The sequence below is a fragment of the Triticum aestivum genome, chromosome 1A, assembly GCF_018294505.1.
Source record: "Triticum aestivum cultivar Chinese Spring chromosome 1A, IWGSC CS RefSeq v2.1, whole genome shotgun sequence".
Classification (NCBI taxonomy): domain Eukaryota; kingdom Viridiplantae; phylum Streptophyta; class Magnoliopsida; order Poales; family Poaceae; genus Triticum; species Triticum aestivum.
The window spans coordinates 349159253-349231341 of NC_057794.1; the positions used below are offsets into that span (position 1 = coordinate 349159253).

The window sequence follows — 72089 nt, forward strand, 5'->3', positions numbered from 1 at the left end:
TGTCTACTTGCTGCGTGTATGCTTATATTATCATGCCATGCTTTGTAGTGAGTGCATCGAGCTCGTAAACATGCCTACTTGTTAACTGTTTTGCATGCTCCAGTTTTTCACTGTCTGAATCTGTTTATGTTTTTCCTATGTTCACATGCTTGCAATTGTATTTTCTGATCCCTTTTGGCTCATGGTCACTAAGGGACTTTTGTTATATGATTTGAGTAGCTTCATGCCATGCCTTGCTTTGCCATGATATGTTCCTGTAACTTGTAGTTATCGTGCTCTAAACATTGCTTCATGATAATAAATTCCTGACTTGTTCTTAATTTCACTAAGTCTGAAACCTGTTATCTTTTGCACTTTTGCCATGCTTGTTTGAACCTGTTAATGAGTGAATTAGTTGTAGCTCAGTGTTCATCTTTTGTCAATCATCATGAGTGGATCCCTTCCATGTATTTGGTTGTCATGTTGGAGTGCTGTAGCTTATTGTTCTTGATGCATTTAGGCGGTCTCGTGCTAATTATCGCAGACCGGTACCATATTTGTTTTGCTTGCCTTTTCCAAACCGTGCATCCGATTCCGGTGATCTTTATATTGATTTCAACCGAAATCAACTCCTCTTTCTGGTGGCACTCTTGGATTTCCATGTTGAGTCCAGATTCATTCATTCCTTTCTAAATCTTGCATATGCATCACATATCGCATCCCGCATATCATACCATGTTTGCATCATGTTGCTTGAGCATTGCACGTGGTTGATTGTGTTCCTTTTGCTTGTTGTTCTTGTTTTGGGTAGAGCCGGGAGACGAGTACGTGATCGAGGAGCCCGTTGAGTGCGCTTACGAGGATCTAAGGCAACTCTGAAAACTTTGCAGGCAAGATGATCATGCCCTTGAAATCACTTCTATCTTTGCTTGCTAGATGCTCGCTCTTTTGCTATGCCTATGCTACGATACCTACCACTTGCTTCTCATGCCCCCCATATTGCCATGTCAAACCTCTAACCCACCATGTCCTAGCAAACCGTTGTTTGGCTATGTTACCGCTTTGCTCAGCCCCTCTTATAGCGTTGCTAGTTGCAGGTGAAGATTGGAGATCGTTCCTTGTTGGAACTTGTTTATTGTTGGGATATCACCATATTATCTTGTTTATCGTAATGCACATATATACTTGGTAAAGGGTGGAAGGCTCGGCCTTATGCCTGGTGTTTTGTTCCACTCTTGCCGCCCTAGTTTCCATCATATCGGTGTTATGTTCCCGGATTTTGTGTTCCTTACATGGTTGGGTTATAATGGGGACCCCTTGACAGTTCGCCTTGAATAAAACTCCTCCTGCAATGCCCAACCTTGGTTTTACCATTTGCCACCTAGCCTTTTTTCCCTTGGGTTTCTAGAGCCCAAGGGTCATCTTTATTTAACCCCCCCCCACCGGGGCCAGTGCTCCTCTGAGTGTTGGTCCAAACTGAGCTGCCTGCGGGCCCACCTCGGGGAAACTTGAGGGTTGGTTTTACTCGTAGCTAGTCTCATCTGACTGTGCCCTGAGAACGAGATATGTGCAGCTCCTATCAGGATTTGTCGGCACATTCAGGCGGTGTTGCTGGACTTGTTTTACCATAGTCGAGGATGTCTTGTAACCGGGATACCGAGTCTGATCGGATTGTCTTGGGAGAAGGAATATCCTTCGTTGACCGTGAGAGCTTGTGATGGGCTAAGTTGGGACACTCCTGCAGGGATTTGAACTTTTGAAAGTCGTGCCCGCGGTTATGGGCAGATGGAAATTTGTTAATGTCTGGTTCAAGAAGACTTGAACTTAACTTCATTAAAATGAATCAACTGAGTGTGTAACCGTGATGGTCTCTTCTCGGCGGAGTCCGGGAAGTGAACACGGTGTTGGAGTAATGTTTGACGTAGGTTGTTCTAGGATCACTTCTTGATCATAGTTCATCGACCGTGCCTTTGCTTTCGCTTCTCGCTCTCCTTTGCGTATGTTAGCCACCATACATGCTAGTCGCTTGCTGCAGCTCCACATCATACATTTTACCCTACCTATAAGCTTAAATAGTCTTGATCGCGAGGGTGTGAGATTGCTGAGTCCCCATGACTCACAGATTCCTTCCAAAATCAGATGCAGGGACCGATGATGCCATTCCAGGTGATTCGACAGAGCTCAAGTGGGAGTTCGATGAGGACTCGGGACGTTACTACGTGTCTTTCCCAGATGATCAGTAGTGGTGCCCAGTTGGGGTGATCGGGGACTATGTTGCATTTGGGGTTTATCTTCATTTTGGTTCCATAGTCGGACCTTGAGTGTATTTGAATGAATGTAATGATATTTATGTATTTGTGTGACATGGCGAGTGTAAGCCAACTATGTTACTCTATTTCCCTTATTGTATTACATGGGTTATTTGCGAAGATTACCTCACTTGCGGCATTGCTTTTAATGCGGTTATGCCTCTAAGTCGTGCTTCGACGCGTAGGAGATATAGCCGCATCGAGGGCGTTACACAAACACCAGGCAGTGTGGTTCAGCCCATGCAGGTAAGAGGGCATGCAGGCAACCAAATAACATGCAAATGGTGCATTTGAAGTTGGATTTGCATAGCCAGGCTGAGTAGAGAAGTGTATGCGATGCAGGCACTGTTGCACACGGCAACCAAACATGCCCTATAAAGCCTAATTTGGATGTAAAACAGGTGATAGCGGTTGGGGCTTGGTACTTAGAGCAACTCCAATGGGGCGACCCATTTCGTCTGCGGCCGTCCGTTTGGGTCGGCACGGACAAAAAAGCCGGCCCAACGCGCCGACCCAAACGGACGCGCGTCCGCTTTCGTCCGCCTGCCGACCCATTCCTGATCCATTTTTGAGCCTGATTTGCGTCGGCGCGGATACAAGACGGGCGCGCGCACTCGTCCTTTTTTCTCACCGGGCCCGCTGGTCGGTGGCACATTGGATTCACACCCTCGCTCGCCTGCTACGTCATCGACGTCGCCGGCCATTTTTTCAGATAAAAATGGATACATAGATAATTCTAGCATACACAGATAAAAAGAAAAGACCACCACTCGTCGATTTCTGACTCCGACTCGGTAATGTCCTTCTCCGATGTCTGAATGTAGGCGCCAGCATACGCCTCGTCTTCAAAGTCTCAACCCGCCGTTTCTCGTAGCTTCAGTTTCAATTGAGTTGCCTGCTTCCGCGAACGCTTCTCCTTCCGATAGGCGGCTCGCTCCCTCCTCCTCGCGTCCCTCTCCGATCTCAATTGCTTGTAGAACTGGCGCTCGTCGACAATGTCCTGCGGGAAGCCTCTGCGCCACACCATCAAGGCTTCCACGTCCTTCTCTATGATGGCGAGGCGATGCTGCCGCCTCCGGTGGACACTATGATCCTCGTCGGTGAAAAGCCGCGGGAGAGGCGCCAGATCCTGCGCCCGCTGGCTCGACACGTTGGCAAAATTCATGCCCCGACGAGGCCTCAGGAGGCGCCACGCCGCCGCGTCGTGCGCGCGGGCCGCCTCCTCTGCGGTGTCGAAGGTGCCGAGGACGAGACGTTTCTCGCGAAACCAGATCTCAGCGGAGAAGGCGCTGGAGCGGCGCTCGCGGACTCCGCAAAAATCCGAAGCACGCAGGCGGCGGATTGACATGGTGGCACAGAGGCTGCGAGAGTGGGAGGCCGACAGAGTGTGGAGGGAGCGCCTTCTTTATAGCGAGCGCCGGCCGCGGCGCGCGCGCGAACCTTTCCCGCGCGCTAGGCCGCTTTCCCCCGCGCGCGAACCTTTCCCGCGCGCTGGAGCACCAAAATCAGGACGACGGCACGATGTTAAACGCGCGCGGTCATGAAAATAGGTCGGCCCGTCGGGTGCACTGCCGACCCAAAACTAAAAGAGGGCGGACGAAGGGCGGCCGGCCGATCCAAACGGATAAAAAGCGGACAAAAACGTCGTTCGTTTGAGTCGGCCTGTTAGAGTTGCGCCGTGAGCTCACCCATGATGGATCACCGTCACCTCCCTCGAGATGGCCTATTTCGGTCCCGGCAATTGCAAATAATTTTCATTAAGCCAACTTAAAAATCCATGGTGTACAGGAACATAAATGAAGCAAACCGAAACCCAAGTTTGTGAAGCTAAGACTAGTCACATTGGGTAGTAACTTAGAGTAGTAACATGCGTATGTTACTACTTTATGTTACTACCTCCACAGTGGGTAGTAACATATATGTTGTGTCATGCATCACTTCATTTATTAGGTTATAGACTCATCTTTCCTTAATATGTGTGATGTTACACTAACTAGTTATGTTATCACATTCCTCTTTTTCTTCATTAATTACAAGTCACATCATCTATTTTGCCTAGATAAGTGTCATGTTACCATTTATGTTACTCCCACTGTGGATAGTCTAAACGTGGATGCCTCTTATCATATGGATGTGTGTGCAGGAGCCATTGCAGCTGTTCTTAGAGACAGTAATGATAATTTTTTGGTGGCATAATATCGGTTTATACCTTACACAGCATATGTTGATTTTTTGACTGCATTAGCTCAATCAGACTCACTTGAGATAAGTATGCAAAGTGGAATAGCAACCAAACGCGCGTCGTCAGCCACACGGGCCCGGCTTCTGTTCGTGTGGGGAGAGCTTCCAGCGTCTCGTGATGGGGGCACAAGACGAGGGTAGCCGGCGGCCGCCGCCGCCAGGGCCCGCCCCTGGCCAGTCCGCCGCAACCGCGGGCACGGCGCCGCCGCCCATCACCCCAGCCCAGTTCCTCTCCTGGAAGCAGCGGAAGGTCGATCTGCCTCTTTTCTTTCCCTATCTAAGAAGTTCCTTTACCAGTCCCCATCGATTTTTGACTGAGCTTTCCTGTGATTTCTTCTCCGTCCAGCGGCTAGCTAAATGCGCTGTGATCTCATGGTGGTTTCCCTTGGCTAGACCATGGAAATCACTCGTGATTTGTGGGCTTCTCTCTGGATGCACGCCCGTATGTGCGATTATGTGCCTTTTGTTCGTTTGGGTGCCATGTGTAGTATGTTTTAGAATTGGAATAATGGTTTGTGAGTTCTGTGTTTGATTGCCGTCAGCAGGGCTTGTACACTACACGAACAGGGGAGAATAAAGATAACGAATACAATCACATCATGAATCGCCCATGTGAGAGGCATCTCGTATGATGCAAGCGGCTTTATGTAGGGTTTCGATGACCTATTCTCTGTCAGTTGGAGATAGTTACTCCATTTAATCCCAAAGATTCCAAAGGTGCCGTCAATATAAATTCCTTTAAAAATATAAATGTAGACCATTGGCCAACATAGACAATAAAATTTTGATACCACTAGATCCATAATCAAATATAAATTATTTTTTGCGAATCAATCAAATATAAATTACTAATACGTAATTTATTGTATTCGATGGAATTGACAATTGATGGTCAAAATGTCACATTGAAAACAATGTCAATGTCCCAACTACCTTGCATTTGGGATCATGAGTATATGTGCAACTACCTACTGAGCACTGTGTCTACTTATTTCAGATGCAACACTGTGAATGGCCGCAGCCAGAGTGATGATACACCTATTTTATTTAAGCACTATGTCAGCACATTACTTTGCTAAACGTCTCTCCAAGAACATGATTGTACATGCCCTTAGATGATAATACTTTTCTTCATCATCTCGAATAGACTTACTTGAGTGGTTAACTGCAACTTTGTGAACTTTTTAGTGTCTATGGACAACGGATATCAGATTCTTGTGGGTAATATGTTTCCCTTTTCTTGTATATGTTCTAGGCTATTTTTCGGACGAATGATGCCACACTTTTTTTATTCTGGTCCCTGGGAGCCTCCTGAGATACACATGCTGTTTTTGTTAAATTCTAGATTACCTCTTACCTTGTCCATGGTCTGGGTAATTGCCATGGATGTGTTGTGTTTCTGCCTTTGAATTGTTTATCTTTTTAATTCTTAGAGAGCACCTGTTCTCTAATTGTGTGGTTGTACAGGTCCAGTTTTCATGCATAGTTTACTCATAAAGTTACACCTGCTATTCAGGATAGGCAGAACTGCATTGCTTGAGCATTTTATTTTGCTTTCAGTGTTCTGCAATCTGGTTATTAAGAGAGGTTAGAGAGTTTCAATATTTATAATCTGTTCTTGGAGAGATAATTCAACCTTTTGTTCTTTATATCGTTTTTTTTGCAAAACGCAACCTGTAATGATTGGTTCCTTTTTGTTTTTATGTTGGTGGAAACTTTGAGCTTATTTTGGATGTTGCTTGCTCAATAAAAACAAGCTGCGCTTTTATATACTTTTGTCCTATTTGAATATGAGATTTAGTAACGCAAACTGTGTCTTATAGAAGTTTGATAGTTGCATGCTATTCCAAATGCCAAAGATCATGCAAAACGGTTGTTGCTAGAATCTAAATGACGTGTGATGTGTGGTTACCATAGTTTCACCTTATTGTTTTTGGTTATAACTATTGCTGCATAACTCTTTAAAAGAATGTGCCGTGAATGTTTTTGATCATTACATGTGGGTATTCATGTGAAATTAAAATAATGACATTGTTGAACATAAGCCAACATTTGTGTTCTCCTTTGTTTTTACCAGATCAATTCTGACTTTCTGAGTTCCCTTTCTGGACACGTGCTCTTTGGATAACAAAGCACATGTTGCAATCTGACTGAATAACATGGGAGGGCCCATGTGTGATGTTAAGTCATGATAGTCTGATTTATATCTTGAAAACAGGATGGTCTGTCTAATCCATCTTTATAAATGGTCGGTTGTTACAGTAAATTGTGTTTTGGACTGTCACTAAGCTATTTTGCATGCTGCAATTTGCTCAAAACATCAAGCTGTGAGCCTGGGATTTATATGGAATCTGTATACTTGGTTATTTTTTGTTTTCTGATTTCAATGGCAAGAACTGTTTCCTTTTGTGTCCTGAATAAGACTAACATTGATCTAATAACATCTTTGTTTGGTCTGAACTTCAGGATGCAGAAGAAGCTGCAGAGAAAGCTGAAGCAGCTCAGAAGCGAGCCGCGGATATAGCTTCAGGTGCAGTGCAAATGAATGGCCGAGAGCTGTTCCAGCATGAACCCTGGGTGTTTGACAACAACATTTACTGAGACGACCAAATCCTGCAGAAACACAGAGCATATGTGTATGCCATGTTCACTGTCAGAATCCCACACCATAAGAGTTTGTACAAGCCATTTGAGCTCTGTTTTATGGAACCCGTACATTGTTTTGCTACTGATAAATGGGAACAAAGACAGTTCTCTACAATTTTTTTTCGTACTTTTCACATTTCAGAGCATCCAGATTTCGTGGAATGCTGAATATAGTGCATCATCCCGTTATAGCTCTTTCTCTCCCTTAAGGGCTTGCGGCTATGATTACTTTCTCGGTGCCTCGATATAACTGCATATGGTAGCTGTTGGCAGTAAAAAGAATAATCATTACTACAAATTACTCTTATTTCCCTTTTCCTAGTACCAAACAGCCAGTTAGCATATAACACTATTAGTTTGTTTGAAAAAAACTTGGTGAAAGAGGGGTGTTTGTATTGCAGCTTCATCGAGCCAAATGGTCCTGCGATCATCGTCATCCGAGCAATTCAAAAACACCACAATGGTTCACTGAAGAAGTATTTATGATGGGACAAAGATATCTGGAAGTGCTTACTGACTAGTGAATTTGAGATACTGGAAGTGGTTGGTCACAAATGAGCGAGAGATATTGGAAGATGATGTACTACGTGTTTGCTTTTCAGAAAAAACATGTTTCTTAAAGGGCCCATGTGCTTGGAAACTTGTTACATGCGAGATTTGCCAGAATTCAACGTGTGCAAAGCCACCTGGTACCATCTCTTTTCCCTCCATTGTACTTGGAACATTACACTGGTCGATTTGATGGGCAAGGCCACTGGGCACACCTATTTATATCTGCATACTCTATGTATTTGCCAGAATCCAACGTGTGGAAAGCCACCTGGTACCATCTCTTTTTCCTCCATGTAGTGAAGCAAACAAAGCTGTAGACTGTAGTTTTCTTAGCTTATGTTTCCATCTCTATTCACCAAAGCAATTCTGGTTTGGTTGTGCCTTAGGGATGGGCAGCATAGGGGAAAACAGTTCATCAACTTCTGGAAAGAACTCCACCGAAAGCTGCTGAACCCGTACAATGTGTCCTGATGATACTAAGGCTAGACTCTGTTTCTGGAACGATAAACAAAGGTTCAAAATCTGTACAAGAAAGGGAAAGACTACTACAGTACAATAAACTTGTGCGTCTGGAAGAAAATGCTTTAAGTTCAGAATCAAAGTCTCTTGGTCTCCGAAAGAAAATCACACAAGTGATGCTCCTGCGCTATGGAGGATTCGACAAATGTTTTTCTATTCAACATAAAGTTGTTCACTGTTGTCTGTGATACATTTTTCACTGTCATTCTTTGTGCGACCAACATACCATAGCGCTCTCAAAACATGGCCAGTTTTCAGTGGTCTTGTTTTCCAAATCTCTTAAGTGAACTCAAAATTTGACAAGTTAGGTACAATCAGTTTCTGATTAAATGTTAGCGTTGATCCTGCTATACATCGTTCTTTCCATGTTTAAGGGCTTGTGGGTATGGTATATGATTGTGATGGCATGAGTGGATGTTTGTTAGGGATGCCTCACTTGTAAGTTGTAACATAGAGTAGATGCAATATTTGTTTTTTTAGAAGAATAATTGATTCTTGAAACATCTATTTGTATTGTGATGTGATTCTCTCACTTGTAGTTATGACTTCGACTGAATAAACAATTGCAATTTTTTTGGCACTCCATAACAAGCTTTGCACAAAATTGTGAAATGGGAGGTTAGGCACAAAGAAGAATGAGCAATGCTATACGGACAACAGTGTACAGACAATTTGTGGAGGACGTGTCGCCGGAGCCTTTCATCGTGTCCGCTGTGTACAGGAGGACCATTGGATCGGTTGTCGTTCAAGAATTGTCCCGTGAATTGTCGTCCGCAAAGGAGTTCCGAAGAAGAATAGTGCTCTGCTCGGCTGCTAAGTTGTGCATTTTGACTTAACTACGATAGGAAATCAGTGGACTTGTTGCCTTTCAATTCCAGGGTGAAGGGATTTGGACAGTTAGGCCACATGAAAACTGAATTGTTTTTTGGGAGACAAAATGAAATCTATTGGAGTTTGTTAATAGTATTCAGATGTTAAAACACAAATGCGCCCCATGGCGCTGCACAAAAACGAGGTAACGACCCTCAAGAAAAATCCTTCATTATACTCTTCTTTCCCCTTTCCTTGTGTCAAAGTCAGTTTGTTTGGAGAGAAAACATTTGCAGCTTCCTCGAGCCAAATATTTCTGCATCATCGTAATTCAAGCAGTTTGAACTCCTAATCAACAAGTACTATATGTGGTCTGTGAGCGAGAGATACTGGATGTGCTTAGTGACCAGTGAACAAGAGATACTGGAAGCTAATGTACCTCAAACTTTTCATAGGAACATTGTTTTTTCAAGGAGCCACATGTGCTTGGCAACTTGTTATGAGATTTTAAGATTCTGGTGTGTGCAAAACCACTCGGTAGGGGTATCTATCCACTTAAACTACTTTCTTCTACCACCATTGTACTTGGAACATAAAACGGTTGATGCAATAAGTAAGGCCAAACCTACTTCAAGGTATATACTTCAGGGCAGAGGGACCTGATTAGTGGCCTCTGCCCTGAATTTCTCCCTGGTGGGGTCATCTGCCTCCAATATGCAGATGACACCATCCTCTTCTTGGAGGACAATCTAGATAAGGCCAGTAACATGAAAACTATCCTTCAATGCTTTGAACAAGTGTCAGGCATGAGGATCAATTATAGTAAAAGTGAGCTCATTACCTTAGGAATGGATGCAGATAGATCTGCTAATTTTGCTGACACTTTTAGCTGTGTTATAGGGAAGCTCCCTATAAAATACTTAGGAGTCCCTCTCCACTATGATAAGCTGAGGAGAGAGGACATCCAGCCTATTATAGATAAGATCCTTAAGAGGATGGCTGGCTGGAGAGGGAAACTCCTATCTTATGCTGCTAGGCTTACTCTTATTAAAGCCTGCCTCTCTAGTATACCTGTTTACCTTCTCTCCTTCTTCAAATTCCCTAAATGGGCGCTTGACTTGATTAACACTCAGTTAGCTCATTGCCTTTGGAATGATTTCGAGGGGAATAGGAAACTGCACCTGGCCAACTGGCACCTAGTGTGTATGAAAAAAGAGCATGGGGGTTTGGGGGTGCCCAACCTCAGGGATGTAAACCTATGTCTCTTGGGGAACTGGGTCAAAAGGTATATTATGGATGAAGGCAAGATCTGGAGGAACATAGTTGACAAGAAGTATATCAAGAACTCCCCAAACATCTTTGCTAGTAAAACTCCTAACCCTTCAAAGTTCTGGTAAGGAGTGCTCTGGGCTTGTAAAGCCCTAAAATTTGGATATAGATGGCAGGTAGGTGATGGGAAGAAAATCAATTTCTGGGAAGATACATGGTTTGGTACCTCCCCCCTTTCTGTCCAATTCTGGCCTCTTTACACTATCTGTGATCAGCATTGTGTTACCCTCTCTGATGTATGGGATGGTAACACCATTAAACTGACCTTTAGGAGGACTTTTACTGATAAAATGCTAGATTCCTGGATGTGCATTGAGCAGATCCTTCGTAGTGTCTCTTATAATGGGGATGATGATGCGCTCATTTGGCAATATGCCTCTAAGGGAATATATACTACTACCTCCTTGTACAACATCATCAACTTTAGGGGGGTTCAACCCATTTATATTCCTTCTGTCTGGTCCATTGTCTCCCTACCCAGAGTGCAAATTTTTCTCTGGCTCCTGGCCCATAACAAATTAATGACCAGAGATAATTTGGATAAGAGAAACATGAGGAAAACTTTAATCTGTGAATTTTGCACTGAGAATGAGAGCATTGACCACCTCTTCTTTGGGTGCGCTGTAGCTCAAAGCATCTGGAAGGATGTGTCTGCTTTCTTTAACATTCCTGTAGGGCAGGACTACCTTTCTGTAGCTAGATTTTGGGCTGCTAGCAAAAAACAATGTGCTTTGAATTCCATCTGTGCTTGTATATTGTGGGGCATCTGGAAAACTAGAAATGCACATGTGTTTAAAAATGCTATCTGGTCTGATATTAAACAGGTTTGGAGACGTATCCTCTTGATGATCAAGAAATGGATGATCCTGTTCAAAAAGGATTACCTCCCCCAGATCGAGGCATTCGTCCAGTGTGTCTCAGAGAAGCTCAAGAACCCCTTCCAGCTTTCGATGGGGTGACACGCCTGGACCCCGCTGGGGTGCTTGACATGCTCTCCCTGGGTGAAGCTGATGCATCGAGGAGCCCTCCACCTGCTGGGAACAAGAAGTTGTCTGTGCTCAGCCCGACAACCCCGCTGGAGCTGCTGCTGCTGCCGCCATCCCCTGAACCTTCCCCTTTGAAGAAGGCCAGGTTCCAGACAGCAGATCCGGAGAAGTTGATCTCTGCCGCCTAAGTCTCCTGTCATACGGAGTTCTGATAAAAAATAGGGGACAGTGCTCTGTAATAGGGATAACTTTCATTTTCCCCTTTGCTCATGCTTTTAGAGCAATTTTGGGATGTTTTTCCGCTGCTGTGTAGTAGCATGTTGGACCTTTATGTTTTTTCTCTCTTGTGAACCTTATGGTTTCATATATATATGGAACCGGGAGGGCTTTGCCCCCTCCTGTTGCTCTAAAAAACCTCCCATGTAGTGAAGCAAACAGAGCTGTAGATATTGTTTTCTTACCCCCAATCTATATTCACTGAAGCTTTAGATCTTTGAGCAATGGAAATTGCAATTCCTATCCTGGTATGGTTGTGCCTTAGGGATGAGGGGCGTTGGGAAAAACAACTCATCAACTTCAAGGAAGAACTCCACCAGAAAATGGCACCACGTAACCAGTTGCTTCAAGGTCCCTGTGTGGACGTAGTAAATTCCCAATGGGATGTTGGCCAGGATAGCGATGTAGCTCTGCCATTGTCTTTTGAAAAGAAAAGAAAGAGAACATGCATTGCACGGTATAACCATCTTAATCTTAATATAAGTTATTTAACCCTAGAAGCCAAAAAATTCATGGATGACTTCTAAACCAGTCAATAGTGAGTCCAAATGCATAACATATCGGCAGACCACACCGCCCACTGAACAATTTTCCCTGGATCTGTTCTAAAGCCCCAACAAAATCGCAAAAGTTACAAGTGCAACAGGGCAAGAGGGGAAAAACTTTCAGGTTATCGTTCTGAAAAGAACTTCCAAGTGACCCTGAGAGACATCCACAAATCACACAGCAATACAAATACATGTTTCAAGAATCAAATATCACATCTACCCTATGGTATTGTGACTGACCAAAGAATGACAACTGATGAACTGAACAACATATAACAAAACAAGGTAGAATATGATCTGCAATATATTTCAGACATGATTGTTAAACACAGATACGACATATGGTTTCAAACAATGTCGACACCAACAAACAGAGAAATCCAAAACTTAGAACTTTTAAGCAACGCAACACCTGTGACATTCTTAGCTTATAGTAGTGAAGAAAAACAAGCAACTCCTCAATTGACACAGTAGGTACGTCATCACCAATCGTGGATGCCATTATACGGAATCTGTATACTTAGTTGTTTTTTGTTTGATGATCTTAATGGCAAGAACTGTTTCCTTTTGTGTCCTGAATAAGACTAACATTGATCTTAATAGCATCTTTGTTTGGTCTGAACTTCAGGATGCAGAAGAAGCTGCAGACAAAGCTGAAGCGGCTCGGAAGTGAGCCGCAAATATAGCTTCAGGTGCAGTGCAAATGAATGGCTGAGAGTTGTTCCACATGAACCCTGGGAGTTCGACAATAACATTTACTAAGACGATAGATCTGCAGAAATATACAAAGCATTCATATATGATATGTTCACTGTCAAAACCCCACACCATAAGAGTTTGCACAAACCGTTCGAGCTCTGTTTTATGGAACGCTTGCATTATTTTGCTACTGATTAATGGGAACAAATACAGTGCTCTACAATAGAAAAATCCGTACACGATGCCATAGAGCACATACAATGTTTGGTTATCCAGACATCTATTTGTTGCTGGTTAGTAACTAAAGCAGGCACTCGAAAAAGAGCCTGGTTTTGGTGGTCTTGTCTATTAGTCTCTTAGCGAACTTGTCGTGTTACGTACAATCAGTTTCTGACTAAATGTTAAGTGTTAATCCCGCTATAGCTCTTTCTCTCCCTGTTTAAGGGCTTGTGACTATTATTTACTTTCTCTGTGCCTCGACATAGCTTCATATGGCAATTGTTGGCCGTAAAACCATTGGTACTGATTACTCTTCTTTCCCTTTTCCTAGTAGCAAACAGCCAGTTACTAGCATATAAGAGTATTAGTGTTGATGATCCAATAAGGATATTAGGCAAGAAATCAAAAAGCAAGCATCATGGGAGAAATCCTCTTTCAGTATTTGATCATTCTGACCTTTTCCGCGACAAGGGTCACAGCGAACTTTTAACTTGTAATCGACTAGCACTACAAGTGTGTAGTAAGTGAGATTCTCTGGAAGTGCATACTGACTAGTGAATGAGAGGATACTGGAAGTGGTTGGTCACCAATGAGCGAGAGATACTATTGAAAGATAATGTACATGTTTGCTTTTCAGAAGAAAAAAAACATGTTTTCTTAAAGGGGCCATGTGCTTGGAAACTTGTAATGAAATTGCCAGATTTCAACGAGTGCAAAGCCACCTGGTACCATCTCTTTTCCCTCCATTGTACTTGGAAAATTACAATGGTTGATTCGATGGGTGCCACTGGGCACACCTATTTATATCTGGATACACCATAGATGAGTGGTGACAGATATCCCATGTAGTGAAGCAAACAAAACTGTAGATTGTCATTTTCTTAGCTTCTGTTTCCATCTCTATTCACCAAAGCAATCCTGGTTTGGCTGTGCCTTAGGGATGAACGGCATCGGGAAGAATGATTCATCAACTTCTGGAAAGAACTCCAGCATGCTAATCTGAAGTCATACAATGGGACCTGGTGAAACCTAGGCGAGACTCTGTTTCTGGCATGATAATTCAAAATTTGTACAGCCGAAAGGAAAGAAACGTACAAGTGTAGCGCCTGTGTTATGGAGGATTCAACAAATGTTTTTGCATTTCAACATAATTTTATTCACTAATGTGATATGTTTTTCGCTGTCATTCTTTGTACGAACATCTTACCATAGCAAGCTCTCAAAAGATGGCCAGTTTTTAGTGGTTTTGTTTCCAAATTTCCTAATGAACTAAAATTTGTCAAGTTAGGTACAATCAGTTTCTGTTAGCATTAATCCTTCTATACTTCTTTCTTTCCATGTTTAAGGGCTTGCGGGCATGGTATATGATTGTGATGGCATGAGTCGATGTTTGTTAGGGATGCCTCACTTGTAAGTTGTAACATAGAGTAGATGCAATATTTGATTCTCGAACCATCTATTTGTATTGCAATGCGATTCTCTCACTTGTAATTATGAATGAAACTGAATGAACTATTACAATTTTTTCGGCACCCCATGACAAGCCTTGCACAAAATTGTGCAATAGGACGTTAGGCACATAGAAGAATAGTGCTCTGGTCTGCTGCTAAGTTGTGCATTTTGACTTATTATGACCGGAAATCTGTGAACTTGTTGCCTTCCAATTCCAGGGTGAAGGGAGTTAGACAGTTAGAGCATATAAAAAAAATGGAAGACAACATGAGAGCTACTGGAGTTCACTAATAGTAGATGTTAAAACAAGAATGCACGAAAGGAAGGGAAAATATTTACTAGCAACATTAGCCATATGTAACTATAATGGCACACAGAAACTATGTCAACCATATGTTGGCTCCTATGTCTGCAGCAAGATTGTGGTGCATTCGTGTTTTAAACTTATCCTGTTAATGAATTGTTATTACAGTGGCTCTACTGTCTTGCATAAAGAAAATAAAGCAAACATGTATCGTATGGCCTAACTGTCTACTTCTCCCTGGAAGGCAACAAGTACACAATAGTCCGAACTTCTAAACTAACCACGAGCGAGTCCAACTACTTTTCGTATCAGCAGAGTACACTATCCTCTCAGTGCCAGACCGAGTTATTTACCCAAAACCACCACACTTGGGGCTAGGGTAGCCACTTAGTACCACATTGAAGGCAGGGCACAAAAACCCACCGTTTTTGTGCCTAACTAATAACACGGAGCACTGATAGTCGAATAACCTCACGAAAACAGCCAAACTGACCGGTTGGGCCCACATGTAAGGCTGACGTGGCATGCCTATGTGGAAGTTTTGCTGAGATGGACCTAGGTCCCACCTGTCATCCACCCACTGCCTTCTTCCTCATCTCTTCGACAGGTCACGCACACAGGAGCGGCAGGGAAGTTGCAGACGAGCTCGCCGGCGGCGTCCAGGAGCGGTGCAGGCCACCATGCTCCCGTAAGAGAAAAAGGAGGCCACCACGCTCCGGTGGTGGAGAGGTGCTCCTCCGCGTCGCACTCCCTACTCGGCCGAAAGAGAAAAAAGGGAGGGCAGGTGCGTGGCTGCGGCGACCGGGTTGCTGAACGGCGGCGGCGGTCGGAGTTGGCGGCGTGGAGCTCCGCGGTGGCGCTCCTGAGTGGGAGCAAGGAGGCGGGGTCGCGCGACAGGGGAGCGCACGATGCGGGCGCGGAGTCGCACGGCCTGCTGCCAGCGCTGCTCCCGCTCTATGCGTCCCTGCCTCCTTCCTTCGTTCCTTGCCGCGCAGCCATTGACGGCGAAGTAAGAAATTTCGGCGCCTCCATCTTGCTGTCCATGCCGAGCGGGGCCGTACACTGAGCTCAGGAGAGATCCTGCCCCGGCCATGTCCGCGTCCACCGGAGGAAGAGCGGCCACTTCCACGATGCGGCCCGCGGACACGAGCTGGTCTCCCGGAGGAGCTCGCCGGCAGCAGCCAGGAGTGGTGCTGGCCAGGCATTACCACTGCACATGTCCTCTGTGGCGGTGGCGCCGGTGATGTCCGTGTCCAGTGCTCGCCCACAACCTGTTCGATCAAATGCCCACAGAGGAAAAGAGAGAGAAATAAAAAAGAATAGGTGAAAAAAATAAACACTTTAGTCATTGACATGTGGGACCTAGGTCCAACTCAGCAAAATTTCCACATAGGCATTCCACGTCAGCCTTACAGGTGGGCCCAACCAGCCAGTTTGACTGTTTTCGCGAGGTTATCCGACTATCAGTGCTCCGCGTTACGCATTAGGCACATTTTCGGTGGTTTTTTGTGCCCTGCCTTCAATGTGGTACTAAGTGGTTACCCTAGTCCCAAGTGTGGTGGTTTTGGATAAATAACTCTGCCAGACCACCCGCCAGGCATCTTTCTGTGAGACCTGTAATCGAGCCCCAACAAAATTGCAATAGTTCATTCAGCTATATTCATAGCCATTCGCAAAAAGGAAATCAGAAAAAATCATAGCTACAAGTGGGAGAAGGCGAAAGGTGAAAAACTTTCAGTTGATCATTCTAAAAAGGAATTTCAGTTGACCTCTGAGGGATATCAACATAAACGCATGTTTCAAGACTCTCATCAAATGGTTCTTAGTGAAAGAGGGATGTTTGTATTTGCATCTTCATCAAGCCAAATGATTTTGCCATTATCGTCATTCAAGTAGGTTAATACCATCACAGTGGTTCGCTGGTCAACTATCGATGACACGACAAGGATAGGCATCTGACTACCCTGACCTTTTAACTCCTAATCAACAATTACTACATGTGGTCTCTGAGTGAGAGATACTGGATGTACTTAATGACTAGTGAGCCAGAGATATCATTTACTTTTAGCTTTTCAGAGGAACATTATTTTTTCTAGGAGCCATGTGCTTGGCAACCTGTAATGAGATTGTAATATTTCAGTGTGCAAATCCACTTGGTAGAACCTATCCACTTGAACTACCTTCTTTTACGACCATTGTACTTGAAACATTAAAATGGTTGTTGATGCAATCAGTAATGCAGACCTACTTATTCAAGCTTTTCCTTTCTAGTATATATAGCATAGACATGAGTGGTGACACTTCCCATGCAAAGAAGCAAACAGAGCTATAGATATTGTTTCCTTACCCCAATCTATATTCACCAAAGCTTCAGATCTTTGAGCGATAGACATTGCAATTGCTATCCTAGTATGGATGTGCCTTAGGCCGCGCTTGGCATGGATGTAATTTTAAACAGAGGTTGCGCTTACCCCAATCTATATTCACCAAAGCTTATAGATGTATTTTACCAGCCACAAGAGATTTCCGGCAGGAAACGAGACGATGTACAGAGATGTGTATCGTATACCGGTTGGATACAAGCGTAGGAGGGAAAACCGGCGTAAATATTACGGATGTAAAACGGCAGCCCAAGCACCTGGAACAAATCCACCCGACTATACCTTACCATACCATGTTTTACGGAGGTATTTAGGGCCAGTTCTTCTGGGCGATTCTAGAATCACCTCCCTTCCCAGCTTCTCCTAGAATCACCACTCTATATGTTTTTACAATCCTAGCTAATTAGACCTTAACCAGATAGGATTGTAAAAAATTATGAAGTGACAATTCTGGAAGAAGCTGGGGAGGGAGGTGATTCTGGGAGAATCGCCGAAAAGAACTGGCCCTTAGAAGGAAACCGACAATCCAAGCGGGGCCTTAGGGGTGAGGGGTGTCGGGAAAAACAACTCATCAACTTCAAGGAAAAACTCCACCAAAAAATGGCACCACGTAACCAGTTTCTTCAGAGATGCAAGACTCCACATGAAAGTAGTCAATTCCCAATGGGGTGTAGGCCAGGATAAAGAGACAGGTGAGGTTCTGTTGGAGACATGATGGTATTGTGACTGACCAAAGAATGACAACCGATGAACTGAAGAACGTATAACAAAACAAGGTAGAATATGATCTGAAATGTATTCAGACATGATGTTTATACCCAGATAAGAGACACGGTTTCAAACAATGGCGACACGGACGAACATAGAAATCCAAAACTTAGACCATTTAAGCAACACCTCTGACATTCTTAGCTTATACTCCCTCCGTTCTAAAATAGATGACCCAACTTTATACTAACTTTGTACAAAGTTGAGTCATCTATTTTGGAACGGAGGGAGTAGCAGATTTTTATACTTCTAACATGTCGGTGGAACATTGTTTTTTCGAGGTGGCTACTTTGTTATGAGATTGTAAGATTTCAGTATGTGTAAATCCACTCGGTGGTATCTATCTGCTCAAACTACATTCTTTTACCACCGTTGTACTAGTAGGAACATTAAAATGGTTGATGCAATAAGTGATGCCAAACCTACTTCTCCAAGGCATCATACATTTTTCCTTTCTATATATACCATGGACATGAGTGGTGACACTTCCCATGCAGTGAAGCAAACAGAGCTGTAGATATTGTTTTCTTACCCCCAATCTATATTCATTGAAGCTTCAGATCTTTGAGCAATGGAAATTGTAATTGTTATCCTGGTATAGTTGTGCCTTAGGGATGAGGGGCGTCGGGAAAAAAAACTCCACCACATATGGGAACCATGCAACCGGTAGCTTCGAAGTCACAGGTGAGGCAAAGGAAGTGGGTTTTCTCGCGAGGAGAAACCAAGATCAGTATAAAAAACAGGGGAAAACTGGAAGGAATTGGGTTCAAGGACTGGAAGGAATTGGGTTCAAGAAGAGGAACATGAGAGACCACAGAACAAAAGAGCTTGGAAAAAGTAGCCGCCTGGAATGATTTCTTACTAAAGAACAGTAGTAAGATATAGGTATCTCTCAACTTATCCCTACACTAGGTGCCCACTGCAACTACACACGATGCATCATCCGAATCAGTTCACTGGAGTATACTGAAGGAAGGAAAACATTTACCCATGTGCAACTATAATTGTACACAGAAACAGCAATACTCTCCTATGTTTGAAGCACCCTGTGGTGCATTCCTGTTTTCAACATCTCAATTAATGAATTATTATACTACAGTCTACAAACAGCTCATACATTTTACGGTATAACCCTCTTACTAAGTCATTTAACCCTGGGAGGGAACAGGGCTGCATATTTTTCATGAATAACTTCTAAACTAGTCACAAGTGAGTCTAAATGCATTATGTATCAGTAAAGCACACCACAGCTAAACAATTTCCAGTGAGACCTGTAACAGAGCCCTATCAAAATCGCAATACCTCATTCAGCTGCATTCATAGATACAATTGGGACAGGCAAGAGGGGAAGAACTCTTAGGTGACCATTCTAGAAAAGAACATTCAGGTGATCCCTGAGAGACATCCAATAATCAGTAATCACACCACAATATGCACATGTTTCAAGAATCAAATCTTGCATCTACTCCATGATATTGTGACTAATCAAACGATGACGACTGAACAGCATACCACAAACATATGACATGATAGGAAATGTATTTAACTTAAGACATTATCGTTACACAAAGATACGAGATATGGTTTCAAACAATGTCGACATCAACAAACAGAGAAATCCAAAACTTAGACCTTTTAAGCAACACCTCCGACATTCATAGCTTATAGCAGTAAAGAAAAACAAAACTTATATGAATTAAACAGATGCAGTTAGACCTATGACCTGCAGTGGGCATGAACAGTCATGACCAATGGTCTAGGTAGACATGCTCGCTCATTCCACCATACCAGCATCTGCACCCTCTTCCTCCTCTTCATCCTCATCATCACCAAGGGTTAGGTCCTCAATCAACTCCTCAATTGGCACAGTAGGGACATCGTCACCAATCGTGGATGCCATTTCTGACCTGTAGTCCTCGTTCTTGTACAAATTTATCCCAAACCTTAGTTCTGGATCGGACTCCAAATCACGAACAAACATATCATACTCATTTTCCCTCCTCTCTTCCTCGCCTTTGGCCTTGTTCCCAAGGTCTTCCTCAACAGGCAGCCTCTTCAGCTTCCATCTGCGTGTGCGTGGCCTCTTCTCGTAACTCTTCTTGACCAGAACCACTTCAGGCAAATTCTGGCGTAATAAAGCCTTGTCCATATCATCATCATTCATATTGGCACCATAGAGATCATACCCAAGGGCAAGGTCACCAGGGTTCAGACGGTGCCCAAGATGAGTTCGGACTGTAAACACAGTATCATTTTTCCCAAAATCAGACATCCGCGCGACCTGCGCATATGCCAGCTGATACCGAGATCCATCAATGGTGATCTCAGGTGACTCTGTCTCAATATCAAGCACCATGTACTGCACGAGCTGCTTGCTAGTCAGAGCGGCCTTGAAGTTGTACACCCGGTACTTCTTCTCCTCCAGATGGTGCACACGCAGAGTGAGGGGGTCAAGCAGGGCAATGGCATTGGTGACCTTGGTGCAGAGGACGAGCGGGCCTAGTCCACCAAGATCACGGGACGCCTTGGGGCTGAGAGCAATCAGGTCCTCACGGCATATGGGACAGATCTCGACCGAGAAAGTGTACTTGTAGTTATAGATAAAACTCTTTGTGTCATGAGAGACGAGCTGCTTGGCTGTGTTGGTCTGGATGGGAGCGACTGTACCAAGGAAGTCGACGAGGCGGGCAGCGTGCGAGCGCGAGCCGAAGAAGAAGTCGAGGCCGCCGGGAGCCGAGGCGACGCGGATGGCGAGCGCGGCCTGGCCATGCTTGATGAGGAGCTGCTCGAGGTAGAGGAAGGTGCGGCGGTGCGGGACGTGCTGGCGGAGCTGGACGACGGCGACCCACTGGTCGGGGTTGGCCTGGGCGCGGGCGCAGGAGTCGCAGAGGCGGTCGTGGACGACGAACTCGACGGGGTGGGTCTGCTCGAGGACGATGCCGTTGAGGACCTCGCGGCGGAGGCGGAGCTTGAGGCGGAGGCGCTTGGAGTGGGGCTCGGAGAAGACGAACTCGGCGCCGGAGAGCGAGACCTTGAGGCGGGCGAGCGGGTGCTTGAGGCGGCGGAGGAGGATCTGCAGGAGCTCGGGGGACTCCGGGCCGGCGCGGAGCCAGGAGCGCGGCGGCTGGAGGTAGGAGAAGCAGTCGGGGCAGTAGACGACGGCGGCGTTGCGTGGGACGCCCTCGGTGATGTCGACGCGCGCCCGGAGGCAGCGGGCGCACATGTTGGCCGGGTTGGGCTGCATGGAGACGCCGCAGATGCAGCAGAGCACCGTGCCCGCCGTCTGCGTCGGCACGAACATGCCGCTCCCGGCGGCCGGCGGGGCTGACCCCGGCATCATCTTGCGCGGGGAGGGCTGAATCGAATCGAATCGGCTGGGGTGGGGGCGGAGGGAGGAGGGGGCTCGATCGGATGGAGATGTTTCGCTAGGGTTTTGTAGGCTTTGTAGGTGGGGAAGAGAGGAGAGGCGGCGGCGCTGTGGTCGCGGTGACGAAGGCGATTACGTTGTCCAACACCGCGTGGGCTTTTGGATCAACCAGGATGCTGAATGGGCCTTTTGGTTCTACTTACAAGCAAAGCAGCCCTAGCCGACGGGAATGGCGGTCTCTGGAGTGCTCCTATCTGACGCTTAAAGCGTCGAATGGGAAGTGAAACGCCCACACAGCCCTTGTATGGGCTGTCAAAAGGAAATAAAATTTTGCGAAAAATTAAAATGTTCAAGTATGCATAATTTAAAATGGCATCGTGCATTTCAAAATTATTAATCGCTCATTGTGTATTTTAATTTTTTTGTTCATTCATGTGGTGGGCCTTGGAGAAACACAAAGTCCCAGCAAAGTACATTACCCTCATCAAGGACATGTACAATAATGTTGTGACAAGTGTTCGAACAAGTGATGTCGACACCGATGAGTTCCCGATTAAGATAGGACTGCATCAGGGGTCAGCTTTGAGCCCTTATCTTTTTGCATTGGTGATGGATGAGGTCACAAGGGATATACAAGGAGATATCCCATGGTGTATGCTCTTTGCGGATGATGTGGTACTAGTTGACGATAGTCGGACGGGGGTAAATAGGAAGTTAGAGTTATGGAGACAAACCTTGGAATCGAAAGGGTTTAGGCTTAGTAAAACTAAAACCGAGTACATGATGTGCGGTTTCAGTACTACTAGCTGTGAGGAGGAGGAGGTTAGCCTTGATGGCCAGATGGTACCTCGGAAGGACACCTTTCGGTATTTGGGGTCAATGTTGCAGGAGGATGGGGGTATTGATGAAGATGTGAGCCATCGAATCAAAGACGGATGGATGAAGTGGCGCCAAGCTTCTGGCATTCTCTGTGACAAGAGAGTGCCACAAAAGCTAAAATGCAAGTTCTATAGGACGGCGGTTCGACCCGCAATGTTGTATGGCGCGGAGTGTTGGCCGACTAAAAGGCGACATGTTCAACAGTTAGGTGTGGCGAAAATGCGTATGTTGAGATGGATGTGTGGCCACACGAGGAAGGATCGAGTCCGGAATGATGATATACGAGATAGAGTTGGGGTAGCACCAATTGAGGAGAAGCTTGTCCAACATCGTTTGAGATGGTTTGGGCATATTCAGCGCAGGCCTCCAGAAGCTCCAGTGCATAGCGGACGGCTAAAGCGTGCGGAGAATGTCAAGAGAGGGCGGGGTCGACCGATTTTGACATGGGAGGAGTCCGTTAAGAGAGACCTGAAGGATTGAAGTATCGACAAAGAGCTAGCTATGGACAGGGGGTGCGTGGAAGCTTGCTATCCATGTGCCAGAGCCATGAGTTGGTTGCAAAATCTTATGGGTTTCACCTCTAGCCTACCCCAACTTGTTTGGGACTAAAGGCTTTGTTGTTGTTGTTGTTGTTGTTGTATTCATGTATTTTAAAAAATGTTCATCCTGAAATTAAAAAATATTCATCATGTATTTGAAAGAATGTTCATTGCATATTTAAGAAAAATCATCACATATTTGAAAAATATTCATCATGAGTTTGAAAAAAAATACACATGGATTACAAAATGTAAGTGTTTTTTTTAAAGTTCAAAGATGAAAATAGTGTTCATACTCCTATGAATATATGTTTGTATACTATGGGGAAAATCCATCTATAAAAATTTACTCCCTCCGTAAACTAATATAAGAGCTTTTAGATCACTACTTTAGTATTCTAAACGCTCTTATATTAGTTTACGGAGGGAGTAGTATATATCTATAAGTGAAAAGAAAAAAGAAAAGGCAAAAATAGAAAACATGAAGAAATGCAAAAGGAAAACGAAAGAACATAGTCTAAGTCGGAAGAAACCGAGAACATAATAAAAAAAATACTGGCAATAAACTCAAGTAATGGGCCCGGTCTGTGGAAGCAATTCCTACGCGCCATGCTAACGCAAAGGACGTCCAAACAGGATTTGTCAGGGCGTTGCCATGTCACGTAGCAGCTAGTGCTCGACACATGACATATTCGAGTTCTTGTGGCATGTGCGGTTCACTGGATTCATGGGCATTGGTGGATGAGGAATTGGCTCAAAAACCTAGTAACAACAACTATGCAAAAACAGTGGCTCTTTACTCTCATGAACTCATTATCACATACTCTCTTCGTGAAGCTCTTAGACACTCTTTGGGCTATATGGACAGCATGTCGCAAGGATATCCACAAGATCATTTTTCAAAATCCCCAATCTATTCATTGTTCAACAGGTTCATCGATTTGTTGGACATGATGAAAGAAATTCCTTCGGTTCCTTCTCAAGGCTAGCCATCCATACCCGTGGTCAACAACCAATGCCTAAAAGCCCCGCCAATGAGCTATGCAAAAATACATGTCAACACAGGATGTTGAAAGGAAGTAGGGAGGGTCTACCGCTGAGGTTTGTAGAGATGCAGGTGGCACCTATTTGGGTAGCTCAGTTCTTGTTATAGGAGCAGTAGATGATCCTTCGATTTTGGAGGCAATAGCTGTAGGGAGGTCCTATCTCTAGCACAAAATCTCAACCTCCATAATTTTGTGGTTGCATCGGATGGAAAGGAGGTTATCGGAGCTATCCACAAAGGTTGTTGAGGCGAAATGGATCCATTATCTGTAAAAAAATCTTCAAGCATCTTTATTTAATTGTCATTTACTTTTGAAGGTCATGCTGTCAATGTCGTAACATATAGTTTAGCCAAGTTTGCCCTTTCATTACGTCTAGGATGTCACGTTTGGTTTGGCCCATCCCATGACTAGAATTGTACCCACATTCTGGGCTTTTGCCGAATAAAACTTGGGTTACCCCTAGAAAAAGTTAGTGCTCAGCATCCCTAAAAAAACTAGTGATCAGTTACGTTACGGAGAGGCGCCCAATAGCCCTATAGTGGGGGTGGTCCAACACACCCTTCACAAATCGGGGAGCAACTACCTAACGGGCATCCTTTTGAGGCTTCCGCGGAGGTCATTTTTAGGCCCCTGGGAGCGCACCAAGTGGTGCCCCCAGCAGCCGCCACGTGTCGTGCATTGGGCGCGCCCTCAGGATTTCTGTTTTTTTTCCTTTGGGTCACGCGTTTTTTCTGGCTTTCGATTTTTTCTTAATTTTCCATTTGACTTTTTAGAAGCACGGCATGTACTTCTATGACTAGTAATAATGTACGTGCAATGCACATTTATATTAGGTAGGATATTAGTTGCATGTTATATTAGGTAAGATATATCTGTTGCACGTTGGTATTTGATAAGATATCAATTACTTTTTCACGGGAATGGTAGGATAGTAATTACATGACAGATTTTATGGGATAACATTGAGTCAAAACATGTTTATAACCAATGGCAGTGGTGGGTAATTAGAGTGTTAAACGTGTTTGATGCTCAACATTGGAGCGATTTGAACATCTAGATAACATGATTTGACGATTGGGATGGTTTAGATCTGCCTCTGTGGGTCTTTTTATATTGGTATAGATAAGCACATCAAGGAAAAGCACGTCCACAATTGTGTTTCCTTTAAAAAAACGCAACATAAGCTTCAATGAAAAGCGTAATTGTGCTTCCCGGAAAGGAACAAGGACAATGTGCTTCCTCAAAAAAAAAGGCAGTGAGTATTGAAAAGGGAAAAGCAGAGCATATGCTCCCGCGAGTTGTGCTTCCCGAAAACGAAAAACCACAACATGTGCTTCTCGAAAAGGGAAAAGTAGTCTGCCCAAAAAAATGAAAAAAATGACACAACCATGCTTTTGGGTTACGCTTTTTTAATTCTAGGTTTCGGTCTTTCTGGTTTCACTTTTTTAGGTTTTGTTTTTGTATTTCTAAGTTTTTTGTCAAAACCTATTAACGTGGGATGTATTTTCCAAGATCTCGGGGTGAAAAATCCAACAATAAAAACAGTTCATGATTTCGACATATGATTCAAGAGTTAAAACGTTTTGCGAAAACGAATATATATAAAAAAAGAACTCACAGGTTACGACAAGTGGTACAATGCGCCACTTGTCAACACGTGACCTTTTTTAGGGTAATCAACACATGACCTTTGTAATGGTTTGCAAGGGTACCACTTAATTAGTGATTTCATCACAATCAGGGTGAGGCTAAACTTTTCACACTTCCCTTATGGGCCTCTAAGATTTTCAGGAATTATTGAAAATATTAAATGGGCTAAAAGCCCAATAATACCTACTCTTTTGTATAAGCCTGTGAAATCCTTTTTTCAGAAAAAGAAAATAAGCCTGTGAAATCCTGTTCATTTTGTTATTAAGAAAGGGAATGCTCTTCAACCTCGGAATCGTTTCCTTTAGACACGAGAAATAAACAACACCAGCGGTGAATGTTCAAAGAAAAACGCCAACGGTGCAACAAACACAAACGAACGGGTAAAAAGTCATGTTTACAGAAGTATATTCCAGTTTAAAGGTCAAATGGGTGTAGCAGCAACGCCACAAGCCCATTGCGTGTAGCAGCAACACACAGATTGCAATAGATGAAACTCAGGAACCCCTGGCGCAAACTTACGGTGTGGTGGCTATCCCGTTGCACAGAGCAAAAGGCTCCGAAGCATTCACATCAAAAGACTATTCTCAAAAAATATGCAAAGTGGATTGCATGTCACCGTATGGTTTCAGGGTAGAACCATCTCAAAAATGAATCACAGCTAAAGTTCATGACAGCGATGGACGTAAGCAGGCGTAGTTCCACTTGAGCCCTTTAAGAACATCCAGCTTGTCCGCCACTCCGACATTAGGCTTTGCCAGATTAAACATGTCATCTCTCAAGCTGCAATGCAAACGCGATTTGGTCCACAGGCCATCCACAATAATCAAGTAGAGAGGCCAGAAAGAGAATTTTTAGATGACTGACCTTGACCACTCGCCTGTTTCCTTCGCATGCACCTCAACAGCTTTGTATAATCTATCAAGGGTGTAGAGAGTCAATCCGAATTTACAGCTCGCCTCCTCGTCCTGTGAAGCAGGAAATTAAGGGAATCAATCACTAGTTGAAAGTTCCTGACAAACGAGCCCATTCATCTCATCAACAGAACATCACTTTCGTCTCAGTTTATTCGTCTTCAAAGTTCTGCCCCCCTCATATTTTGGTGAACGGGCAATATTGTGCAGATTAAAAGCAACCGGCAAGTTTGATAGTCATAATAAGGAAACTAGTTACCCACCAACAGGCCAAATGTGACGTAAAACTTGAAATGGAATATGTGTACACGTCAAAATTAATGCGTAGAATAGACTAAACATCTATAGATAATATTACCATCTCATTAATCATGCATTTCTTGAACTCTTTAAGTCTTCGCTCTACTTCTATGAGTAGCTGCCACCGCTGATGACGTGCAATCCTTCCTCTTCCCTCTGCACCTTGGTCCTATATTATTGTGACAGTAAATGTTAGACATTTAAACTGCAATCCTATTAACTTTTCACACGCCTGTTCATGGTACGAATGGCAAATAGGACATGACCATGGTGCAAACCGCACAAGATGTATAGCACAAACATATTAGAAAGCAACATATGAATGTCTCGAAGACCTATAACCACTTGCGTCAGATGCCTTAGATGTATTGTAATCAAGAAGATAATGAACAGAATCTATATACATACATGCATAGCCCATGCTCGCACTAAAAACAGCAGGAGAAGCAGAAGACCAAATGCAGGCAGAGCTGCAAGAATAGCAAAGTTTATCTCATTTGCCTTGAGAATCTGATCCAGTTCCAGCATTGCCCTGTATAAGACCAATTCAATCATCTCTGGTGTAAATAAATAATATATAAATACAAAGAAATGCACATTTTATCATTATGCATGTAACTAATATTATCAGATATAATAGTACAACTTACTCCTGAAGATCCAGTTTTAGCTTCTGAACCTGAAATTTCCAAGATGGGTGAGAAAAAATGCAAGTTAACTTGAGTTGAATGCACAAGAAACGAAAAAAAAACCTGAATAAGCATGGCTCGTGCTAATTCTCCACTGAACAGATTCTGAATTGGATGCATCGATTCCTTCTCATATCTGCATTTATGTACAATACAGCTCAATGCACAAATAAACAGGAACAATGTCGTCCTTTTTCACACATTACTCAGATGGTTCATAGAATATAAACAGCCAAGACAGCTTTGAAGGAAACAAACACCATATAAAGAACTAATCCATTGCGGGATGAGCCAAAACACATGTAAATTACTAGATATCAAGATATATAAGCAACATGCCTAAAGTATCTGTAAAGCATGCGACTCTCTGGATGCAATTGTAGATATATAAATTGTATTTGTATCGACCGCTTCTTAGGAGTCATGCTGAACAAATAGGTACTATCCCTAGCTTCCTGAAGTTTGTTTCTATCACTCACAGCAGAAACTCAAGTTCGATTGGGATTCTCAAAAATAGGTACTAAACATTTAAATGCAAATGTAAATAAGCATTAAATAAAAATCCACCGAGTGGAATTATTTGCTGCTATGACCAAGATTTTTCACATATTCCATATGACTTAAACTAGTTCAGATGGCTTTCTTACGCCCCCCATAAAATGCTTATCTTTTGTCAGCCCCAGTGCCAACACTATTTTAGTTGCACAAGGGAACTGAAAAGCGATTGAAGATGTCTTTATAAGGCAGAACAGGAAGGTGGACATGTAGTATTGCTCCAGAGTAAGCAACAAGAAATTACAATATTCAAGTGGCCATTGAACTTGCAACAACTGGCTGAAGATACAGGATGAATGAACAACAGTATGTATGGTTAAAAGTTCAGTCTTACCTTTTCATGACAATCTCCAGCAACTCCTGCAATGATGCATCTTGTGCTGGTTTTTCCTTTGAAGTTTGCTCACAAAAGGTAATTAACATCCTGTAACCAGCATGGTCAAATAATGCACAATGTGATTTGGTACTCTATTGCATTTCAGAACATAAAATGCGACGCTAAAGTTTTACATATTCAAGAAAATGCGAACAAATAGATTTTCACTGGGATAATTACGCCGCTCCAAAATGAAGCAATATTATTATAGCAAAATGAAAGTACATAAGGAACAGCATGTAGGCGTTTGGATGAACAAGGTTCTGTTTATATTACTACTCTCTCTCTTTAAAAATGTAGGGTGTACATAAATTGTACTATACTGACTTTGACCAACAATTACTCCATGAAATTAGATGTCGGTAGATTCATATTCAAATGTACTTGCTTATGATTGTGAATTGGTTAAGACAAGGCAGTTTATGTGACATAAAATTGATGTCGGTAGATCCATATTCAAATGTACTTGCTTATGATTATTGTGAATTGTGGTTCTGTTTCACATAACCACATATCAATGGAGAAATTATCAGTTGTCATAAACAATTGAATGCGTTTTACATTTAAAAATGGAGAGAGTAATGGGTGCGGATTGACAAATTGAGTTTGAGTTGGATTGGATTGCTAGACAAAGAACAGTATTGGGGACAAGTTTAGTTGGCCTATAAAAGGCTGCGTGTTGTTACTCATAAGAACAAACAAGAAGAGATCAGTCTATGATTACTATTTTTAACCGTAAGTCCTGTCTCATCTATGATCTGTTTCTCCCTATTCTAGTATCTCATCTCCTCAAAGTCATGCTATAATAGCTCTACTCTATTTCAAGAAAGAACCATGAGTATAATAATTCAGATTAGAGAATGACAGCATTGGGAACAACCTGTGCAATGATTCTTCGGTTAGTTGGACCTCTTCCCTTTCCATTACACGTTTATCTGTTCGCTTGAATGTCTCGAATAGCTCATCTCTAATGGAAATGATCTGCAATTGTCAAAACATAAAAGGCAGTCATGATGTGAGCACAATAACTTGACTGATTTCCAAATTTATAGAAATGTAGACCAGCTTGTAGCAATGCTTTCTGGACTTCAACAGTTCCGCATAAAAATTGAACAGTATTTTGACAATTACAACACCGATGAAGGTGAATATTGACAAGCTTTGTGGCTTATATATGAATATATGCTCATCTACTAAAGCATCTTCATCTTAACATATACAAATGCTCCCGTAAGGAAAACATGAATTCACTTCCATCAATCTGTTACCACCATAAGCAAACACTACAGCCAGTAACGCACAAGGCGGCATGCTTCTTTTTTCAGTTATATGTGACAAACAAACCAATGCTTCTGGCAGGACCTCACACGATATCTTGCATAAGTAAATGTACAACCAGAACCAACCTGAAAAGCCTCTGCCTTCATTAAATACCTTGATTTGCCTTCAGTTAACTTACACTAGAATGCCATATAAGATAAATAATAGTAGAAGACATATAAAGAAAGTGTCTTACTGGTCTCTCAACATGTTCATCCCAGAATCCAGCAACTGACTCCTTAGCATCTTGAATCCAGTTGTCCATGTCAGAACTTCCCATCAAGCTACTATGGCGCAAAAGCCATAGGGAACATGCAGAGAGGCCAATTGCTCCACACGTGTAGGGTAACCAGTATATGGTCATATTTCTTGGCTTTTTATGACTTGAAAGCTATCCGCAAACAAAAACACGCTTCAGATAAATTACGTAATACTAAGCAGCATGTACTTTACATGGAGTGCCATACAAGCTACACATTATCGCTATGTTATCCACAGGATTAATTCAGATACCTCATGCTTGATATTTTCAATTCTGTCATTGGTACTATACTGGTATTGGTATAGCTGTAATCCTACCACCAATTTATAATAAGAAAGCATGTGTGACTGGCATATAGATATAGATAAGCACAAACGGGTAAATATAAAATACTGAAATTAAAACTTTAATACCCCTCCAACAACTCAGGTAACAGAAATCAAGAACCTGAGTTTTATGGCATAGAGGACGAAAGACATGCAGAAGGGTGGCAAACTGGCAACAATCCCCATGACTGGAGGGTAGCTTTTATATATATTTCAGCGAAATATTTCTAAAATCCACCTGCCTGTTTTATCTATTTCCTATTTATATATGTTAGTTATCTATTTCCTAATGATGGTTTCCATCTACTAGAGATGGCACCCCATGAAGAGAGGCACTTGTATCCTGATTTCTTTTAAGACGGACAGAAAAGGAAGGTTCATCCACATCTCTACTCTCACATCCCCCCTGAAGGAGCCGTCACTGCCAAGTTATCCCCTCAAATGTGTTAACCCTGTAATGGTCTAAGGTCATTGTGCTATGAGACTGGGAAGACGATGATCTCACATGTGTCATCGTTGAAATGAGTTACTTACCTGAGAGGAAACAAAACTATCTAGCTTCTGGAGGTTTTCATAGATCAGACTAATAGCATCTGTTGCTAAGGCCTCACTCCATTGTGGACTCTCAACATCAACCTCTGGCAATCTTTCGAAGATAAGTTGAGATGAGTTTTCGTCATGAGTGAATGGTAGAGTTTGCCCCTGAAAACATGTGTTTTAACTAATTAAACAACATAGCATCAAAGAGGCAAAACATGTTACAAATCCAAATATATGGACAACAGGCATTGCATACCTCACTAGCATTTGTAAGAGATACCTCCAATTTGGGGAAGACGGTGTTCAAAATAACAAATAGTGTATGTAGTGATTTATCTGAACTTTCAGTTAATCCTTCTCTGCATTTATCAACTTCAGAGTAAACCTATAGAAGAAGCAAGTCAGAGTTTAAGTTCATGTAAATGACAAGTCATGTAGCACAAAGCAACATTATTCAAATAAAGATAACTTTGAAATTTGACTACAGCGATACAACAGTTTCTTTTTGTTTCCTTTTTTTTGGAGAGCAGGAGCAAGGTTAATCACGAAAATGCTTTTTGACTGTTTTATTCTACTTCACATCAGCAGAAAGTTGAAACCATGGCGCTATTGCTACTTTTTCACGATAAACACGTTAGAGTAGCAAACCTCAGCCAGAAAAGCAGCCAATCGATGTTGCATATTCGTCAGGACAGCAAGTTTTACTGAGACTATATCAGATGCAGAGCCTAAAAGGTACTCGGATGGACTCCCATTGCTCCTGAGTCTAGTTAGTGTTTGACATGTTGCTTCAAGGAAGGCCCTTGGACCTCTTTCAAACATCATAAAGTACATTTTATGTGAGTTTGTTCCCTGAAAAATTACCACAGGCAAAAGTAGGTAAGTAGCAAAATAATATTAACTTCTCTGCATACTAAAAAGGCAAAAAAAAAAGTTATCAATTGACTTAATACCTCAGCTTTGGACTTCCAATAAAGTAAGCTCTTCTGAATGCTATGCAAATCAGATAAAGTATGCTGCACGATATCTTCTAAGATGGCAAAAGCTTTGGGCATCTCACCAGAAACCCTGTTAATAACATATAGTCAAAAGCATTCCAGGTAATTCTTCACAAACAAGGAACACCGGACAGATAGCTAGATGACCAGATCTATGATGCGTTAGCTCAAGAGTAGTGGTGGGTCCTATATTTTGGGTCGAGTGACCAATTCCTGAACACGTTTCTACAAGTTCATCACAGGTCATCTCGTAACCTGTAACACTAAATCCGCACAAATCTACTCCGTTCTGTCAGCAGTCAACGAGAGCACAAAGTACAGCACTACTCCAGCAAAAGCCTGCGCGGCATTGGAATCACAGGCGCCGCGCTGATTCGAGTAGAGGTTCTCACCGGGCGGAGCTTGCGGCGTCATCGTAGATGGGGAGTGGGAGAGAAGGGCGGCGGCGGCGGCGGCGGCGTCTGCGGACCGCCAAGAGGCGGCGGAGGAGATCGGAGGCGGCGACGAGGAGGAGGGAGTTCGGTAGCGTAGGGAGACGGGCGACGAGGGAGTTCCATATGCGAGTGGGCTGTGCCGGAGCTGCGAGAGCGAGGTCAGCGGTCTCGGGCCGATCGCCTGAGTTAGGGCTCCGCGGCGGCGAGGTCGCCATAAGGATCGGGAAGATGTCCGGTTTGAAACTTTAGTCGGGTTCTGGGATGGGTTTGGAGTTGGACATATGGAAGCGCTTCAGACGAAGCACAGGACCGATGGGTCCTGCACAATGTGGAGGAAATCACAATTTCTTTCTGGTTGAAAAATCACAATCTAGTTATCGCGGAAATTGCAAATAGCGCCCGAATTTTGAATTACTATTTTTTGAATCTTTTCAGTTTTAAAAATATGAAAAGATTACACAAGTACTCCCTCCGTTCTCAAATATAGGTTTTTTTAAAGATTTCAGCAAGTGGCTAAATACGAAGCAAAATGAATGAATCTATACTCTAAAATATGTCTAAAAAGACTCATATATCTAAAAAGACTCCATTTGAAATGTCTAAAAAGACATATATTTAGAAACGGAGGGAATATATTGAAACGTACTCCCTCCGGTCATTTTTACTCTGCATATTAGGTTTGACCGAAGTCGATCTCATTCAACTTTGACCAAGTTTATACAAAAAATTATAAACATTCACATAACAACACCAATATCATTAGATTCATCTTAGAATATATTTTCATATTATATTTATTACATATTATAGATGCTAATAATTTCTAATATAAATTTGGTCAAACTTAGCAAAGTTTGACTTTCGGCAAATCCAATGTGCAGAGTAAAAATGACCGGAGGGAGTATACTACAACTAAGAGCAACTCCAACGGGCCGATCCAAACAGACACCGATTTTGTTTTTTTTTGTCGGTTGTCCGCGCGTCCGTATCCGCTTTTTTGTATGGGGCGGTCGGTACGCCCAACGGGGCCAAGACGCATTTTGTGCATGTCCGCGTCGGCATTCGGTCGAACACCTGGTGGGCAAGCTCCCGCGCCGCCTCAACCCGCGTCCCGCGCCCGCGAGCTTGCCTCCACGCCGCAGCTCGGCCTCTTCCCGCCCCGCGGCCGCTGCGCCCGCACGCTGCGATGCATGATTGGCCAGACTTGCTAGCAGTTCATACTCTGCCAGACACGAGCTGTGGTGCGTCGTCGTGACGGATGGGGCGGGCGTGCATGGGCAGGGCCCGGTCGGAGGGTGGAGCGGCAGCGCCAACACGCACGCACGTATATTTGGCAATGGCGTCCGCTGTGCCAGCACTGTACGTGATCTCCATGTCGCTGCCATGCCATGCCATGCTCATGCATGCACGCACGCACGGTTGCTCGCCTGCGAGACTCCTTTGTTTTTGTCCCTGGCTCTGGCTCTGGATGTGGGTAGCTGCACAAGGAAGGGAAGTCGCCCCGCGGCCGCCTGCACGCGCCAGCTCGCGTGCGCGCTCGCGCTCGCCGCGGCCGTCGCGCCAGCTCCCGCGCGCCCTGCCTGCCTCGCTCGCCAGACGCAGCTCGTCCCGCTCCCCGCATCCCGTGACGCCCTCCACGCGCCCGCTCACCGCGAACGCTCCCCTCGCCCGCCTCGCTGCAGCTCACCTCATCGCGCCGCAGCTCGCCCCTGCCCTCCGCGGCCGCCGCGCCCGGCTCGGCCGCATCCCCGCTCGCACGCGCGCGCACTCCGCAGCTCGCCCTGCCCTCCGCAGCAGCCGCGCCCCGCTCGGCCACGCCCCCGCTCGACGAGGTCGCACAGGCGCGCCTGGAGCTCGGGCGACGACGTGGCCGGGCCGTCCATGTGCGGCGGCATGCACCAAGACGGGGAGGCCGGGCACGGCCAAGCGCGGAGCTAGGGAGGCGAGGCGCGGGGGCGGAGGCGCGGAGGGCAGGCCGGCGTTGCTCCAGTGGGGTGGGTGGGTGGGTGGGGGAGAAGAGAGAGGAAAAGGAGGAGAGAGACGGGATAGGACAGATGGGTGGATGGCAAGTGGGCCAGCCGGTACATGCAGACGGACAGAGGGGGCGAAGAGGGCACAAACAACGTTCGCTTTGTGTCCGCTTTTGACCTAAATTTTCTCAGATTTGAGACCAAAATGGGTCCGAGCGGACACCAGACGGACAGTAGGCGAACGCCATGTCTGTTTGGGTCGCCCTGTTGGACTGAGTTTTGTGTCCGGATAACCCAAACAGACAAAATGGATCGCCCCATTGGAATTGCTCTAATTAAACAACAAAAGCGCCTTACATTAGTTACATAGGGAGTACATGTTTTGTAAAATTTTATGATGAAATATGTTTGATATGACCAAGAAAGAAAAGGCATCTAGCCAGCCCGCCATGAGCGTTTCCTTCTGTCCCCGTCCTCTAGCAGCTCCCCTTCGCTGACGACGTCGATCGTCGGCGGTGAGGGCATCGCTCGATCCACGTGTGCGATCATGTAGCTTTTAAGTTTTCGGCCCTGGTTGCTTAGGTTTTTGGGTCGTTCATCGTCTTGATCTCGGTGCTGGTGACGGCGGCACTGATTAAAAAAGCTTCAAATCCTTTCCCGACAAGGTAATCGGACTATGGTTAGGGATGGATTTAGAAACTTGCATGTTCAAGCATGTGGCAACGACATCTTCATGGTGGACTTGTGCCTAGGGCTCCGTCGTTATGATGATGTTTGCTCGAGCGCCTGCATGGAGCTTGAGAGGTAGTCTAGGATGGCAAACTATGGTCTACATCAGCGTCATCTGGAAGATTGTGGATCATGTCTGGTTGGGTGGTTCGTTGCTGGCAGGTATGGTTTCCTCCTCCGACATCTTAGTTGTGCAGGGGTGCCCGATCTGGAGTTTGACAACGTGTCCAGGATGTTGCCCCAGTTTGATTTGAACGACAATAGTTTCGCCTTTGTTTGGCCACTTTGGAGGTCCATAAAGTTGCATATCAATGTTGGAGCCGCGTGAAGCTCGGCTGAGGAGATGATCTGTTATTTTTTCCTTTGGTGGATGTCGTGGTGGTGCCGAAGGCAAATGACGGACATTGGTATCAAGTTCAGAGGATTCTTCAATTTTTATTGTAATTTTCCTTCTTAGATGTGTTTCCTTTATGCAAAGCCTAGCGGGTCTATGTGGCTTATATTATAATCTTTATGATATAAATAAGATAAGACACGTATTATCATGAAAAAATATTTTGGTTTACTAAAGAAACATGAATTCCTAGCACATGTACTATTCACTATAAGAGCATGTTTGGCACTGATCTGCTCTCTAAAATTCAGCTCCCCTCTAAAAAAATGCAAGCTAAATGAATAGCTTCACGATATGCAACTTCGCAAAAAACTAGAATTTGGGATATAACTCCTTGTTTCTTTGAAGCTCTTCAGGGATGCTCTCAAAACTCTAGAAGGCGGAATTGGGGAAAATTACCCACCACTGTCACCAGTAAATGGATAGGCGTTTATTTTCCCCACGTCATTTAATTAAATAGATCCTTTCCATCAAATTTCTCATTCTTAAAGTTGGAGTTAGTTGAAAGCCAGATATGATTAGCTACAACTCCTATGTGAAACTATTTCAAAATGGATTTCAGGAGCGAAGCTGATATTTATGGAGCAAGAGCAGTCTAAACAAGCCTTTAAAGCCCATGCTTTTGTTTCTATGTAGCTCACATAAAAAAAATTATTTTATGGTGGAAATCTGCGTACATGAATTATACATCCATATGTATATGCGTATTATTTTTAGGCCTTTTTGAATCATAAAATGTTAGTTTTTGATTTTTGTGAATTTTAGGGCTTCGTGGAGTTTGTGAGCCAATAAACTAATTGGTCTATGCGTCGTTAATCTATACCTACTAATAAATAAAAAAATTCTGCTCTTTTTAGAACGCCTATCTTTTCCTGAAATCAACCCGCTGTGCAGGCTTAAGTAGCAGAGATAAATTGTTTTTTTTTCATTTTTTATAAAACACTCTGTTTTTCTATTAGTTAACCCGCAGTCCATCTTTAAGTAATGGATGTTTTTTTATTCAATCCATATCTTTTAAACTGTAACTCCAATTTTAACATGTTATATATAAATTTTGATTAAAAATGTGTAAAATCTAAATATGATACGGTATTATTTTACCTAATAACCGTTTTAAAATTCTATTTAAAGTGTAACCTTAATCAATAGCGCATGATTTATCTTTTTTGGTACCAGCGTCGATCTGTGTTGCAAATGAATGTCTCAGCAAAATCAATCTGAAGATGAAAGAAACCATAAATAGTCACGCATGCATGCCTCGACAAAACCTTGCAGAAGAAAAAGGAAGCAGATTGTTCATGATATGCAGAGAGAGACGCCTTAGGATTGATCACATTCAAATATGTTGTGGTTTTCTGAGCACTGAGTGTTGGGGAACGTAATATTTTAAAAAAAAATTGCCTACGATCATGCAAGATCTATCTAGGAGAAGCATAACAACGAGCGGGGAGAGTGTGTTCACGTACCCTCGTAGACCGAAAGCAGAAGCATTTAGTAACGCGGTTGATGTAGTCGAACATCTTCGCGATCCAACCGATCCAAGAATGCACGACACCTCCGCGATCTGCACACGTTCAGCTCGGTGACGCCCTCAAACTCTTAATCCAATTGAGGCCGAAGGAGAGTTTCGTCAACACACGGCGTGGTGACCGTGATGATGAAGTTACCGGCGCAGGGCTTCGCCTAAGCACTACGACAATATCACCGAGGTGGAAAACTGTGGAGGGGGACACCGCACACGGCTAAAGATCAACTTGTGTATATATGGGATGCCCCCTCCCCCGTATATAAAGGAGGGGAGGAGGAGGCCGGCTGGCCCTAAGGGGCGCGCCCAAGGGGGAATCCTACTCCATGTAGGAATCGCCCCCCCCCTTTCCTAGTCCAAGTAGGAGAAGAAGGAAGGAGAGGGAGAGGGAGAGGGAAAGAGGGGCCGCGCCCCCCTCCCCCATTCCTATTCGGACTCCCCTTAGGTGGGCGCCACCTCCTGGCTGCTGCCCTCTCTCTCCCCTAATGCCCACTAAGGCCCATTACTTCCCCAGGGGGTTCCGGTAACCCCTCCGGCACTCCGATTTTATCCGAAACTACCCGAAACACTTTCGGTGTCCGAATGTAACCTTCCAATACATGAATCTTTATGTCTTGACCATCTCGAGACTCCTTGTCATGTCCGTGATCTCATCCGGGACTCCGAACAACCTTCAGTCATCAAATCACATAAACTCATAATATAAATCGTCATCGAACATTAAGCATGCGGACCCTACGGGTTCGAGAACTATGTAGACATGACCGAGACATATCTCCGGTCAATAACCAATAGCGGAACCTGGATGCTCATATTGGCTCCTACATATTCTACGAAGATCTTTATCGGTCAAACCGCATAACAACATACGTTGTTCCCTTTGTCATCGGTATGTTACTTGCCCGAGATTCGATCGTCGGTATCATCATACCTAGTTCAATCTCGTTACTAGTAAGTCTCTTTACTCGTTCCGTAATGCATCATCCCGCAACTAAATCATTAGTCACATTGCTTGCAAGGCTTATAGTGATGTGCATTACCGAGAGGGCCCAGAGATACCTCTCCGACAATCGGAGTGACAAATCCTAATCTCGACCTATGCCAACTCAACAAATACTATCGGAGACACCTGTAGAGCATCTTTATAATCACCCATTTGTGTTGTGACGTTTGATATCACACTAAGTGTTCCTCTGGTATTCGGGAGTTGCATAATCTCATAGTCATAGGAACATGTATAAGTCATGAAGAAAGCAATAGCAATAAACTAAATGATCATAGTGCTAAGCTAACAGATGGGTCTTGTCCATCACATCATTCTCTAATGATGTGATCCCGTTCATCAAATGACAACACATGTCTATGGCTAGGAAACTTAATCATCTTTGATTAACGAGCTAGTCTAGTAGAGGCATACTAGGGACACTTTGTTTGTCTATGTATTCACACATGTACTAAGTTTCCAGTTAATACAATTCTAGCATGAATAATAAACATTTATCATGATATAAGGAAATATAAACAACAACTTTATTATTGCCTCTAGGGCATATTTCCTTCAGTCTCCCACTTGCACTAGAGTCAATAATCTAGATTACATAATAATGATTCTAACACCCATGGAGTCTTGGTGCTCATCATGTTTTGCTCGTGAGAGAGGCTTAGTTAATGGGTCTGCAACATTCAGATCTTTATGTATCTTGCAAATCTCTATGTCTCCCTCCTTGACTTAATCACAGATGGAATTGAAGCGTCTCTTGATGTGCTTGGTTCTCTTGTGAAATCTGGATTCCTTTGCCAAGGCAATTGCACCAGTATTGTCACAAAAGATTTTCATTGGATCCGATGCACTAGGTATGGCACCTAGATCGGATATGAACACCTTCATTCAGACTCCTTCATTTGCTGCTTCCGAAGCAGCTATGTACTCCACTTCACACGTAGATCCCGCCACGACGCTCTTCTTGGAACTGCACCAACTTATAGCTCCTCCATTTAATATAAATATGTATCCGGTTCATGAGTTAGAGTCATCCGGATCAGTTCAAAGCTTGCATCGATGTAACCATTTACGACGAGCTCTTTGTCACCTCCATAAACGAGAAACATATCCTTAGTCCTTTTCAGGTATTTCAGGATGTTTTTGACCGCTGTCCAGTGATCCACTCCTAGATTACTTTGGTACCTCCCTGCTAAACTAATAGCAAGGCACACATCAGGATTGGTACACAACATTGCATACATGATAGAACCTATGGCTGAAGCATATGGAATGACTTTCATTTTCTCTCTATCTTCTACAATGGTCGGGCATTGAGTCTGACTCAACTTCACACCTTGTAACACACGCAAGAACCCTTTCTTTGCTTGATCCATTTTGAACTTCTTCAAAACTTTATCAAGGTATGTTCTTTGTGAAAGTCCAATTAAGCGTCTTGATCTATCTCTATAGATCTTGATGCCCAATATATAAGCAGCTTCACCGAGGTCTTTCATTGAAAAATTCTTATTCAAGTATCCTTTTATGCTCTCCAGAAATTCAATATCATTTCTGATCAACAATATGTCATCCACAGATAATATCAGAAATGCTACAGAGCTCCCACTCACTTTCTTGTAAATACAGGCTTCTCCAAAAGTCTGTATAAAACCATATGCTTTGATCACACTATCAAAGCGTATATTCCAACTCTGAGATGCTTGCACTTGTCCATAAATGGATCGCTGGAGCTTGCACACTTTGTTAGCACATTTTGGATCGACAAAACCTTCTGGTTGCATCATATACAACTCTTATTTAAGATATCCATTAAGGAATGCAGTTTTGACATCCATTTTCCAAATTTCATAATCATAAAATACGGTAATTATTAACATGATTCGGACAGACTTAAGCATCGCTACGGGTGAGAAGGTATCATCGTAGTCAACTCCTTGAACTTGTCGAAAACCTTTCGCAACAAGTCGTGCTTTGTAGACAGTAACATTACCGTCAGCGTCAGTCTTCTTCTTGAAGATCCATTTATTCACTATGGCTTGTCGATCATCGGGCAAGTCAACCAAAGTCCACACTTTGTTCTCATACATGGATCCCATCTCAGATTTCATGGCCTCAAGCCATTTTACGGAATCTGGGCTCATCATCGTTTCCTCATAGTTCGTAGGTTCGTCATGGTCAAGTAACATGACTTTCAAAATAGGATTACCGTACCACTCTGGTGCGGATCTTACTCTGGTTGACCTATAAAGTTCGGTAGTAACTTGATCAGAAGTTTCATGATCATCATCATTAGCTTCCTCACTAATTGGTGTAGGAATCACTGGAACTGATTTCTGTGATGAACTACTTTCCAATAAGGGAGCATGTACAATTACCTCCTCAAGTTCTACTTTCCCCCCACTCACTTCTTTCGAGAGAAACTCCTTCTCTAGAAAGGATCCATTCTTAGCAACGAATATCTTGCCTTCGGATCTGTGATAGAAGGTGTACCCAACAGTCTCCTTTGGGTATCCTATGAAGACACATTTCTTCGATTTGGGTTCGAGCTTATCAGGTTGAAGCTTTTTCACATAAGCATCGCAGCCCCAAACTTTAAGAAATGACAACTTGGGTTTCTTACCAAACCACAGTTCATATGGTGTCGTCTCAACGGATTTAGATGGTGCAGTATTTAACATGAATGCAGCCGTATCTAAAGCATAACCCCAAAACGATAGTGGTAAATCAGTAAGAGACATCATAGATCGCACCATATCTAATAAAGTGTGATTACGATGTTCGGACACACCACTACGTTGTGGTGTTCCGGGTGGCGTGAGTTGCGAAACTATTCCGCACTATTTCAAATGAAGACCAAACTCGTAACTCAAATATTCACCTCCACGATCAGATAGTAGAAACTTTATTTTCTTGTTACGATGATTTTCCACTTCACTCTCTAATTCTTTAAACTTTTCAAATGTTTCAGATTTATGTTTCATCAAGTAGATATACCCATATCTGCTCAAATCATCTGTGAAGGTCAGAAAATAACGATACCCGCCGCGAGCATCAACACTCATCGGACCGCATACATCAGTATGTATTATTTCCAATAAGTTTGTTGCTCGCTCCATTGTTCCGGAGAACGGAGTCTTAGTCATCTTGCCCATGAGGCATGGTTTGCAAGCATCAAGTGATTCATAATCAAGTGATTCCAAAAGCCCATCAGCATGAAGTTTCTTCATGCGCTTTACACCAATATGACCTAAACGGCAGTGCCACAAATAAGTTGCACTATCATTATTAAACTTATATCTTTTGGCTTCAATACTATGAATATGTGTATCACTACTATCGAGATTCAACAAAAATAGACCACTCATTAAGGTTGCATGACCATAAAAGATATTACTCATATAAAGAAAACAACCATTATTCTCTGATTTAAAGGAATAACCGTCTTGCATCAAACAAGATCCAGATATAATGTTCATGCTTAACGCTGACACCAAATAACAATTAATCGGGTCTAAAACTAATCTCGAAGGTAGATGTAGAGGTAGCGTGCCGACGGTGATCACATCGACTTTGGAACCATTTCCCATGCACATCGTCACCTCGTCCTTAGCCAATCTTCGCTTAATCCATAGCCCCTGTTTCGAGTTGCAAATGTGAGCAACAGAACCAGTATCAAATACCCATGTGCTACGAGCATTAGTAAGGTACACATCAATAACATGTATATCAAATATACCTTTCACTTCGCCATCCTTTTTATCCGCCAAATACTTGGGGCAGTTTCGCTTCTAGTGACCAGTCCTTTTGTAGTAGAAGCACTCAGTCTCAGGCTTAGGTCTAGACTTGGGCTTCTTCACTTGAGCAACAACTTGCTTGCCGTTCTTCTTGAAGTTCCCCTTCTTCCCTTTTCTCTTTTCTTGAAACTAGTGGTCTTGTTAACAATCAACACTTGATGCTCCTTCTTGATTTCTACCTCCGCAGCCTTTAGCATCGTGAAGAGCTCGGGAATTGTCGTATCCATCCCTTGCATATTATAGTTCATCACGAAGATTTTGTAGCTTGGTGGCAGTGATTGAAGAACTCTGTCAATGACACTATCAACCGGAAGATTAACTCCCAGCTGAGTCAAGTGATTGTGGTACCCAGACATTCTGAGTATATGTTCACTGACAGAACTATTCTACTCCATTTTGCAGCTGTAGAACTTATTGAAGACTTCATATCTCTCAATTCGGGCATTTGCTTGAAATGTTAACTTCAACTCCTGGAACATCTCATATGCTCCATGACGTTCAAAACATCGTTGAAGTCCCGGTTCTAAGTCGTAAAGCACGGCACACTGAACTATCGAGTAGTCATCAGCTTTGCTCTGCCAGACGTTCATAACGTCCGGAGTTGCTCCTACAGCGGGTTTGGCACCTAGCGGTGCTTCCAAGACGTAATTCTTCTGTGCAGCAATGAGGATAATCCACAAATTACGGACTGATAACCCACAAGTATAGGGGATCGCAACAGTTTTCGAGGGTAGAGTATTCAACCCAAATTTATTGATTCGACACAAGGGGAGCCAAAGAATATTCTCAAGTATTAGCAGCTGAGTTGTCAATTCAACCACACCTGGAAACTTAATATCTGCAGCAAAGTGTTTAGTAGTAAAGTAATATGATAGTAGTGATAACGGTAACAAAAGGTAACAGTAGTAAAAGTAATGTTTTTGGTATTTTGTAGTGATGATAGCAATAACAACGGAAAAGTAAATAAGCGGAGAACAATATATGGAAAGCTCGTAGGCAATGGATCGGTGATGGAGAATTACGCCGGATGCAGTTCATCATGTAACAGTCATAACCTAGGGTGACACAAAACTAGCTCCGGTTCATTGATATAATGTAGGCATGTATTCCGAATATAGTCATACGTGCTTATGGAAAAGAACTTGCATAACATTTTTTGTCCTACCCTCCTGTGGCAGCGGGGTCCTTACGGAAACTAAGGGATATTAAGGCCTCCTTTTAATAGAGAACCGGAACAAAGCATTAACACATAGTGAATACATGAACTCCTCAAACTACGGTCATCACCGGTAAGTATCCCGATTATTGTCACTTCGGGGTTAACACATATAATAGGTGACTATAGACTTGCAAGATAGGATCAAGAACACTCATATATTGATGAAAACATAATAGGTTCAGATCTGAAATCATGGCACTCAGGCCCTAGTGACAAGCATTAAGCATAGCAAAGTCATAGCAACATCAATCTCAGAATATAGTGGACACTAGGGATCAAACCCTAACAAAACTAACTCGATTACATGATAGATCCCATCCAACCCATCACCGTCTAGCAAGCCTACGATGGAATTACTCATGCACGGCGGTGAGCATCATGAAATTGGTGATGGAGGATGGTTGATGATGACGATGGCGACAGATTCCCGTCCCCGGAGCCTCGAACGGACTCCAGATCAGCCCTCCCGAGAGGTTTTAGGGCTTGGCGGCGGCTCCGTATCGTAAAACGCGATGAGTTCTTCTCCCTTGATTTTTTTCTCCCCGAAACACAATATATGGAGTTGGAGTTGGAGTCGGAGAGGCAACAGGGGCCTGCGAGGTAGGGGGGCGCGCCCTAGGGGGGCAGGCGTGCCCCCTACCCTCGTGGACAGGTGGTGGGCCCCCTGGCCTTCATCTTTTGCAGGTATTATTCATATTTTCTAAAAAGTTGCTCCATGAAGTTTCAGGTCATTCCGAGAACGTTTGTTTCTGCACATAAATAACACCATGGTAATTCTGCTGAAAACAACGTCAGTCCGGGTTAGTTCCATTCAAATCATGCAATTTAGAGTCCAAAACAAGGGCAAAAGTGTTTGGAAAAGTAGATACGACGAAGACGTATCAACTCCCCCAAGCTTAAACATTTGCTTGCCCTCAAGCAATTCACTTGATAAACTGAAAGTGATAAAGAAAAACTTTTACAAACTCTGTTTGCTCTTGTTGTTGTAAATATGTAAAGCCAGCATTCGAGTTTTCAGCAAAGATTATAACTAACCACATTCGCAATAACGCATAGGTCTCAAGTTACTCATACCAATAGCATAATCAACTAGCAAGTCATAATAATAAATCTCGGATGACAACACTTTCTCAAAACAATCATAATATGATATAACAAGATGGTATCTCGCTAGCCCTTTCTGAGACCGCAAAACATAAATGCAGAGCACCTTTAAAGACCAAGGACTGACTAGACATTGTAATTCATGGTAAAAGAGATCCAGTCAAGTCATACCCAATGTAAACTAACAGTAATGAATGCAAATGACAGCGGTGCTCCCCAACTGGTACTTTTTAATTAGAGGGGGATGACTCAACATAAAAGTAAATAGATAGGCCCTTCACAGAGGGAAGCAGGGATTTGTAGAGGTGCCAGAGCTCAGTTTTGAAACAGAGGTGAATAATATTTTGAGCGGTATTGTAACGCCCTCGATGCGGATATATCTCCCACGTGTCGAAGCACGACTTAGAGGCATAACCACATTGAAAGCAATGTCGCAAGTGAGGTAATCTTCACACAACCCATGTAATACATAAGGGAAAGAGATACAAAGTTGGCTTACAATCGCCACTTCGCACAATTACATGAATAAAGCATTACATCATCCAAATACAATCAGGGTCCGACCACGGAACCAAATAAAAAGAAGAACCCCAAATGCGACACGGTCCCCGATCGACCCCAACTGGGCTCCACTACTGATCAACTAGAACGAAACAACACAAAGGACAAGATCTTCATCGAGCTCCTCCCGAGCTTGGCTGCGTCATTTGCACGGCTCAACGGCACCTGCAAGCTGGTTTTGGGAGTAAACTGTGAGCCACGGGGACTCAGCAATCTCGCACCCTCGCGATCAAGACTATTTAAGCTTATAGGTAAGGTAAAGGTATGAGGTGGAGCTGCAGCAAGCGACTAGCATATATGGTGGCTAACATACGCAAATGAGAGCGAGAAGAGAAGGCAAAAGCACGGTCGAAAATCTATGATCAAGAAGTGGTCCTAGAGCAACCTACGTCAAACATAACTCCAACACCGTGTTCACTTCCCGGACTCCGCCGGAAAGAGACCATCACGGTTACACACGCGGTTGATGCATTTTAATTAAGGTCAAACTTCAGGTTTTCTACAACCGAACGTTAACAAATTCCCATCTGCCCATAACCGCGGGCACGGCTTTCGAAAGTTCAAATCCCTGCAGGGGTGTCCCAACTTAGCCCATGACAAGCTCTCACGGTCAACGAAGGAATATACCTCCTCCCGAGACATTCCGATCAGACTCGGTATCCCGGTTCTACAAGACATCCTCGACAATGGTAAAACAAGTCCAGCAAAGCCGCCCGATGCACCGACATCCTGATGGGAGCTGCACATATCTTGTTCTCAGGGCAACACCAGATGAGACATCCTACGAGTAAAACCAGCCCTCAAGTTTCCCTGAGGTGGCCCCGCAGTCTACTCAGTTCGGACCAACACTTAGACAAGCACTGGCCCGGGGGGGGTTAAAATAAGATGACCCTTGGGCTGGCCTAACCCAAGGGAAAAAGGCTAGGTGGCGAATGATAAAACCAAGGTTGGGCCTTGCTGTAGGAGTTTTATTCAAAGCGAACTGTCAAGGGGTTCCCATTATACCCAACCGCGTAAAGAACGCAAAATCCGGGAACATAACACCGATATGATGGAAACTAGGGCGGCAAGAGTGGAATAAAACACCAGGCATAAGGCCGAGCCTTCCACCCTTTACCAAGTATATAGATGCATTAATTAAATAAGATATATTGTGATATCCCAACAAGTAAACGTGTTCCAACAAGGAACAACATCTCCATGTTCCAACAAGGAACAAACTTCAATCTTCACCTGCAACTAACAACGCTATAAGAGGGGCTAAGCAAAAGCGGTAACATAGCCAAACAACGGTTTGCTAGGACAAGGTGGGTTAGAGACTTAATATGGGAGGCATGATAAGCAAGTGATAGGTATCGCAGCATAGGCATAGCCAAAGAGCGAGCAACTAAGCAAGCAAAGATAGAAGTGATTTCGGGGGTATGGTCATCTTGCCTGAAATCCCGCAAGGAAGAAGAACGAGTCCATGAAGAAGACAAACGAACGTATACGAACGGGTCCTCACAAACACGACGTTACCGGAACCAACCCGAAGAAGCAAACACCAGAAAAGAAGCACACAACATAGTAAACAACCAACACATGAACATGGTATGGTATGCGGGATGCGGTATGCGATGCATATGCATAATTTGACAAGGAATGATTGAACCTGGCCTCAACTTGGAAAACCAAGTGTGCCACTGGAAAGATGGGATGAAATCGCTTGAAAACGATATAAAGAACGCCGGAATCGGAGTTACGATTTGGAAATGGCAAGCGATTCAAATATGACACCGGTCTGCGATTTACAGCAAGTAGCCATCTAAATGCAACAAGATGAACATGCTACAGCACCCAAACATGACAAAAAATACATGGAAGGTATCCATTCAAGATGCTTAACAAAAGACTAGCACTGAGCTACGGCCAATTCATCCATTAACAGGTTCAAACAAGCATGGCAAAAATGCATATGGTAAACAGATTTCAGACTTAGTGAAATTAACACTTGTCTAGAATTTCAGATCAGATAGCACTCTTTGGAGCAACAAAACTACATGCTACAGGACCTGAACATGGCAAAGTAAAACATGGCATGGAGCTACTCAAAAAGCTTAACAAAAGTCCCTTAGTGACCTTGAGCCAAAAGGGATCAGAAAACATATTTGCAAGCATGTGAACATGGCAAAACGTAATCAATTTCCGGACTTAGTGAAAACTGGAGCATGCTGAAAACAGATATCAAGTAGGCATGTTTACGAGCTCGATGCACTCACTACGGAGCAAGTCGTGATAATCTAAGCATACACCCATCAAGAATACATAAAATTCAAGCTAGACATGGCAAGAACAATAACATAGCATGCACGGATCAACTACAACATCCTCGACAAAATTGCTAACAAGTAGACAATCTGCCCAGATTCACGAAATGACAAAAGTAGAGCTCGATTTACTCAAGCTAGGGTGCTCTATAATTGCAAACAAATACATGGATGGATAGAGCACTATAAGCTTAACAAAACATCCTTACTGATCATCCTCAAAAGAGGCACGGATCACTAGGAAACAACATGAACATATGGCATCATGAGATAAACAGATCAAGGGCTTAGTGGAAATGCTAAGTCCCTGCAATCAGCATTACCAAGTGCCTCACTTGGCAAGCTTGTGCTAGTCACCAAACACATCACAAAAATACATGGGTTGCACCTCTGGATAGATGGCAAAACCCTTAACAAAACACATGTAGAGCTCATGGGCATATCATGCACACAATAATCATGGCAAAAATGACAAATATCTAAATGGAGCAGCAGATCTGACAATTATCTCAAGTAGCACTCTTCTAACAGCATTTCTGGCATCAAGATGAACTCAAATGAAAATGATGCAATGGAATGAAATGATGTGCTCTCTGAGGCGAACATTTTGATATGATATATGCTCAAATCGGAGTTACAGATGTGGAGTTACGACATGATGAATATGGGCATATGAAACGTGGGAAACTCAGGGACTTAGTAGAAATTTAGACCTCGCGAAAAAAAAATAAACCGGGCTGGAGGGAGTGGGCCAGCGGGGACGGAGCTGGGCTGGCTTGGCGCTACGCTGGGCCTTGGCCCACCTGGCCGGCGACGAGGTGGCCCTCCTCCTCCTCGACCCCGCCTGGATCGAGGGAGATAGGGGGTGGCGGCGCACGTCGGCGGAACGCCGGTGTCGGGGCGCGGCGTGGGGTCGCCAGAGGGCGCGAGGGAGGAGGCGAGCCCGGCGCGGGACGGAGGGGCGGCCGGCGCCGCCGCGAGGAGCGGCGACCCGAGGCGGCGAACGGACGGGCGGCGACACGGAAAGGCGGGGTGGCGCGCGGAGGCGAACGGCGGCGAAGGGTGGCGCCGGTGGGATGCGGCGAGCACGACGGCGGCGGAGCTAGGCATGGGAGACCCGCAGTGGTGGCGGCGCAGATCCGGGTCCGGGCGGGCCCGTGATGGGCTCGGCGGGCCGCGGGGAGAGAGAGAGAGGCCGGCGGGGTGAGGTGGCAGCGCGTGAGTGGATGAGAGGGGCGGCCGAGCTGACGTGGCAGCCTCTGGTTGGCCGAAGTGATGTGGCGCCGGGGTGGACATGTCCGGCCGGCGCGGGAGGACGTGTCCGGCGGCGCGCGGAGGAGTTTTTAGGGTTTGGACTGCGGGATTTTCGGAAGGGATCACATATTTATAGGTAGAGGGAGCTAGGAGAGTCCAAATGAGGTGCGGTTTTTGGCCACGCGATCGTGATCGAACGACCGAGATGATGGAGGAGGTTTAGGTGGGTTTTGGGCCAAAATGGAGGGGTGTTGGGCTGCAACACACACGAGGCCTTCTCGGTCCCTCGGTTAACCGTTGGAGTATCAAACGAAGTCCAAATGGTACGAAACTTGACAGGCGGTCTAACGGTAGCAAACCAAGGCCGCTTGGCAAGTCTCGGTCCAATCCGGAAATGTTTAACCCCCACACATGAAAGAAAGGTAGAAATGACCACCGGAATGCAAAACGGACAACGGGGAAAATGGTCGGACGCATGAGACGAACATGTATGCAAATGAAATGCACATGATGACATGATATGCAATGCATGACACACAAGCAATGACAAGACAACAACAGCGAATAACTGAACGACACCTAGCACATCGGTCTCGGGGCGTTACAGGTATACTTTCATTGTCAACATAACAACCAAGAGATGGCGATATCTTCCATGCTACACATATTATAGGCGGTTCCCAAACAGAATGGTAAAGTTTATACTCCCCCTTCCACCAACAAGCGTCAATCCATGGCTTGCTCGAAACAACGAGTACCTCCAACTAACAAGAGTCCCAGGGGGAGTTTTGTTTGCAATTATTTTAATTTAGTTTGCATAAAGCATGGGACTGGGAATCCCGGTGACCAGCCATTTATCTCGTGAGTGAGGAGCGGAGTCCACTCCTCTTGAGAATAACCCGCCTAACATGGAAGATACAGGCAACCCTAGTTGATACATGAGCTATTCGAGCATACAAAATAGGATATTTATTTGAAGGTTTAGATTTTGGCACATACAAATTTACTTGGAACAGCAGGTAGATGCCGTATATAGGTAGGTATAGTGGACTCATGTGGAATAACTTTGGGGTTTAAGGGATTGGATGCACAAGCACTATTCCCGCTTAGTACAAGTAAAGGCTAGCAAAAGACTAGGAAGCGACCAGCTAGAGAGCGACAACAGTCATGAACATGCATTAAAATTAATCAACACTGAATGCAAGCATGGGTAGGATATAATCCACCATGAACATAAATATCGTGAAGGCTATGTTGATTTTGTTTCAACTACATGCGTGAACATGCGCCAAGTCAAGTCAGTTAAATCTTTCAGAGGAGGATACCACCCTATCATACCACATCATAACTATCTCAATTGTTGGCACACAAGGTAAACCATTATAACTCATAGCTAATCAAGCATGGCACAAGAAACTATGATCTCTAATTGTCATTGCAAACATGTTTATTCATAATAGGCTGAATCAGGAACGATGAACTAATCATATTTACAAAAACAAAAGAGTTCGAGTTCATACCAACTTTTTTCATCTCATCCAGTCCATCATATATCATCATAATTGCCTTTCACTTGCACGACCGAACGATGTGAATAATAATAATAGTGCACGTGCATTGGACTAAGCTGGAATCTGCAAGCATTCAATAAACAGGAGAAGACAAGGCAATATGGGCTCTTTTGTCAGATCAACAATAATGCATATAAGAGCCATTTCAACAATTTAATTATGGTCTTCTCCTATCGACCCCCAAAGAAAAGAAAAGAAATAAAACTATTTACATGGGAAAGCTCCCAACAAACAAAAGAAGAACATGAAATCTTTTTGGGTTTTCTTTTTATTACTACTACAAGCATGGAAATTAAACTAATTAAAAGCTACAACTAATTTTTTTTGGTTTTTCTTAAGGTTTATTAAACACACAAGAAGAAAGCATAAAAAGGAAAATAAACTAGCATGGATGATACAATGAAAAAGTATGAGCACCTACATCTAGCAATGAGTGTGTGAGTATAAATGTAATGTCGGTGGGAAATACGTACTCCCCCAAGCTTAGGCTTTTGGCCTAAGTTGGTCTATGGCCACGGCTGGCCTGGAGGATATCCATAATAGTAGTTGGGGTCGTACTGAGAAGAAGAAGAGGAAGACTCTGATTGCCACTGGCTGACAATCATCTCCGGATCCCACTGGTAATTAGACTGTCGTGGAGGATCAACTTGTGGTTCTGGCTTTGGCTCCACGGCTGGTGCAGGGTTCCGTTAGGCGTGAATAGTCTTCAACGGAACAAAGTACTGGCCTACAGATAAATCAAACAAAGAAGGAGCAGGCAGGGTAATAGTCTCAGGATGATGTTTATTAAAGAACAATTGATATTTAAGCTCCCCTTCCCTATTCTTAACAATAAAATCATGTGCCACCATACTTTTATAATCTAGATAAACATGAGGCAACACTTTTTCTTCCTTCTCATAATGCTTAATAGGTATGTTAAAATGTGCAGCTAGGCGTGAAGCATAGATGCCTCCAAAGATGGGGCCCTTTGTACGGTTCAGACTTAACCGTTTGGCAATAATGCCGCCCATACTAACAGAGTTATCACCGTATAAACCGTGGAGCAAAATAATAATATCAGGGATACTAAGGTTTCCACAGTTTCCGCGACCAATTAAACAACAACTAGCAAATAATGCAAAATAACATAAAACAGGAAAATGTATGCTAGTGATTCATGCATCGGAAACCTTCCTTGTTTCCCCTACAGTGATAGTATCAATAAACCCGATGTGGTTCTTCTGTCTTGCCCTCAAAAGAGACTAAACAAACCCGACAAAAATCATAAAGTGTCATCTCCTTATGCTCATCATATAAATAAAACTCCACCATAGGTGGTGAGCTCCTAGAATGGAAATGAAAGTTTTGCACAAAGATATTTGTGAATAAGAGATACTGATTGCATTGGTCGTGGAGGAAAGCGGCGAGGCCTGCATTCTTAGCCAATTCATGAAAATCTTCATAAATCCCAGCTACTCTCAAGAAATCTTCGGAAGGCCATTCACACGCCCGAACCTCCGCGGTGCGAGGCAGATTATACTTAGGCTTCGGTGTCTTTTCCTTCGAGCTTTGGCTCGATGAGCCCCTCAAAAGTCTCCTCATCATTTTCTGAAAAATTCTGAAATTTTTAGTAACTTCAAAATAAAAGTAAATCAAACTCAATAATATTGATAGCAACTACTCCTACAAGTGCCTAGAGCTATATCATGCATCAAAACTACTTGGAACCATATAAATTTGACATGCAAGCTCAAGAACAGGGTCACCTAAGCAGAAAAAATTTGCAATGAATAAAGCACTAGAACGAAAACTAATTGGACCAATGGAGGAGTCACATACCAAGGAACAATCTCCCCAAGCAGTTTTGTGAGAGGTGCTTTGAGCAAGGAGATCGAAAATGGCAGCAAAACGAGCTAGAACTCGTGCTTGAGCTGGATATTCGTGTTTGGGGGAGGAAGAAGGAGTGTATGGGTGAAAGGATAAGTGGAGGAGGGCCACCGTGGGCCCACGAGGCAGGGGGCGCACCCAGGGGGGTAGGGCGCGCCCTCCACCCTTGTGGATAGGTGGTTGAACCCCCCTGCTGTGTTCTAAGTGCCAAATATTCTCAAATATTCTAGAAAAAATCATATTTAAATTTCAGGGCATTTGGAGAACTTTTATTTTTGGGGTATTTTTATATTGCATGGATAATCAGATAACAGACAGAAAAATATTTGTTTTTATTTTATTTAATATAAATATCAGAAAGTAAAAGTGGGGTACAGAAGGTTGTGCCTTCTAGTTTCATCCATCTCATGATCATCAAAAGGAATCCACTAACAAGGTTGATCAAGTCTTGTTAACGAACTCATTCCGAATAACATGGAACCGGAGAAATTTTGAATAACACTATGTTACCTCAACGGGGATATGCACATCCCCAATAATAAGAATATCATATTTCTTCTTGATAGTAGGAAGAGGAAATTCAAAACCTCCAAATATAATCGATGGAATTTTTCCAATGGAGTTGATACTATGAACTTGAGGTTGTTTCCTCGGAAAGTGTACCGTATGCTCGTTACCATTAACATGAAAAGTGACATTGCCTTTAGTGCAATCAATAAAAGCCCCTGCAGTATTCAAAAGGGGTCTTTCAAGAATAATAGACATACTATCGCCCTCGGGAATATCAAGAATAACAAAGTCCGTTAAAATAGTAACGTTTGCAACTACAACAGGCACATCCTCACAAATACCGACAGGTATAGCAGTTGATTTATCAGCCATTTGCAAATATATTTTAGTAGGTGTCAACTTATTCAAATCAAGTCTATGATATAAAGAGAGAGGCATAACACTAACACCGACTCCAAGATCACATAAAGCAGTTTTAACATAGTTTCTTTTAATGGAGCATGGTATAGTTGGTACACCGGGATCTCCAAGTTTCTTTGGTATTCCACCCTTAAAAGTATAATTAGCAAGCATGGTAGAAATTTCAGCTTCCGTATCTTTCTTTTATTTGTAATAATATCTTTCATGTACTTAGCATAAGGATTGGTTTTGAGCATATCAGTTAATCGCATACGCAAAAAGATAGGTCTAATCATTTCAGCAAAGCGCTCAAAATCCTCATCATCCTTTTTCTTGGATGGTTTGGGAGGAAAAGGCATGGGTTTCTGAACCCAAGGCTCTCTTTCTTTACCATGTTTCCTAGCAACAAAGTATTTCTTATCATAACATTGGTTCTTTGATTGTGGGTTATCAAGATCAACAACAGGTTCAATTTCTATGTCATTATCATTACTAGGTTGAGCATCATTATGAACATTATCATTAACATTACCACTAGTTTCAGGTTCATTACCAGATTGAGTTTCAGCATCAGAAATAGAAATATCATTTGGATTCTCAGGTGTTTCAGTAATAGGTTCACTAGAAGCATGCAAAGTCCTATCATTTTTCTTTTTCTTCCTGTTAGAAGGACTAGGTGCATCTATATTATTTCTCTGAGAATCTTGCTCAATTCTCTTAGGGTGGCCTTCAGGATACAAAGGTTCCTAAGTCATTTTACCACCTCTAGTCATAACTCTTACAACATTATCACTATCCTTACTATTCTATTCATTGAGCAAATCATTTTGAGCTTTAAGTACTTGTTCTACTTGAGTGGTAACCATAGAAGCATGTTTACTAATAAGTTTAAGTTCACTTTTGACATTAGCCATATAATCACCCAAGTGTTCAAGCATATTTGAATTGTATTTCAATTGTCTACCAAAATAAGCATTAAAATCTTCTTGCTTAGCCATAAATTTATCAAACTCATCTAAGCATGGGCTAGCAAATTTAGTAAATGGGATTTCAGCTTTATCATATCTATAGAGAGAATTTACCTTTACTACCTGTGTCGGGTTATCAAGACCATGAGTTTCTTCAATAGGTAATGGATTAAGATTATATGTTTCTTCAACACGCGGTAAATTAATACCATGTATTTCTTCAATAGGAGGTAAATTCTTAACATCTTCAGCTTTAATACCTTTTTCTTTCATAGATTTCTTTGCCTCTTGCATATCTTCAGGACTGAGAAATAGAATACCCTTCTTCTTCGGAGTTGGTTTAGGAATAGGCTCAGGAATTGGCTCCAGAGGTGTCCAATTATTTTCATTTGTCAACATATTATTCAATAGAATTTCAGCTTCATCTGGTGTTCTTTGCCTAAAAACAGAACCAACACAACTATCCAGGTAATCTCTGGAGGCATCGGTTAGTCCATTATAAAAGATATCAAGTATTTCATTTTTCTTAAGAGGATGATCAGGCAAAGCATTAAGTAATTGGAGAAGCCTCCCCCAAGTTTGTGGGAGACTCTCTTCTTCAATTTGCACAAAATTATATATATCCCTTAAAGCAGCTTGTTTCTTATGAGCAGGGAAATATTTAGCAGAGAAGTAATAAATCATATCCTAGGGACTACGCACACAACCAGGATCAAGAGAATTAAACCATATGTTAGCATCACCTTTTAGTGAGAACGGAAATATTTTAAGGATATAAAAGTAACGAGTTCTCTCATCTTTAGTGAACAGGGTGGCTATATCATTCAGTTTAGTAAGATGTGCCACAACAGTTTCAGATTCATAACCATGAAAAGGATCAGATTCAACCAAAGTACTTATATCAGGATCAACAGAGAATTCATAATCCTTATCAGTAACAAAGATAGGTGAAGTAGCAAAAGCAGGGTCAGGTTTCATTCTAGCATTTAGAGATTGCTTACTCCAATTAGCTAATAGCCTTTTGAGTTCATTTCTATTTTTGCAAGCTAAAATAGCTAAAGAAGCTTCTTGATCAAAAACATAACCCTTAGGAATAACAAGTGATTCTTCATCATCACTTACATCAGTATCATCAGTTTCAATATTTTCAATTTCTCTAGCTCTAGCAAGTTATTCATCAAGAAATTTACCAAGTGGCACAGTAGTATCAAGCATAGAAGTAGTTTCATCATAAGTATCATTCATAGGAGAAGTGGCATCATCAATAACATGCGGCATATCAGAACGAATAGCAGAAGCAGGTGTAGGTGTCGCAAGCTTACTCAAAACAGAAGGTGAATCAAGTGCAGAGCTAGATGGCAGTTCCTTACCTCCCCTCGTAGTTGAGGGATAAATCTTGGTTTTTGGATCTCTCAAGTTCTTCATAATGATGAGCAGATATATATCCCAAGTGACTCAAAGAATAGAGGTATGCTCCCCGGTAACGGCGCCAAAAAATAGTCTTGATAACCCACAAGTATAGGGGATCGCAACAATTTTCGAGGGTAGAGTATTCAACCCAAATTTATTGATTCGACACAAGGGGATCCAAAGAATATTCTCAAGTATTAGCAGCTGAGTTGTCAATTCAACCACACCTGGAAACTTAATATCTGCAGCAAAGTGTTTAGTAGCAAAGTAATATGATAGTAGTGATAACGGTAACAAAAGGTAACAGTAGTAAAAGTAATGTTTTTGGTATTTTGTAGTGATGATAGCAATAACAACGGAAAAGTAAATAAGCGGAGAACAATATATGGAAAGCTCGTAGGCAATGGATCGGTGATGGAGAATTACGCCGGATGTGGTTCATCATGTAACAGTCATAACCTAGGGTGACACAGAACTAGCTCCATTTCATTGATGTAATGTAGGCATGTATTCTGAATATAGTCATACGTGCTTATGGAAAAGAACTTGCATAACATCTTTTGTCCTACCCTCCCGTGGCAGCGGGGTCCTTACGGAAACTAAGGGATATTAAGGCCTCCTTTTAATAGAGAACCGGAACAAAGCATTAACACATAGTGAATACATGAACTACTCAAACTACGGTCATCACCAGTAAGTATCCCGATTATTGTCACTTTGGGGTTAACGGATCATAACACATAATAGGTGACTATAGACTTGCAAGATAGGATCAAGAACACTCATATATTGATGAAAACATAATAGGTTCAGATCTGAAATCATGGCATTCGGGCCCTAGTGACAAGCATTAAGCATAGCAAAGTCATAACAACATCAATCTCAGAACATAGTGGACACTAGGGATCAAACCCTAACAAAACTAACTCGATTACATGATAGATCCCATCCAACCCATCACTGCCCAGCAAGCCTACGATGGAATTACTCACGCACGGCGGTGAGCATCATGAAATTGGTGATGGAGGATGGTTGATGATGACGATGGCGACGGATTTCCCTCTCCGGAGCCCCGAACGGACTCCAGATCAGCCCTCCCGAGAGGTTTTAGGGCTTGGCGGCGGCTCCGTATCGTAAAACGCGATGATTTCTTCTCCCTTGTTTTTTTCCCCGAAACACAATATATGGAGTTGGAGTTGGAGTCGGAGAGGCAACAGGGGGCCCACGAGGTAGGGGGCGCGCCCTAAGGGGGCAGGCACACCCCCACCCTCGTGGACAGGTGGTGGGCCCCCTGACCTTCATCTTTTGGAGGTATTTTTCGTATTTTCTGAAAAGTTGCTCCGTGAAGTTTCAGGTCATTCCGAGAATGTTTGTTTCTGCACATAAATAACACCATGGTCATTCTGCTGAAAGCAGCGTCAGTCCGGGTTAGTTCCATTCAAATCATGCAAGTTAGAGTCCAAAACAAGGGCAAAAGTGTTTGGAAAAGTAGATACGATGGAGACGTATCACGGACCCATTCCGTGTAGTTGCTACCATCATCTTTCAACTTAGCTTTCTCTAGGAACGCATTAAAATTCAACGGAACAGTAGCACGGGCCATTTATCTACAACAACATAGACATGCAAAATACTATCAGGTACTAGTTCATGATAAATTAAAGTTCAATTAATCATATTACTTAAGAACTCCCACTTAGACAGACATCCCTCTAATCATCTAAGTGATCACGTGATCCATATCAACTAAACCATGTCCGATCATCACGTGAGATGGAGTAGTTTTCAATGGTGAACATCACTATGTTGATCATATCTACTGTATGATTCATGCTCGACCTTTCGGTCTCAGTGTTCCGATGCCATATCTGCATATGTTAGGCTCGTCAAGTTTAACCCGAGTATTCTGTGTGTGCAAAACTGGTTTGCACCCGTTGTATGTGAACATAGAGCTTATCACACCCGATCATCACATGGTGTCTCGGCACGACGAACTGTCGCAACAGTGCATACTCAGGGAGAACACCTGTACCTTCAAATTTAGTGAGAGATCATCTTATAATGCTACCGCCGTACTAAGCAAAATAAGATGCATAGAAAGATAAACATCACATGCAATCAAATAAGTGATATGATATGGCCATCATCGTCTTGTGCCTTTGATCTCCATCTCCAAAGCACTGTCATGATCACCATCGCCACCAGCTTGACACCTTGATCTCCGTCGAAGCATCGTTGTCGTCTCGCCAACTATTGCTTCTACGACTATCGCTACCGCTTAGTGATAAAGTAAAGCAATTACATGGCGATTGCATTTCATACAACAAAGCGACAACCATATGGCTCCTGCCAGTTGCCGATAACTATTACAAAACATGATCATCTCATACAACAATTTATATATCATCATGTCTTGACCATATCACATCACAGCATGCCCTGCTAAAACAAGTTAGACGTCCTCTACTTTGTTGTTGCAAGTTTTACGTGGCTGCTGCGGGCTTCTAGCAAGAACCGTTCTTACCCACGCATCAAAACCACAATGATTTTTCGTCAAGTGTATTGTTTTAACCTTCAATAAGGACCGGGCATAGTCAAACTCGATTCAACTAAAGCTGGAGAAACAAACACCCACTAGCCACCTGTGTGTGAAGCACGTCGGTAGAACCAATCTCATGAATGCAGTCATGTAATGTTGGTCTGGGCCGTTTCATCCAACAATACCACCGAATCAAAGTATGACATACTGGTAAGCAGTATGACTATTATCATCCACAACTCTTTGTGTTCTACTCGTGCATATAACATCTACGCATAAACCTGGCTCTGATACCACTATTGGGGAACATATTTTTTCAAAAAAATTGCCTACGATCACGCAAGATCTATCTAGGATAAGCATAGCAACGAGTGGAGAGAGTGTGTCCACGTACCCTCATAGTCCGAAAGCGGAAGCGTTTAGTAACGCGGTTGATGTAGTCGAACGTCTTCGTGATCCAACCGATCCAAGTACCGAACGCACGACACCTCCGCGATCTACACACATTCAGCTCGATGACGTCCCTCGAACTCTTGATCTAGTTGAAGCCGAGGGATAGTTTCATCAACACGACGGCATGGTGACGGTGATGATGAAGTTACCGACGCAGGGCTTCGCCTAAGCACTACGACAATATGACCGAGGTGGAAAACTATGGAGGGAGGCACCACACACGGCTAAAGATCAACGTGTGTGTCTATGGGGTGCCCCCTCCCCCGTATACAAAGGAGGGGAGGAGGAGGCTGGCCGGCCCTAAGGGGCGCGCCCAAGGGGGGGAATCCTACTCCAAGTAGGAATCGACCCCCCTTTCCTAGTCCATGTAGAAGAAGAAGGAAGGAGAGGGAGAGGGAGAGGGAGAGGGAAAGAGGGGCCGCGCCCCCTCCCCTAGTCCTATTTGGACTCCCCTTGGTGGGGGCCACCTCCTGGCTGCTGCCCTCTCTCTCCCATAAGGCCCACTAAGGCCCATTACTTCCCCCGGGGATTCTGGTAACCCCTCCGGCACTCCGGTTTTATCTGAAACTACCCGAAACACTTCCGGTGTCCGAATGTGACATTCCAATATATGAATCTTTATGTCTCGGCCATTTCGAGACTCCTCGTCACATCCGTGATCTCATCCGGGACTCTGAACAACCTCCGGTCATCAAATCACATAAACTCATAATATAAATTGTCATCGAACGTTAAGCGTGAGGACCCTATGGGTTCGAGAACTATGTAGACATGACCGAGACATATCTCCGGTCAATAACCAATAGCGGAACCTGGATGCTCATATTGGCTCCTACATATTCTACGAAGATCTTTACCGGTCAAACCGCATAACGACATACATTGTTCCCTTTGTCATCAGTATGTCGCTTGCCCGAGATTCGATCGTCGGTATCATCATACCTAGTTCAATTTTGTTACCGGCAAGTCTCTTTACTCGCTCTGTAATGCACAATCCCGCAACTAACTCATTAGTCACATTGCTTGCAAGGCTTATAGTGATGTGCATTACCGAGAGGGCCCAGAGATACCTCTCTGACAATCGGAGTGACAAATCCTAATCTCGATCTATGCCAACTCAACAAACACCATCGAAGACACCTGTAGAGCATCTTTATAATCACCCAGTTACGTTGTGACGTTTGATAGCGCACTAAGTGTTCCTCCGATATTCGGGAGTTGCATAATCTCATAGTCATAGGAACATGTATAAGTCATGAAGAAAGCAATAGCAATAAAATAAACGATCATAGTGCTAAGCTAACGGATGGGTCTTGTCCATCACATCATTCTCTAATGATGTGATCCCATTCATCAAATGACAACACATGTCTATGGCTAGGAAACTTAACCATCTTTGATTAACGAGCTAGTCTAGTAGAGGCATACTAGGAACACTTTGTTTGTCTATGTATTCACACATGTACTAAGTTTCCAGTTAATACAATTCTAGCATGAATAATAAACATTTATCATGATATAAGGAAATATAAATAACAACTTTATTATTGCCTCTAGGGCATATTTCCTTCATTGAGGCCACTGTCGGCGAGGGTAATAAGGAGGTAAGGGGCAACATAGATGGGATGCCATGTTCAAATAAAGGACATGAGCCTATTGGAGTCTTGAGTCATAATTATTGGGTTAAGGCAGCGTTGTATTTTTTTTCTCCTCCCATTGCAACGCACGGGCTCTTTTGCCAGTTGTCTCTATGTAGTTAATTCCCAGGATATATTTTGCCTCTTTTAATTCCTTCACCAAAACAATGTTTCTCAGTAAGGTCTTAACGGCCCGAGCATAGAATTGTTATTCCTAGTTAATAATATGTCATCTATATATGCCTACGGATGTAGGCCATAGCAAAAACAGAGCTTTCAAGTATCTTGAAGAAAGGGTATGGAATAAGGTGAAAGGTTGGATGAAATTTTCTCTCTCTTCCCAGGGGAAGACGCTCTCATCTAATCTGTGGCGCAGGGCGGGCGTACCCTTATACTCCATGTCTTGGTTTAAACTACTGTCAAAGATACGACAAACACTAGAAAACGAGGAAGATCAAATCAACACAAAGGACACAAGGCCACTTGATTGGATGGTGTCCGTTGATGTTGTCAGGGCACATCTTTATACCTGTTGGTGTAGCAATTTTGTTCGCCTCGAAGGTGGCTTTGAGTTAATCCTTGTATGCATTTTCTCAGATTCTGATGAATAAATTAATAAAAATGGTTGCATGCATCATTTTGATGCAGAGGCCGGGAGTAATCCTCCTTAAAAAATACAGAGGACACAAAAATTTAACGTGAAACGATAATCTTATCTCATGCGGCAGCTTACAAAAGATATATCTATCAGTGGTGACCCAGGTCGAAACTGATTCAAGCCTCCCGGTGACGGACCTCCACTCCGCTCAGTCAAAAGTTAGCCATTATATGACTTTGGAGCACAACTCAACAACTACCCCATGGACTTAGTCTTCAGATAAATTCAATCATTAGGAAGTTCTGGTGGAATAGTATGCATTATAAGAAAGAAAAACAAGTTAGGTCTCATGGTGTGGGTGGTGATGACACAACCAAAATACCAAGGGGGATTGGGCTTCAGAGACAAGAGTTATTTAATCTAGCCTTTTTTGCCAAAAAACTTCCAATCTATTCATCTTCAATCATGACAGTACAAGGAACACCATAAATAATAAAAATTACATCCAAATCCGTAGACCACCTAGCGACGACTACATACACTGAAGCGAGCCGAAGGCGTGCCGCCGTCATTGCCGCTCCCTCGTCGGAGCCGGGCAAAAATTGTTGTAGTAGACAGTCGGGAAGTCGTCGTGCTAAGGCCCCATAGGATCAGCACAGCAGAACAGCAACCGCTGCCGATGAAGAGTAGCGTAGATCAAAATGATCGAACCCGAAAACACATGAACATAGACGAACTACGACCAGATCCGAGCAAATCCACCAAGGATAGATCCGCCGAAGACACACTTCCGCATGCCCACCAATGATGCTAGACACACCATCAAGACATGGACTAGGCGGGGAGAACATTATTCTATCCTCAGAGAGCCGCCGCCATCTCGTCTTTTTGAGTAGAACATAAACCCTAACAAAACGCGAAGAGACAACTGAAACCGGAGCTCTCCCGTCGGCAAGGGCCGAGATCCACCGCACCGCCATGGCCCTGAGGCCACCGGAGACGAGGTGGACTGCCGACGGGAGGCAAGGCAACCCTAGACTTTTCTTGGGGAGGACTCAACAACTATCCGGTGGACTTAGTCTTCAGATAAATTCAATCATTAGGAAGTTCTGGTGGGGTAGTATGCATTATAAGAAAGAAAAACAAGTTAGGTCTCATGGTGTGGGTGGTGATGACACAACCAAAATACCAAGGGGGATTGGGCTTCAGAGACAAGAGTTATTTAATCTAGCATTGTTGGCAAAGCAAGCATGGAGGATCTTGCAAGCTCCAGAAACCTTAAGCGCAAAATTTCGAAAGCTAGGTATTATCCTGATACTGATTTTTATGGAAGCTCAACTTGGTGGTCATCCTTTATATATTTGGCGGGCAATAGTGTATCGGTGATGGAACAAAAAAGTGGATACCACATGATTATTCTATGCGACCCATTGCATGCTTAGCTCACCACCGGCCACAAAAAGTGATGAACTGATTGATGAAAGCTCAGCGCGGTGACGGAAGGACGTGGTTGAATATGTCTTCCAGCTGAAATAATTATGAACATTCCCATGTGTGCTCGTCCTATGCAAGATTTTTGGGCTTGGAGCTATGAGAAAAAAAGGAGAATTTACTGTGCGCTCGACATTTGGCTCTTGTACCGGTTTCGAAAAAAAGACATTTGGCTCTTGTATGAGCGTCCTGAAAAATAAATTCAAGTGTCAACCGGTGGTATATGTGAGCGGCCTAAAAAAGACATCTGCAACCCAACATTGTTACATAGAAAATTGAAATCATCATCAATATTGAGTGCGGCGCTGGTGTTCAGGCATGTCCACTTGGTTGATCTCACTTCTTGGGGTCGGAGCTTTCTAAACTTGCGAGCCTGAGATTCTGTAATGAAAGTTATACCAAAATAGAATAACTCACGTTCAAGTTTCTCTTCTCGTGTGGAATGAGCAGGTGCTCAGTGCTCCTTGTGCAATGGCTACGACGGAGTGGTACGTCTATAGGTGGTCTTACCACGAGCCGTCTTCTCTTCTGGACCCGGGACCTGGGACATTAGTCCAACATAGAAAGAGAGCATATAACAAGAAGATATTTACCGAGTCATGATACCACATATAATTCATGACGGCCGAGTTGGCAACAACTTACAATCTGAACGCTTCGGATATGGCTCGTAATGCACCCGTCAATGACTCATAATTAATTATACATTTCCAGTAGGGAAAATAAATAAAAACTTGACATAGGTATAAGAGCTTGGCTCGTTCATGCGACTGTTCAGGAACGTCGCATGCAATTTCAAAAAATTACCCACGATCACGCAAGATCTATCTAGGAGATGCATAGAACGAGAGGGGAAAAGTGTGTCCACGTATCCTCGTAGACCGAAAGCGGAAGCGTTAGTATAACGTGGTTGATGTAGTTGAACGTCTTCGCAATCCAACCGATCTAGTACCGAACATACGACACCTCCAAGTTCAGCACACGTTCAGCTTGATGACGTTCCTTGAACTCTTGATCCAGCAAGAGGGTCGAGGGAGAGTTTCGTCAGCACGACGGCATGGTGACGGTGATGGTGATATGATCCGCGCAGGGCTTCGCCTAAGCACTACGTGAATATGACCAGAGGAGTAAACTGTGGAGAGAGACGCCGCACACGGCTTGGAACAATTGTTGTGTCTCCAAGGGGTGCCCGCCCACGTATATAAATGTGACGCCCCGACACCGTTGCGCCAGGTGTCTTCCAGTTATTCACCGTCGTTGTCATGTCATCCGCTTGCGTGTTGCATCTTGTCATTGCACCATATGCATTGCATCATCGTGTTTTCAAAACTTGCATCCGTCCGGGTTTCCCCAATTCTCTCTGTTGCCCGTTTCAAGTCCATACACACTTGCACGCGCCCGCGGCATGTCCGAAATAGTATTTTATAAATGGCCAGGAAATGTTCTCGGAATGGAATGAGAGTTGACGTGTGGTCTTATTATAGTGTAGATAGACCGCCTGTCAAGTTTCATCGCATTTGGAGTTCGTTTGACGCCCCAACGATTAACTATAGCGGCAGTATAGCCGGTCTATCGTCGGACGTTTTCGGTCTCCGGAAACAGTCGCCGGGCCTCTCCTCTTCTCTCTTCTCAGACCTTGCCGCACTACCTCTCACCGCCAGGCCCTACCTAACCTCTCTCGTCACAGTGCACCGACCCCTCGCGCGCGCGTCCGAAATCTGTCCCGGACCCGACCCGAGCAGTCGTCACCGTTGTGTCCGGATCATCCCCAAACATCTACAAAACGTCTCCGTTTTGTTAATTGGACTCCCTAGCTATTTTATTCGCGATCGTCCGATTGCGATCGTAGGGACGAGATAGCCCCTAACCTTACCTACTCGCTATATATATTAGTCTAACCTGAGACCAAATCCCTAGTTTCTAGGGATCCCCTAGCTGCCGCCGCCACTCCTCTCCCACATCGGGATCCCCTCCCAATCCAAAATCCTTCCTTGATTTTCCATTCGGGCCAACCGCTCATCGCCCCAATTCCATCGATCCATCCCCTCCAACCAGAGATCCCCACGGCCCTCTTCGACCAGCAACAACCAGGAGCTCGAGCTCCTTCTTCGCAGCCCCGCAAGGCCCGAGCGCCTCGTCCCGTGCCTCGATCCAGGATGGATCGGGAGCAGCTCTGCCCTTCGCATGCCGCCTCTAGCGACCTCATCCACCACCACCTCGCCATTCCCCTGCCTCAGCCTCGCCTCCCGCATCCTCCCGCAGAGGCACTCCCCTCGGCTCCGAGCGCTACCACCCGCCAACGGCCTCGCCGGAGCCAGCCGGCGACCACGGCAACCCCGCTAGACCCAGGTCGCGTCGCCCCACTGTCCCTTCCTTTTCTCCCTTCTTATACTCTCTCTCTAACCCTCCTCTCTCCCTGTCATGGCAGTAGCATCCAGGGACGCCGGTCCTCGTCCGCAGCACCCCGGCGCTGTGCACCCATGCCTTCCTCCCCACGCCCGGATCCGCCGCCGCGCCGTCCCGGAGTCCCGCGCCAAGTCCGCCGCCGGCACTCCTTGCCTCGTTCGTCAGGGAGACGACGAGCACTTGTCTCATCAACGCTCCAGCCGCTAACCACGACCGCGTGCACCTCGTCCACGTCTTCCAGGAAGACTACGACGACACGCGTGGGCTGCGCCAGCGCCAAGGCCTAGCTCACCTAGCCTTCGGCTGCTTCCTCACCAACCGGGCCGAAGCCCATGGGAGAGCAGCCCCGTCCAGACCCCCTGCTCCTGTTGGCCCAACCAGTTTTGGCCCATGTCATGTTTTTTTCTCGTTCTGCGAATTTGTCCATTTTTTTCCAGAGTACAGCAATTTTGCAGTTTAGCCCCTCTAGTGCATGCATATCGTAACCCACAAATCGTGCATCATTTGTAAAAACCTTATATATGAAAAATGCTTAGAATTTTGAGCACATTAATAATATGCCACTTTCATGCATGTTAAAAATGTCTAAAAAGTTGTTTGTTTAATTTTGCATAAATGAAATGCTAAAATGCTTTATTTCATAACTAAATAACTGTAGCTCGGTTTTAAATAATCTTTATATGTAAATGGGGTAGAATTTTGCGTAGTTTAACATGGTGGCATCACTTTTCATGTTTAATAGCTATAAAATATGGTTTAGGGCAGAACAGTACCAAAACCTAAAACATGCACATGAGGAGTTTCCAGACTTGTTGTTTGTTGTTCCGGCCTCATTTAAATTTGCCTAGATAGGTAGTTTTATTATGCTTCACCCTCTTGCCAATGTTAATCAACATTTTAATATTGTTGGGTACATAAAAAAGATCGAACTAAATAAGTCACGTGGTGTTCCGTCAATATGCAACTCGTTGCATATTGAGCTCCACTTAATTTGTAGGATTGTTTGTGCATTTTTTGCCATGCCATGCCTCATTAAATCGGACATGCATCATACGTGATTGTGCATCATGCCATGATTATGTGATGGTTGTTTACCATGTTGTGTACTTCTTTCCGGTGTTGCTTCTTCTGGTTGGTTCCGTTAACGTCGCGTTTGTGAGGACCCGTTCGACGATGCTCGTTTGTCTTCTTCATGGACTCGTTCTTTTTCTTGTGGGATTTCAGGCAAGATGACCATACCCTCGAAATCACTTCTATCTTTGCTTGCTACTTGCTCTCTCTTTTGCTATGCCTATGCTGCGATACCTACCACTTGCTTATCATGCCTCCCATATTGTTGAACCAAGCCTCTAACCCACCTTGTCCTAGCAAACTGTTGTTTGGCTATGTTACCGCTTTGCTCAGCCCCTCTTATAGCATTGTTAGTTGCAGGTGAAGATTGAAGTTTGTTCCTTGTTGGAACATGGAGATGTTGTTCCTTGTTGGAACATGTTTACTTGTTGGGATATCACAATATCTCTTATTTAATTAATGCATCTATATACTTGGTAAAGGGTGGAAGGCTCGGCCTTATGCCTGGTGTTTTGTTCCACTCTTGCCGCCCTAGTTTCCGTCATATCAGTGTTATGTTCCCGGATTTTGCGTTCCTTACGCGGTTGGGTTATAATGGGAAACCCCTTGACAGTTCGCCTTGAATAAAACTCCTTCAGCAAGGCCCAACCTTGGTTTTACCATTTGCACTAACAACCTATAACCTTCCCTTGGGTTTTCGCGAGCCCGAGGGTCATCTTTATTTTAAACCTCCCCGGGCCAGTGCTCCTCTGAGTGTTGGTCCGAAATGGGCAGCCTGCGGGGCCACCTCGGGGCAACTCGAGGGTTGGTTTTACTCGTAGCTTGACCTATCCGGTGTGCCCTGAGAACGAGATATGTGCAGCTCCTATCGGGATTTGTCGGCGCATCGGGCGGCTTTGCTGGTCTTGTTTTACGTGTCAAAATGTCTTGTAACCGGGATTCCGAGTCTGATCGGGTCTTCCCGCTAGAAGGAATATCCTTCGTTGACCGTGAGAGCTTGTGATGGGCTAAGTTGGGACACCCCTGCAGGGATTGAACTTTTGAAAGCCGTGCCCGCGGTTATGGGCAGATGGGAATTTGTTAATGTCCGGTTGTAGAAAACCTGAAGTTGACCTTAATTAAAATACATCAACCGCGGGTGTAACCGTGATGGTCTCTTCTCGGTGGAGTCCGGGAAGTGAACACAGTGTTGGAGTAATGCTTGACGTAAGTAGTCCAGGATCACTTCTTGATCATAGTTTCTCGACCGCGCTTTGCCTTCTCTTCTCGCTCTCATTTGTGTATGTTAGCCACCATATATGCTAGTCGCTTGCTGTAACTCCACCTCATACCTTTACCTTACCCATAAGCTTAAATAGTATTGATCGCGAGGGTGTGAGATTGCTGAGTCCCCGTGACTCACAGATACTTCCAAAACCAGCTTGTAGGTGCCGATGAGACCGTCCAGGTGACGCAACCAAGCTCAAGGAGGAGCTCGATGAAGATCTTGTCCTTTGTGTTGATCCATTACCAGTTGATCAGTAGTGGAGCCCAGTTGGGGTCGATCGGGGATCTGTGTAGCATTTGGGGTAGTCTTCTTTTATGTTGGTTCCGTAGTCGGACCTTGTTTGTATCTGGTTGATGTAATGCTTTATTCATGTATTTGGGTGAAGTGGCGATTGTAAGCCAACTGTGTATCTCTTTTCCCTTATGTATTACATGGGTTGCGTGAAGATTACCTCACTTGCGACATTGCTTTCAATGCGGTTATGCCTCTAAGTCGTGCTTCGACACGTGGGAGATATAACCGCATCGAGGGCGTTACAAGTTGGTATCAGAGCCTTCCCCGACCTTAGGAGCCCCCCTGCTTGATCGAATAGCTAGCGTTGTTGAGTCTAGAAAAATGTTTTGTGTCTTTTAGGAATTATATATATCAGAGAGTTAGGACTTCTTTTTACTCCCCAGTCCCTTCGTCGCTCTGGTGAGGCATCCTGACGTAGAGTTTTGACTCTTCTCTTCTCAAATTTCACTAAATTTTTTTTTAGGATCACGCGGGTATCTTGGAATCGTTTTGATGGTTTTGTGACGAGAACATTGTTCTTGGTGCCTCCTGTCATTTAGGGGTTGTGGCAGTGTCCCGGGGAGTTGAGCTCCGAGGTGTTATCATCATAATTTTATCGTTGCAGTTCTGGAATACCTCAGATTAGTTTCGCCGACATAAAAAATCTCTTTTATGCAGTTGTTGGTGAGATAATCTCGACGCCACCCAGTACTGGGGCGGGAGTTTGGGAGTATTGCCATAACTCGTATAACAGATGCTTTTCGAAGGTTGAGGTAGACGATTTCCGAAGGTTTCTTGGTTATGTGTTGAAGGATGGATACAACTGGATGTAGGATTTGCTAGCTTTGGGTGAGATATTATGCTTCCCCTGTATCCCCAACACCTGATTGCATTACTGGAAATTTTCGGGAGTTTATAAGTGGGAATTCAAGTAGCTCTTAGGATATTTTTCCGACAAATGTATGATATGAAATTGGGGTTCGACATCTAGTGGTCCGCCTATTCACGGTTGGTTTTACAATGGTCTCGTTGTGTCTTAAAGAGTCCTTGGCTATGCCGACTCGGGGACGCTTCGTATGTCATGTGCACTGCCTTGTACATGATGGTTCTGTACGATCGAGCCCGTGTAGGCCCCACCACGAAAACTTCGGACGAAATCTCTATCATATGTTTGTTCTGGCTTATTCTGCAAGCCAATCCTTTCTTTTTGTTTGGAGTTGTGGTATTCGAGTTGCTTCAATGTCAAGTGTTGATTCCATACCTTCCCCAAATGGTGTTCTCATATTTCTATGTGAATACTCATCCTTCTCGATCATCGAGTTTGTCTTTTCAATTTCTTTTCAACTGGTGTGCTCCTCTTCAAATGGATCCAATCTTATCAACATTCACAAGATCAATTATCAGTTCTTCTCAACGGTGTTTGTTTCATCTGTCCCCAAGTTGCCTTTGTTTTCCCGCCCACCCACCTTTTTTCTTCAAGGAATCCGATGTTTTAATCAAGTATCCTTTATATTCTTGTGAAGTCTCTCCATTCCTTTTCCATCAATGTTCATATCCGGCGATTCTCAGGAAGATTCTAATGGAGCTCCAAGTTCATCATTCATCATTCTTTTTCTTCTGCGGTGGATTCAATTCAAGCTTTCGGTGTTGTTCATATCTTTTCCTCATTTCAATACCTTCTCATACCGGTGCATCTCTTAATCATCTACTCCTCACTATTCATTTTTTTGGAGTGCCGAAGATATCTCAGAAGATTCGTGTTTTCCACTCTGCTTTCGTTCAATCTCTTTCGAGATTGTTATCTCATTCAAGCCATTTAATTCAACTGGTGCTTTCTCTCTTTTAAATCATTCAACGGTGTATCTTTTGAGTGGGCCCTAACCCATAGGTCTTTTCCCAGGATCTTACCTGACTCTTCTTATTTTCCCGGAGCTATCCTCAAATTTTATTTTTGAAGTTTGGCATAAGAATGATTGTCATCAGTCTTATGTTTTTCTCCAAGATCTTTTAAATTCTTTTCATCGTTGGCTCAACCTTCCATTTTCATCCCGGAGTATCTCAACAATTTGGTGGTGTTTCTCATCGTCATTCTTAGTTATTGAAGACCGAAGAAGAGTTTCTCTTTAATATTGCTCCATTCTCTTCAAGATTCATGGTGCTAGCTTGTTGCCATCCTCTCATAATTGTTTTCGATTGTGGGAATTCTCTTCATCCATCCGGAGCGTTTCATGAGTTGTTTTCTCTTTTCCTTCCTCCGGAGCCCATCATTTCAGAATACTTATTCATTCTCAGCCTTCAGCTATCATTCTCCAAATCTTACCGGTGCATCATTCAATATATTCTAATCAGTTCGTGATCCCTTCGTTCACTTGTATCTAAATTCTCTCAAGTATCCTCGTTCATTTCATAATTCTAACCGGTGTTCCTTTATCTTTCTTTCGGTCATTTTAATTCTTACGGTGGTTCGTGCAAGATTCCTTTTCTTTCGTTATCATATCAATTCACTCGTTGTTTTGATTCCACCGGTGTTTTCGTTGAAGGCATTCTCAAGTTGGCGCGATATCTATCTTAATCTTTTCTACGAGAATAAGTAATATGCCAAATCCATTGATTGTCATCAATTTAAATTGGGGATGGATACGCATAACGTAATTCTTATTCTTGTTTCATCGAGTTTATTCAATTCCCTATTCCGGAGGCTCATCAAATTCCTGATTTCAATTGTTTCATCTTCTCTTTTTCCCGGAGTTCCAACCTTTTTCAATTATTTCACCACGGAGATTCATTTAAATCGGTACAAGGATTCACCTTGTGTTTTCAACTTCTCTTTCCTTTCGTTTGATCATTCTTTTGTTTAACGGAGTTCTTCATGGAGGTTCTACATGATGGTTCATCAATGATTTAATTCCTTTTCGAAGTGTTCATTGAGATTCTTTTCTAAAGGAGCTCAAGTATTCTTCTTCGTGCAATCCGGAGTGCAATTCCTTCTACCATATAATTGGAGGTGGTATTATGTCATTCTTGATAATTTGAGTTCATGTTTCATGATTCACATGTTGTTAAGAATGAGATATTTTAAATCCATCAACCTCTTTGTTGGAGTTATCTTGGGTTATTTTTCACCTAAAGCCTTCCCTAAGGATTGTTGCTATCTATGGTGCTCATAAATGACTTAAGTAATTCATCTATTCCCCCGGTGAAATAAGTTTCTCGTCTCCTTGTTGATATCAATCCAATCTTGGTTTCCGTTAGTGGCAGAATTTCACCTCATAATTTTAAGTAGTTTTTCATAAGCCCACTACAAGTTTATTCGTTTCGTTGTTGGTTTTTCCAACAATTTCGTTATACCGTTCTTGCAAGGATGCTTTTCAAGCTCTTTTGTGGCAGAAGTTGCCATTTTCTTCTCTGTTCTTTTGTTCCGATGATCCAACTTCTATTATTTTGTTCCGGAGGCATTGGGTTGTTGCTCTCTAAGACCCATCATCTTGTTTTGTCAAGATCATGTTCTTTACTTTTGCTTATCCATTTAACCTGAGTGTGTGCCCGCTGCTCAAGTTCTCCGTTTTATCAAGCCTTGCATATCTTTCCAACCGGAGTGCTGTTCGAATTTCTTCTTCCTTGTTCCTTTTCCTAACGGAGTGCTTTCAACTTCGCTCATTCTCGTTGCATTCTTTCTTTCAATTTGTTCAGCCTCTCAAGGCTCGTGGTTTCACTCGTTTGTCAAAGAAGCAACTTAGCTTTACCTCTTCTCTTTCTCTTCCGTTTTCCCTCCGGTGCCATTCTAGATCTCGGGACGAGATCCTCTCGTAGTGGTGGAGTGTTGTGACGCCCCGAGACCGTTGCGCCAGGTGTCTTCCAGTTATTCACCATCGTTACCATGTCATTCGCTTGCGTGTTGCATCTTGTCATTGCACCATATGCATTGCATCATCGTGTTTTCAAAACTTGCATCCGTCCGGGTTTCCCCAGTTCTCACTGTTGCCCGTTCCGAGTCCAGACACACTTGCACGCGCCCGCGGCATGTCCGAAATAGTATTTTATAAGTGGCCGGAAATGTTCTTGGAATGGGATGAGAGTTGACGTGTGGTCTTATTATAGTGTAGATAGACCGCCTGTCAAGTTTCATCGCATTTGGAGTTCGTTTGACACCCCAACGATTAACTATAGTGGCAGTATAGCCGGTCTATCGTCGGACGTTTTCGGTCTCCGGAAACAGTCGCCGGGCCTACCACCCGCCGACGGCCTCGCCGGAGCTAGCCGGCGACCACGGCAACCCCGCTGGACCCAGGTCGCGTCGCCCCACTGTCCCTTCCTTTTCTCCCTTCTTATACTCTCTCTCTAACCCTCCTCTCTCCCTGTCATGGCAGTAGCAGCCAGGGACGCCGGTCCTCGTCCGCAGCACCCCGGCGCTGTGCACCCATGCCTTCCTCCCCACGCCCGGATCCACCGCCGCGCCGTCCCGGAGTCCCGCGCCAAGTCCGCCGCTGGCACTCCTTGCCTCGTTCGTTAGGGAGACGACGAGCACTTGGCTAGTCAACGCTCCAGCCGCTGACCACGACCGCGTGCGCCTCGTCCACGTATTCCAGGAAGACTACGACGACACGCGTGGGCTGCGCCAACGCCAAGGCCTAGCTCACCTAGCCTTCGGCTGCCTCCTCACCAACCGGGCCGAAGCCCATGGGAGAGCAGCCCCGTCCAGACCCCCCTGCTCCTGTTGGCCCAACCAGTTTTGGCCCATGTCATGTTTTTTCTCGTTCTACGAATTTGTCCATTTTTTCCAGAGTATAGCAGTTTTGCAGTTTAGCCCCTCTAGTGCATGCATATCGTAACTCACAAATCGTGCATCATTTGTAAAAACCTTATATATGAAAAATGCTTAGAATTTTGAGTAGATTAATAATATGCCACTTTCATGCATGTTAAAAATGTCTAAAAAGTTGTTTGTTTAATTTTGCATAAATGCCATGCTAAAATGCTTTATTTCATAACTAAATAACCGTAGCTCGGTTTTAAATAATCTTTATATGTAAATGGGATAGAGTTTTGCGTAGTTTAACATGGTGGCATCACTTTTCATGTTTAACAACTATAAAATATGGTTTAGGGCAGAACAGTACCAAAACCTAAAACATGCACATGAGGAGTTTCCGGACTTGTTGTTTGTTGTTCCGACCTCATTTAAATTTGCCTAGATAGGTAGTTTTATTATGCTTCACCCTCTTGCCATGTTAATCAACATTTTAATATTGTTGGGTACATAAAAAAGATCGAACTAAATAGGTCACGTGGTGTTTCGTCAATATGCAACTCGTTGCATATTGAGCTCCACTTAATTTGTAGGATTGTTTGTGCATTTTTTGCCATGCCATGCCTCATTAAATCGGACATGCATCATACGTGATTGTGCATCATGCCATGATTATGTGATGGTTGTTTACCATGTTGTGTGCTTCTTTCCGGTGTTGCTTTTTCGGGTTGGTTCCGTTAACGTCGCGTTTGTGAGGACCCGTTCGACGACGTTCGTTTGTCTTCTTCATGGACTCGTTCTTCTTCCTTGCGGG

The 72089-nt window shown here is 43.7% G+C and overlaps 3 protein-coding genes across 4 annotated transcripts; 1 reads left to right on the plus strand and 2 right to left on the minus strand.

The window, feature by feature from the left end:
* The first annotated feature begins 4546 nt into the window (after nt 1-4546).
* Nucleotides 4547-7384, plus strand: LOC123050118 (zinc finger CCCH domain-containing protein 15 homolog). Of its 2 annotated transcripts, XM_044472958.1 has the most exons (3): nt 4566-4779; nt 4876-4971; nt 6996-7384. In XM_044472958.1, the coding sequence occupies exons 1-3, from the start codon at nt 4648-4650 to the stop codon at nt 7128-7130; spliced, it is 363 nt and encodes a 120-aa protein (XP_044328893.1). In that variant the 5' UTR covers nt 4566-4647; the 3' UTR covers nt 7131-7384. The 2 variants fall into 2 exon arrangements, with proteins under 2 accessions (XP_044328900.1, XP_044328893.1); XM_044472965.1 differs by lacking the exon at nt 4876-4971 and having other exon boundaries at nt 4547-4779; nt 6996-7290.
* Nucleotides 7385-19545: 12161 nt separating this feature from the next.
* LOC123050134 (60S ribosomal export protein NMD3) lies at nt 19546-21453 on the minus strand. The gene has a single exon (XM_044472975.1). It carries the CDS (start codon nt 21356-21358, stop codon nt 19793-19795), a length of 1566 nt encoding a protein of 521 aa, XP_044328910.1. The 5' UTR covers nt 21359-21453; the 3' UTR covers nt 19546-19792.
* Nucleotides 21454-25878: 4425 nt separating this feature from the next.
* LOC123050145 (protein DGS1, mitochondrial) lies at nt 25879-32500 on the minus strand. Its single transcript, XM_044472985.1, has 14 exons — nt 32169-32500; nt 31732-31846; nt 31427-31630; nt 31035-31163; nt 30773-30940; nt 29847-30041; nt 29211-29311; nt 28289-28378; nt 27463-27535; nt 27361-27389; nt 27119-27242; nt 26769-26879; nt 26364-26464; nt 25879-26279 (listed from the first exon to the last, which is right to left on the minus strand). Exons 1-14 carry the CDS (start codon nt 32423-32425, stop codon nt 26165-26167), a joined length of 1812 nt encoding a protein of 603 aa, XP_044328920.1. The 5' UTR covers nt 32426-32500; the 3' UTR covers nt 25879-26164.
* Nucleotides 32501-72089: the final 39589 nt, after the last annotated feature.

Coding starts and splice junctions, on each gene's coding strand:
- LOC123050118 (XM_044472958.1), top strand. CDS start 4,648: ATGGGGGCACAAGACGAGGGTAGCCGGCGGCCGCCGCCGCCAGGGCCC. Junction 4,780..4,875: donor TCTCCTGGAAGCAGCGGAAG/GTCGATCTGCCT, acceptor TTCTCCGTCCAG/CGGCTAGCTAAATGCGCTGT. Junction 4,972..6,995: donor TTCTCTCTGGATGCACGCCC/GTATGTGCGATT, acceptor TCTGAACTTCAG/GATGCAGAAGAAGCTGCAGA.
- LOC123050134 (XM_044472975.1), bottom strand. CDS start 21,358: ATGATGCCGGGGTCAGCCCCGCCGGCCGCCGGGAGCGGCATGTTCGTG.
- LOC123050145 (XM_044472985.1), bottom strand. CDS start 32,425: ATGGCGACCTCGCCGCCGCGGAGCCCTAACTCAGGCGATCGGCCCGAG. Junction 31,164..31,426: donor TGGCTGCTTTTCTGGCTGAG/GTTTGCTACTCT, acceptor CTTCTTCTATAG/GTTTACTCTGAAGTTGATAA. Junction 26,880..27,118: donor TGCGAGCATGGGCTATGCAT/GTATGTATATAG, acceptor ACAATAATATAG/GACCAAGGTGCAGAGGGAAG.